The 72,089-nt window shown below is 45.0% G+C and overlaps 1 protein-coding gene across 1 annotated transcript; it reads left to right on the forward strand.

The window, feature by feature from the left end:
* The first annotated feature begins 14,657 nt into the window (after positions 1 to 14,657).
* LOC311226503 (uncharacterized protein) lies at positions 14,658 to 38,518 on the forward strand. The gene is made up of 6 exons (XM_084311926.1): positions 14,658 to 14,861; positions 28,139 to 28,267; positions 33,380 to 33,577; positions 34,917 to 35,137; positions 36,106 to 36,221; positions 38,223 to 38,518. Exons 1-6 carry the CDS (start codon positions 14,738 to 14,740, stop codon positions 38,380 to 38,382), a joined length of 948 nt encoding a protein of 315 aa, XP_084168052.1. The 5' UTR covers positions 14,658 to 14,737; the 3' UTR covers positions 38,383 to 38,518.
* Positions 38,519 to 72,089: the final 33,571 nt, after the last annotated feature.

Consider the following 72,089-nt stretch of genomic DNA (forward strand, 5'->3'; position numbering starts at 1 on the left):
AGGACGATCGAAGGTCGTGGTTGGATAGCAGTGTGATGGCATTACCACTAGTGCACAGGGAAAGAAACAGGGGGCTCTGTCCTATTGCTCATTTCTGTGGGGTTACCATCACAGAAATCCAGAGGGATCTCCATAATGCTTGGTTGTTGTAGATACATCAGCCAGGTATACCTCTAATAGAGAAAGATGTGATCAGTGTATTTAAGTCCTTTACACCCAAAGCATAGACAGTCTGACATGTAAATGCAACACCTATCAGAGGAAGAGAAACAACTATATGTGGACGTTTTTTACAGAAGGAACCTGGACGGGGAACAATTCAATAAGAAGTACAGTTTTGTTGTTATTTTTTGTTGTTTCAAAATGGTTGAAACTATTTTTTTAACCAGACCTTTACCTTTTATTCTCTGCCGTCAGAATAATTAATTTACCTATCTCAAACCCCACCCTCTTTTCTTGATCCTCCAATCAGATAGGAAGCAACAGTTGTGATTGGAGGATCAAGAAAAGAGGGTGGAGTTTGAGCTAGGTCAATTATGTAGGCTAGGTGTTTTCTTTCCTTTTTTCAGGATTATCTAAGACAAACAACTGACTATTGAGACAATGAAGGTTGTCCCATATAGGAAGGAAGTTGTTTTAAACTTTGATTGATTGATTGGTTGGTTAGGTTGATTTGATTTATTTGACAAATTAAAATACAGTATACTGACAACAACACATTGAAAATGTGGACCACTGTGGTCCTCAAGAATGCAGACAGGTAGAAATGTGTTTACCGATACAGTACTAACTGTACTACTACTACAGTACTAACTGTAAACAAAGCACATGCACATTATGTTGATGACGTATGTCCTGTCTCTTAATACCAGGGACCATGATGGAAATAAGTGCTTTTCATGTTTTTATCCCTTGGATGATGTCTCTAATCCACAATAAAAATCAATCAATCAATCTTTGACCTCTAAAGGTTATGTTAAAGTGGTATGTAGTCCAGTTTTGCTACTCTGATTAATGGTTGTGTTAAAGTGGTATGTGATCCGGGAGGGTCATCAAGGAGAACCTGCCTTTTCTCAGTCCTTGCCCCACAATGGTGGAATGAACTACCCACCACAGTTAGGACAGCCGAAACCCGTCCAATCTTTCGCCGTCGACTAAAGACGCACTTCTTCAACCAGTATCTAAAATTTAAAAAATAAAGTAAAATAAGTCTAACCCTAACTAACCTTACTGTCATGCACTGTCCTAATAAACTAACCTACACTGTAACACGCAACACTTTGATGAACATTGTTACTCAGCTGATAGAGTTGTGCCCTTCCTGAGGACTTGTCGTACAGAACTTGTAAGTCGCTTTGGATAAACGCGTCAGCTAAATGACTAAATGTAAATGATCCAGTTATCGATGGCTGAAACACAAAACCTCCTATCTGAAAATATAACTTTTTTGAGAAAACAAAAAAAAACGTGTTTTCTTGCAGAAAGATGGTTTTTAAAGGATAACCAATACAATACACTGCTTTTGGCTTTTGGAAAATATCTTGCAGACAGACTGAATAGGTACAGATAATAGAAGGTTTCTCAAATAAACAAACATAACTGAATGTTTTTGTATGTTAATCTGTAGACCGTTTTCGCCTAAAGGTATACATGCCTAAGTAAATGGAAGATTGCTCCACTTCTGCAAGGTCAATTTGCATGTTCTTGGTATCTAGGAACATCTAGGGACCTGGGGGTATGTATTTCCAGTGGCAGAAATATTGTGTCTGGTACTAGGCTGAGTAAATTGTAATGAATACATTTATTATGATTAATTATGATTTATGATTTTGATGATGATGATGATGATGATGATCAAAAATGTATACGGGTAGGAGAAAATGCTCACTGAGCTCATTCACCACCTTATTGAGATCATGTGTACAAAAGATCTAAGCAAATGAACCGCGGGAAGATGATTAAACAGAAGGATTTGTAGATACAGCAATTAATGATAATCGACTTTAATTATAAATTCATATTTGACCTTGAACTTGACCTTATTATGGCCAAATCATACATCTATGGATATGGAAAATGCTCCTCTTTCCAATGGCAGGGTTGAATCTGGATTTAGTCATTTATTGCGGTTTTTACTATAATTAGCATTTTCCGCTAATTTTTTATTTCCGATAAAACGTATAAAACATCGGTAAAAATGAAAATATACACTTTGACTACTGTTTTTGATAGGGTTGTTGTCTTTACTCTTGGCTACAAAAAAAATATTTAAAAACATTGACCTCTTAACATCCAAGGGCCCACATGTGGACGATTCTTTGCCGACCTCTAGTGACTCTCTGTGCATTTCTTTTAATACAATATATATATATAATTAAAGCCCTATGTGTTGCCTGTCGATTGCCCTTTCAGGTGACAAAATCCGTTCAGCAGTTCTCGAGTTACATGCGGATATGTGAGGCGCGCCCCAAAGTACGCAAAAGTACACATTACCACCCCCGACTCCCGGGGCTCTAGCTCCGTCAATCATTTGGCAATCTCGACAATCTTTGCAGAGGGTTGTAGCCAATGAGTGTGGCTTTCCAATGATACCCCATGATATGATAATTGGGGATCTAATACTGTCTCTATTGATCGATTTATGATAAAGAAAAGCAGGGTCCCCCTATAGGGGGACCTTAAGGCTTAACAGGTTGATAGCATAGTGACATAGATAGAGTATAACTGTATATAATAGTGTACATAGGACTCATTACCTTTTGTATTTTATCTTAGTACTTTTATCATGTCTATTTTATTTGATTTCTATTCTATTTTATTCTATTATTTGTATTTTTTTACACAATCGAAGCGGGCATGGCCACCTTCATTTTACTATGTCTTGTGTATGTATGTGATGAATAAACCTCTTGAATCTTGAATCCAAAGTGCATTTCTCATCATCCAAAATTTTGCAGATAGGAGGTTTTGCATTTCAGCCATCGTTATGCTGCACCTCTGTCATAAAGGTTATGTTAAAGTGGTATGTGGTCCAGTTATGGTCCCTCCCCATTATGTATATACTCTGTCAGGATCTATGGGTAACAGTACTGTATATTTGCATATCGTATATGTCACAAATGTAACAGTACTAAATACCTGTATGTCATGTATGTCCCTATGCCAATGCCATAAATGTCATGTATGTTGTGTGTAACTGAGGGGTACAATTCCCTGACTGTATTGATAAGTATGGTATCATTAAACCACTACCGCTTTATGTACTTTAATTACTGGCCATACAGTACATGATATATAAATATGATGAACACTTCCCACAATGAATCGGTTCCACACAAAGTGGTAATTAAGTATTTATTGCAGCAAAAGGTACATAATATACTTCTCTATTTTACTTTGGATGCGCTTATAAGGCAAAGGAATGTGCGTAGGCAAATCAATAATGAATGTCCATTCTCTGGTTACGCAGGAGGTAATTATACAACCTGAATCTTAGGGAATTATATATATGGTACACTAGTAATATATAGCGGGAGATACTGGAAGGGTCCCCCCGGTTGTAAGCCAGCAGGGGTAGAGGATCTGTCGGTAGTAGAGAGTCTGGTCAACGATGACTAAGGAGACTCCAAGTACAGGAGACGGTGCAATAGTCTCTTGATCCACAGACAAATACAGCTGTTCTCCGTAGACTGTAGCTCCACAGTGAAGAAAGCTAGCCGGCCTCAGGCTCTCTGAGGCGCAGACTCGACGTGGCTCCTCACAGGGTAAATCCCACACGTGTAGGCGTCGGCGATTCTCCGCTCCATAAATCACAGGACCAAAACAAATATAATCCAGCCGCAAAGGGCTATGTAGTCGTCGGGTAGATTAATCCAGTGTACATGTCCACACGGTTCTCGTCTAGGTCTCCTCGGGTGAAAGCGCCATGAAAGCAGCCCAGCCTGGATAAGCACTCTAGCTGATACGAGGAAGCGTTGGTGATGCTGGTCACTGTAGAACTTTAGCCGCACGATACACTATACACAAATAGACTATTACTGACTTAATAGAAATATGTCGCACTCGACGGTATAGCGCCAAACTCTGACAATTCAGTTATTAATTCGCACGCGGTCTCAATGCTCTATTTGGGGCCAAACAGGCCATACTTCACCGCACGGAGTATCGTGGGTGAGGCTTCAACTTATTGGGTAACTCTACTTCTGTATTCACCTGCGCCATATTTATATGCACGGCGAACAATCTAGTGCCAACCTCATTTCTGTCTCGTATTCCTGGGCAAGGCCGGGCATGTACAGACATGTCTTGACGGTGGCTTTGAACCTGACGCTGGAGGCACGGCCCTGGCGCCTGTGGACCGCTGTCCAATAGGAGAATGAAATATTATGGTCTGTACTAGGCTAAAGGGATATTCCGTGTATATGTACAAGGAATATACAAGGGATATCAAACGATATACAAATATTATGCAATATATATCAATCAATAAATATATATATTCGGTTTAATCTGATCCTTTGTAACAGCCGCCTCCTAATTAGTCCCACCTAATTAGCTAAGCAGAGACAGATTAACCGCACTGTCCACTACTCAATGTCTGTTGTGAGGGGTCGGGCAGTTCACAAAGTCATGGGGTCATGGTCGTCATCGATAGTATCGGGGAGCCTTGGCAGTTCTATTAGCCTCGCCACGGGTCGGGTGTAGATCCGTCCTTGGACGAGCACTTCGGCTGCTCGGACCTTTCCGTCGGCACCGGTGATCACTTTGCTTACGCGGCCAGCCGGCCACATAGCTCGGGGTAGTGACTGGTCGATAATCATGACGACTGTTCCTTCCGTCAAATTGTCTCTCTCTTTCACCCATTTCTGGCGGGTCTGTAGAGACGGTAGATAGTGGAGTAGGAAGCTGTTCCAAAACTTGTCAGCCAATACTTGACTGTACCTCCACATTCTTCGGCCGTTCGCTTCTTCAGGCCTGTACATTGTCTGTGGTAGCGCGGGGTCCAGCCGCCCCATCAAGAGTGTGTTGGGGGTGACTGGGTCGACATCTGCTACATCACTTGAGACGTAACCGAGGGGCTTTGAGTTCAATACTCCCTCGATCTCCGTGAGGACTGTCATTAGGACTTCTTCCGCCACGGTCTGGGCCCCAAGCACGGCGTACAGGGCTGTCTTTATTGAACGTACTTCTCGTTCCCAAGTTCCACCGAAGTGAGGTGCGTTCGGGGGATTAAACTGGAAGTCAATCTGGGATGGAGCGAGGTGGGTCTTAAGTTCTGGGCCCATAGCTTGGAAGCTCTCTCTCAGCTCTCTTTCTCCGCCTTTGAAGTTTGTCCCGTGATCAGACAATAGTATAGACGGTTTGCCTTTCCGCGATGTGAATCTTCGGAAGGCCATAAGGAATGAGTCTGTGCTCATGGTTGGAAGGAGTTCTATATGCATCGCTCGGGTGGTCATGCATTTGAATACAATACCCCACCGCTTCTCGGTTCCTCTTCCTTTCTTTATATACAGCGGGCCGAAACAGTCCATACCGGTGGAGTGAAAAGGCTTGTCGCCGAGTCGGAGGCGACAGGGAGGTAGGTCAGCCATCCGGGGTATACTGGGCTGCGCTCGCCACTTACGACAGTCTAGACAGGTTCGCTGGAAGCGCCGCACTGCTTCTCTCCCTTGCAGTATCCAATAACGACGTCTGATCTCCGCGAAGACTCTCTCTGCCCCGGCGTGATGCACATCCTCGTCGTATTTCTTTATGATCAGCTCTGTGACCTTGTGTCGGCTGTTTAAGACTATCGGGTACTTGACGTCATCCGGTAAGTCTGGAGCTCTCCGCAGACGACCACCCACTCTGATGAGACCATGGGCGTCGCTCTCGGGGGCTAGGTGGAGCAGTCTGCTGTCTGATGGGACGGGCTTTGCTCCCTGTAGACAGTCTAGCTCATCGGGGAACGAGTCTCTCTGGGCTCGTTGTAGTAGAAGAAGTTCTGCTTCTTCGTAGTCAGCTGCTGTAATGTCAGTAGTGAGCTGAACCTCTGGGTGGTGCCACAGGAATGTCTTTAGCTGCGCACTCTCTAGGGTGAGGCAATCGTCTATGTCGGGGTCTGTGGAGACGAGTGTGTTCAATCCACAGAACATAGATTTCTTGTTTTCGGCCTCCTCTTTACTCGCTTCCCGTGGGGTGGGTGTAGGCCACTCTTCTTCCGGGAGCTTGAGGAACTCTGGCCCGTCACTGTATAGGTTGTGACGGGTGAGGTCATCCAGGGACATTCCCCGGGTGATGACGTCAGCTGGGTTGTGTTTTGTGTCCACATACCTCCAGCTTGCTACTTCTGTTAAATCTTGAATCTCTGTGACTCTGACTCCCACGAAGACCTTGTATCTGCACGAATCAGACCGGATCCATGTGAGTACTGTCGTGGAGTCTGACCACAAGATTGTTCTTTGCACCGGAATGGTGAGTTCACGTTGGATTAACGTGGCGAGTTGCGCTCCTGCTAGGGCTGCGCAGAGCTCTAGACGCGGGATAGATTGTTGCTTTCGTGGGGCTATTCTTGAGCGAGCCAGGATGAAAGCAGTATGTATTTCTCCTCCCTCCTCTCGGGCACGCAAGTAGGCCACCGAACCGTAGGCTACTTCGGAGGCGTCGCTGAAGACGTGCAGGTCCATCTGGCACGTCTCCGGCCTCACTGTGGGTGGGAAGTAGCTGCGGCGTATGTTGACACCTGGGAGTGAGCTGAGTTCCGTCTCCCACTCTCTCCATGTGGATGCAAGGTGTTCGGGTATGGGGTCGTCCCAGCCCTGGTCCTTGTCCCATAGCGCTCTTACAATCATCTTTGCCCTGGTGGTGTAAGGTAGAATACATCCCAACGGGTCATATTGTCTGGCGAGTGTTCTGTATACACTCCGTCTGGTGGTCGGTAGTGCAGTCGACCTTCCCTGCTCCTTGGTCAGGGGTGTGTGTTTATAATGGAGCGAGTCTGTTTTGAAGCGCCAGACTAGTCCTAATGTCATTTCTTGGGCTTCTCCTGGGATGGTCGCCATCCAGGTCTCGCTGCTTGCTGCCTTGTCCTCGGGGGAGAGGCTGCGCAATACTTGCGGGTCGCTGCTGGCCCACTGCCTGAGATCAAAGCCGCCTTTGATCAGGGAGGCGCGGAGCTTGAGTAGAAGGGCTTCGGCTTCTTCTGGCGTCGAGACGCTTTGCAGACAGTTGTCCACGTAGAAACTATTTCCTACACTTTGTCGGACCTCTTCATCAGCTGCTGGGTCCTCTGCGACGTGTTTTTGCAGTGCAAACGTAGCACAGCATGGGCTGCATGTGGTTCCGAAAGGGAGGACTTCCCATTGATAGATGGCTGGTCGCTCATCCCCGATCCTCTCTCTCCATAGGAACCGCAGCAGGGGCTTGTCCTCCTCCACTAGTCTCACCTGCAGGAACATCCCTTTGATGTCGCCGCTGATGGCCACCTTGTCTTGGCGGAAACGTAGTAACACGCCTAGTAGAGAGGGGCCGAGTGTTGGGCCGGGCAAGAGCTCTTTATTCAGATTTTGTGATCCGATCTGGTAGCTGCAGTTGAACACAATACGATCCTTGCCGTTGTGGTGGACTTTGTGGTGCGGCACGTACCATGATTCGGTCGTCTGATCGGCCTTTTTAATGTCAATTTTCTTTATGTGTCCCGCTGTGATTAGCTTGTTAATCTCAGCGCGGTACACCGTCTCTTGAGCGGGGTCTCTGGCTAGGCGCCGCTCTGTGTTCAATAGATACCGCTCCGTCGCTTCTTTTGGGGCGTGGAAGGTAGGCATACCCTCTCGCCTCAGGAGTGGAGTTGCGTATCTCATCACTCCGTTGACTTTGACTCTCTTTGTCCCCTGCTCGAGGAGGGCTATAGCGTAAATGTCTTCCTTGGAACGAATGTCTTTCTTTTCGTTCTTAAAGGGCATTGTCTCTAGTGTCCATAGCCTCTCGACATGCTGTAGGAGGGTGGTGTCTTCTTCTGTCACTCTGGAGTGGAGGCAGTTAGTGGCTGCTGTTCGGTTAAGAGACTTAGCGAGGGGGCCTTGTAATGTCCATCCTAGGCGGGTCTCGACTGCTGCAGGACAGCCTCTGGGCCCTGTGTGGACCCGGTCAATCGGGACGATGAGGTCTGCATGGTCGGAGCCTATCAGCAGGGTCGGGGTGGCACCGTCTATGAGCGGTATAGGTAGTTGACGCAGGTGCACATATTTATCCATCAGCTTGGCGATGGGGTAGGTGTACTGCGACAGGCCTATTTCTTGGCTGGTGAAAGCGTTAGTAATCCTATACCGTCTCTCTGGCTGCCCGCTTGCTGCGATAGTGAAGGAGACATTCTCGCCCTTTATCGTCTTTAGATCTCTTCTTATTGTCCGAATCGTCATCTGGTTTTCGCTCCCCCGCAGCCCCAGCTGGGCCGCAGCGGACGCGAGGAGAAGGGTCTTCTCTGACCCGTCGTCAAGGACGGCGTAAGTGTCCATGACCTTATCTTGGTAACTCAGTGTTACGCGGACCACCTTTAAGAGCACCCGGGCGCCCCCGCTGCTGGCGGGGTCAATGTACATAACACTTGCCTTTGTGCTGCTTGAGGGTGCAGGCTTTCTTCTGTTACTGTCGTGTAGGACATCTAGGTGGGCTCCGTCACACCGACTACACCTCTTCTTTAAGCGGCAATCGGCTGCCATGTGACTGCGCGCACATCGGTAACAGCGTCGGTTGGACTTTATCCATTGACTCACCTCGTCGGCGGTCATCTTCTTGAACGTGTCACATTGTGACAACCAGTGTTCCTTTTCGCAGTACGGGCACACCATCTTCCACTTCTCTTTCATCGAGGGGGTACTGTGGTTCTTGCTGCTCGGTACTGATTCTGATTGGTGCATGACGGTCACCAATCTGCGGCCATCGTTTGCTCTCCTAGGTCCCTCTCTGGAGCTTGGTGTGCTCCGCATGAACGTATCCAACCGTAGGCTGTTGACTTCTCTCGCCAGGAAGTCGGCTAGGTCTAGGAGGGATGGCTCGGGACCGTTAGGATCACGGTGGTCTCTTTGCCGCCTGAAGCGCTCTTGTCGGGCGGGCGGAAGCTTCTCTAAAATCCTCTCGACATTAGAGTTTGCGTACAGTTCGTGCATACCCTTTTCTCTTTGCGCCCCCAGCATCCCTACCAGGGATTGTACCTTGATAGACAGGTCATCTAGTGAGCGATTGTCTGTGGCTGGGGGTAGGCGGTCAATATGCCTTATCTCTTGTATTACGTAGTCCCATATGCGTCCATATCTTTGGTCGAGTGCTGCTAGAGCCGCTGTGTATGGGGTAGTAGAGGTGGCATAGGCCAGCGCTATATTGTGCGCTCGGGGCACCGTGAGGTGCTTCAGTAGGATAGCATACTTGTACGGTTCATCAGCTACATCGGACATCATTGTCTCTAAGCACATTCGTAGCTCTGTGTACTGTGCTCTGTTCTCGTGGGTGAAGTCCGGAAACGTCGGTGTGCCAATGTATGATGCCATGGATGGCTGGCACATCGGTGAGCGTTGGAAGAGAGGCCTCCTAGGCGAGTCTCCTCTTAGGCCTCTTGGTGGGCTGGTACCTGCTGGGTACCATGGCCCGCGTATCCAGGTGCTGTTCCTCGGGGCTGGTCGTGCGTCAAGCTCACCCGTGAATTGAGTCGGGGGTCTGTAGCGCAGAGCCGCGGGGGTAGAGCCTGGGCTGTACTGGACCTCCTGGTCCTGTGGAGTACTGTGCTGCTGTCGGGCTTGACTCTCCTCCTCTCCCTCTTCTTCTTCCTCTGGTAGGTCCTCTAGATCCTGTAGTCGTCTATTTAGCCTCTCCGCGGTGTAGACCGTTTCTTCCTTGTAGCTGGGTCTCACTTGGACCGGTCGGGGAAGGGGTTCGGAGGGAGGTATAGGCTCTCTCTGGTGGTCGGGCTCAGGGTCGCTTGATCGGGTAGGGGAGGGTGCCCTTGACCCTTGTCTTGACGAGGCCCTGGAACCCCGTGCGGAGGGAGGGGGTGTTGCCCTGGTGATCAGCTGCTCCATTATCTGCGCTTGTAATCGGTCGCGCTCGGCTTCGCGCTTGGTGAGAGCGAGGTCGCGCTCTGCTTCTCTTTGGGCACCGGCAGCGGCGCGCTGGGCTTCGGCGGCGGCGCGCTGGGCTTCGGCCCGGTCCCTTACCATATTCTCTTCCGTCTGAAGGCGTCTAATCTCTAGACGTATACGATCTTCGTCGCTCCGTTGCTGCGCCTGAAGGCGTTCTCTTTCCATGGAAGAATGTTCGCGCTCACTAAGCGTCTGTGCTTGGAGTCGATCGCGCTCTGTTGAGGCTGCTAGGCTGGCGAGGAATGCCTGTGCCAGCATCTTGTCCGCCTCGCTGGGGGAAGACGCTGGTTGAGGTGATCCGCTCCTGGCAGTACTCGTTGGAGATCTGTTCTCCTGTGGCGAGTCCTGGAGATCCATCTCCGGGGTGCTCTCCTCTTCTTGTAGCGGGTAGAGTTCCATCCCTGGAGGGCTGTCTTTATCCTGGAGCTCTCCGGGGACTACTTCTTCGGTCTTGGCGGGGGGTAAAGTCATGTCGGGTCCCTCCTGGTCCCTACCGTGAGCTTGGTCAGTTACGTTAGAACCCACTAGGGCCTCTATTGGCGGGGTAGCCTGGTCGATAGGGTCGGACATAATTTTACTATCTACTTTTTCCGCGTTTACCGTCTGTAGAAAGCTAGGTAGTATATTGGCAACGTAATCCTCTAAGTACTGAGGTGTCTGCCGTCTACGCTGCGGGCGATCTACTTTAGGAGAACCGTTTTGTGGAGTGTTCATCATTGGCCATGTCAATATTAATACCACTATATTAATATTACACTAGTTACCCTCCGGCTCGAAGGACCAATTGTAACTGAGGCGTACAATTCCCTGACTGTATTGATAAGTATGGTATCATTAAACCACTACCGCTTTATGTACTTTAATTACTGGCCATACAGTACATGATATATAAATATGATGAACACTTCCCACAATGAATCGGTTCCACACAAAGTGGTAATTAAGTATGTATTGCAGCAAAAGGTACATAATATACTTCTCTATTTTACTTTGGATGCGCTTATAAGGCAAAGGAATGTGCGTAGGCAAATCAATAATGAATGTCCATTCTCTGGTTACGCAGGAGGTAATTATACAACCTGAATCTTAGGGAATTATATCTATGGTACACTAGTAATATATAGCGGGAGATACTGGAAGGGTCCCCCCGGTTGTAAGCCAGCAGGGGTAGAGGATCTGTCGGTAGTAGAGAGTCTGGTCAACGATGACTAAGGAGACTCCAAGTACAGGAGACGGTGCAATAGTCTCTTGATCCACAGACGAATACAGCTGTTCTCCGTAGACTGTAGCTCCACAGTGAAGAAAGCTAGCCGGCCTCAGGCTCTCTGAGGCGCAGACTCGACGTGGCTCCTCACAGGGTAAATCCCACACGTGTAGGCGTCGGCGATTCTCCGCTCCATAAATCACAGGACCAAAACAAATATAATCCAGCCGCAAAGGGCTATGTAGTCGTCGGGTAGATTAATCCAGTGTACATGTCCACACGGTTCTCGTCTAGGTCTCCTCGGGTGAAAGCGCCATGAAAGCAGCCCAGCCTGGATAAGCACTCTAGCTGATACGAGGAAGCGTTGGTGATGCTGGTCACTGTAGAACTTTAGCCGCACGATACACTATACACAAATAGACTATTACTGACTTAATAGAAATATGTTGCACTCGACGGTATAGCGCCAAACTCTGACAATTCAGTTATTAATTCGCACGCGGTCTCAATGCTCTATTTGGGGCCAAACAGGCCATACTTCACCGCACAGAGTATCGTGGGTGAGGCTTCAACTTATTGGGTAACTCTACTTCTGTATTCACCTGCGCCATATTTATATGCACGGCGAACAATCTAGTGCCAACCTCATTTCTGTCTCGTATTCCTGGGCAAGGCCGGGCATGTACAGACATGTCTTGACGGTGGCTTTGAACCTGACTCTGGAGGCACGGCCCTGGCGCCTGTGGACCGCTGTCCAATAGGAGAATGAAATATTATGGTCTGTACTAGGCTAAAGGGATATTCCGTGTATATGTACAAGGAATATACAAGGGATATCAAACGATATACAAATATTATGCAATATATATCAATCAATAAATATATATATTCGGTTTAATCTGATCCTTTGTAACATTGTGTATGTCATAAATGTCACTATGAATTGAAAATGGGGGACCCTGATGTAAACAAGACAAACGTCTTTCTCAGGTCTGCATCCCCTTAACAATTGTGTGTATTGAGCCGTACTGTATTGTACCCATTCTGCAATCTGTTAAATAAAGTTTTCATTCATTCATTCATTCATTCATTCATCCCCTCCCCCGTGCATGTATATCCTACTTCCCATTTCCCCTTGTGGAAAGCACCTGATTGGATAAATGACATGCTGGTGCTCTAATATGACATTTGGTGGCTAAATGTTATCTATTCTATAGCACCTTTAACATTTGCCTGTCATGATTCTAACAATGATGCATAGTATTCTTGCATACTATTGAACTGGTTTTACACAAAGTGCCATGCTTCTGATCCACCACTAGGGGCAGAGTGGCTAACCATGAGAATGAGTGACATTCATCTAAAAACTAGCCACCTGGTGAGAATAATACTCTCAGTTGCTTTATCAACCTTGATTAGAGAGGAGAACTAACATTAATAGAATATATTTGTCACCTGAGTGGTCTAGCCTCAACCAGTTCTTACCTGGGACTACCTCTCTGACCAAGGGAGATATTAGGCTTACCAGGTTTCAGACAGGCGTAAATCTGACCAAGGGACATATTAGGCTTACAATGTTTCTGGCAGGGCTACTTTCTTGCAACAGTCACCCCCACTTTGATCTACCCCAGTGTGGAAACACATTCATCACAAAGGCATTGTAAGAGACAGGATTCGATCTTTGAACCCAGGTCTCCTGCATGGGCAGGCAAATATGAACTATTCAGCCAGAGGCCCCCCCCCCCCCCCCCTCAGCCTGTTGGAGTCCTGGTTATATAGGAAAGATTGATTTCAGTGTCCTACATCAGGTAAATCTATAGGCTCAGACGAGTGTTCTGGAAATTAATGCGAGAGATGTTATTTAGAGTTAGTATTTGTATGGATTTGGCAGTCTGAGATATTATTTAGGGTTAGTCTGTATGGATTTGGTGGGTGGGGGTTGAGTAGGTGGGGTGGGGGGGGGGGCTATACATTGGAGGGGGTTGGGTAGGTGGGGTGGGGAAACTGTACATTGGAGGGGGTTGGGTTTGGACATTTACAGGGGCCAGTTTCGAATGGCAGCCTCCCGTAGGTGAATGAATGAATGAATGAAAACTTTATTTAACAGATTGCAGAATGGGTACAATACAGTACGGCTCAATACATACAATTGTTAAGGGGATGCAGACCTGAGAAAGACGTTTGTCTTGTTTCCATCAGGGTCCTCTTTGAGAGCGGTTTTGAAGGTGGGTAGTGATTCACATTCCTTTACAGCTATAGGTAGGGCGTTCCACATTGATGTGGCATAACTGCGAAACGTGTTTAGTCCCTTGTTTGAGCCGAATCTGGGTTTAACATGATTTGTGGAGCTCCCTCTGGTGTTGTGGTCGTGGTATTCACTGAACTTTGGGAAGTATTTTGACATGTACATGGGCACCTTAGTGGTGTAGTGTATCTTGTAGACCAGCCCAGGCCCATTGCAAGTTACTGTCCTCTGTCTTCTATCTAAGCCATCCTATAGTTGTCAAAGTGGGCACGGTGAGGTGGGTTTTAGGAGTAAGGTTAAGCAGTAGTCTGACCAGTTGTGATGTTTGTAATCTTGTTTTTGGTGCCTTTGAGGTGCTTTGGTACCATGCTTTGGTGCAGGCATAGTCATATACCCTTGAATGAGTACTCCTGTTAGAGTCTTCAGGGTATTCTTGTTTACCAGAGAGGACTTTTACTTAAAGATCCTATCCACTCAAAAATGTATTAAGTCCTCTTGGAGGCATGACTTTAACTACACAGATTGTTAGTTGTGCACAACTTGTCACAACTATCCTGGAGCTTCTCTGTACTTCCCTGGAAACTGAATTGCGTGTGTTTGATTGATTGATTGATTGAAAACTTTATTAATAATTATAAGTAACAATTACGTAACAACTGTTATTAAAACATAGCTTTTCAAAACAAAATTGCAAAGTGATCATGATCATCACCATCATGTTTTGTGTGTGTGTTGTGATGTGAGAGTTAAAAATCTCGGACCCCCCATACTCTCTCGCTCTCTCTCTCTCTCTCTCTCGCTCTCTCTCTCTCCCCCTCTCTCTCTCTCTCTCTCTCTCTCTCTCTCTCTCTCTCTCTCTCTCTCTCTCTCTCTCTCTCTCTCTCTCTCTCTCTCTCTCTCTCCTCTCTCTCTCTCACACACACACACGTACACACGCACGCACCCATGTACACACGCACACACACACACAGGCGCATGGAAATGGTTACGCACGTTACCGTAATTTGTCCACACTACGGTAAATACTAAATAGTCAATGCACGCTCCACGTCAAATGCGTCATTATTTTGGTATGGACCAGCAGGCTGCAGCTATATAATGCTCTGGATTAAGGATGCAAGGATGTCAGATTGAACTCCCCTTCCCTGCAGAAAACAAGTTAAACTTGCACAGACTGAAATGTCGACGGCTATGGAGTCTACGGCCTGCGAGGCAATGTATTCTAAACTTATCGACGACGAGGCTTCATATTTTGACGAGCCTCTGCAGAATCGCAATCCAGATGTGGGACTCAGACATACTGGTAAGAACCACACAAAAAAACACTCGGACAGTTTTGCACAGTAGATGGTCAACACACAATGTAGAGTTGGTCCAATAATTCAGAAGTCATTTCTCAAATAATACAACTCGTTTGACGTAAATAGGATAACGTTACAAAACATTGTAGGCTATTGCTTTGCCTGTCGTTAGGCTATTCAGATAGATTATCAATCAGTGCAAATGTTAAATTAAACAACCAATTGAATTGTAGTTACATTCCTGTTGATAGTCCAGCCTATAAACCTAATCGAAAATAGTTTTGAAGTGTTTATCCCTCAGAGAAACATCTATTGAGTTGGGCGGTATGGGGGAGAATAGCACGATAATCAGAATAACTTTTTCCAATATAGTATTATCATCACGATGCTGCTGGAAAGTTACATGTTGGATAAGCCACTGTATAATATCAGACTGCATGTTATTGGAAGTGACAGGACTTTCCAATTAACGTTCTCAAATATCTTAGAAAGCATGTACAAATTCACAATATTACAGAATAAGACAATAGCACAACATAGAAACACTAAATTGTGTGTAGGCTACTGTAAATGATGTAAAATGATGTCATTATTTTGGGAATTTGTACTGTATGTATTGAAAACACTGACTGGTGCAGAAAACAAACAACCTAACCAATGAACACAGCCAAAAGTATAGTGGTCAGCTATGACTCGGGCAATGTTGCACTTTCACCATATTGTCCAAGCACTTCATCATTTTATTATAATACATTGAGCCCCACTTGCCCTCCCCATGCAGCTATAGTGAGAGAGTCTGGTTAGAGAGTGTGCTTAGAGCTAGGCCCAGCTATAGTGACTCGTGAGAGAGAGTCTGGTTAGAGAGTGTGCTTGAATGAATGAATGAATGAAAACTTTATTTAACAGATTGCAGAATGGGTACAATACAGTACGGCTCAATACACACAATTGTTAAGGGGATGCAGACCTGAGAAAGACGTTTGTCTTGTTTCCATCAGGGTCCCCCATTTTCAATTCATATAGACATTTATGACATACACAATATACATGACATTTATGGCATAGGGACATATAGGTATTTAGTACTGATACATTTGTGACATAAACGGTATTCAAATATACAGTACTGTTACCCCTAGATCCTGACAGAGTATATGATGGGGAGGGGACTGTACATTAGGAGGGGGTGGGTGGGTGGGAGAGAGATATACATACGGCGGGGAGGGAATATATACATGCGGTGGGGAGGAGACTGTCTATTAGGAGGTGGTGGGGGTTTTGGGCATTTACGGTGGCCAGTTTCGAATTGCAGCCTCCCGTGGCGTAGGTGCTTAGAGCCAGGCTCAGGTGTAGTGAGAGAGTCTGTTTAGAGAGTGTGTTCAGAGCCAGGCTCAGCTAGAATAGACTATAATAGAATAGAATATAATAGAAATCCTTTAATAATCCAGAGGGAAATTCGGCACTACAGATAGCTCACAACAATAAACATTTAGGTTATAGGACTAAAATAGGAATAAGAATATATAATAATATCAAAAATAAGAATAAAATAGAATAAAGAATAAAATACGGTCCGGGATATACATTTTGGTGTGTACATTCTAAAATCTTAAATATACAACTATCCAGCCAGAAATATACAGTAAAATGTACAGTAATAAGTGTGAAAATGTAAAGTGAAAAGTGTCCAGGGAGATTGTGAGAAGTGTAAATTTTTTTTAAGTGTCCAGGAAGATTTCGCCAGGCTGTACTGTCACCCTGTGCTCAGTGATGCAGTGAGGCACAGTGATGCATTATAGAGTCTAATGGCTGTCGGAATAAAGGACTTCCTGTACCGTTCAGTGTTACACTAGTGACTAGGGAGTCTTAATCTAACACTGAACGTACTGAACGTCAGCCTGTGACTGCAACTTGTTCCTGTTTGCGGACGACTCAGCCCTGCTGGTCTCTGACAAGAACATGTTGCAGGTTGAAAAAACCCTCAGCTCGGAACTAGGCAAAATCTGCATATGGCTCGCTGATAACAAACTATCATTACACCTGGGCAAAACAGAGTCCATTCTCTTCGGTTCAAATAACAAACTCAGCAAGACCGACGGCTTCTCAGTTACAGTGGGTGACAATATTGTCACAAGGAAAGAAGAAATTACCTACCTAGGTTCCATCCTAGAGGCAAATCTTTCCTGTGACAAAATGGCATCCAATGTAATAAAAAAAAGTCAACCAACCAACTAGATTCTTGTACCGGATCTCCTCTCTGGTAAACAAGAATACCCTGAAGACTCTGGCAGGAGCACTCATTCAAGGGTACGACGACTATGCTTGCACCTCATGGTACCAAAGCACCTCAAAGGCGCTAAAAACAAGATTACAAACATCACAAAACAAACTGGTCAGACTACTACTTGACCTTACCCCCAGAACCCACCTCACCCCTGCCCACTTTGACAACCTAGGATGGCTTAGAGTAGACGACAGAGTACAGCAACTTGCAATGTGCCTGGTCGACTACAAGATACACTATACGACTTAGGTCGCTTTCACATATAGTTTTGGTGGACTCTGTGCGGTTCTGGTGGTGAAGTTGCAACATTGTTGCATTCTTCATTTGGTTCGCCTGCGTTCACATAGAAATCTGTGAGGCGCACTGAACCTTCTGAACAATGTCACGCGGTCGAAAAGGGCGCTCGGCTATTGGACAGTGGAAATGTGTGTGTGGCTGCGAGCCTGTGTGTGCGTGCGCGTGTGTGTCTGTGTGTGGACTGCGACTCGAGCCCTCCAGATCAGCGGAGGCGAGTTTTGACATGGCATTGATCCATTGTTCTATTGAAGCACATTACCACCATCCTCTCGCTAAACAACTTGTACCACTTGTACCACGTTGTTTTTATGAGTGCCCACAAGTAGCTGTTTTATTAATAATATAATAAGCCGCGTTTTTTCTTCCTTCTTCCCAAGATGCACAGATATATAGATATATAGATATATAGATAGATAGATAGAGAGATAGATGCAGTGTGGTTGTTTTGCAGTGAATGAATGCTGCGAGCAGTGGTAAGGACCGGTAATAATAAGCACTTCCTATATTTGGTTCGCGTTTGGTTCGATGAAGCCGAACCGAGACCTACGTTTTCACACAGGGGCTGTTCGTGTTTGGTCCACGAACCGAGTTCGACGCGCATTCACACAAACCCGAAAAACCGGACTATCGAATTCTGGTCCGATAATCCGGACCAAACAGCCCCTGTGTGAAAGCGACCTAAGGTACCCATGTACATGTCAAAATACTTCCCAAAGGTCAGTGAATACCACAACCACTGTTACGTTCTGGACACCGACTGTGGTCGGTGACCACCCACATTCCTGGCATATGTCACTGGGCTTGTCACCTGTCATTTCCCTGTCAATTAGTGCTGTCACTTAGGGGTGGTTCCTGATTGGCTGTCACGGGGGTGTGTGTGAATGTTGGTATTTAAGATAAGATAAGATAAGATATTCCTTTATTGATCCCCTTGGGGAAATTCAGGCATCATAGCAGCATGGGGGGGAGGGGGGGAGGGGTACAGGTAGTAAAACAACACAGTATACAGGTAGTAAAAGACAACACAGGCAGTGTAAACAATTTGATCAATATGGTCAATATAATTTACTATCTGACTAGCTGAGGAATATTCACATTATTCACAGTGTCACATGAGGTGCAGTATGCAAGAGGTAGTGTTATAATAATTTACTATCTACTGAGTATACATTAATCAAAGTACCAGGGTAGTCTACTTTGTCCCCCTTGGGTTCCTATAAGTCCCAGGTCAATGTCTGGTAGCAGTCGCTGTCGCTGCCCCCTGTTGTGGGGCCTGGAGGCTGCTAGTCGCTGCCCACTGTTGTGGAGCCTGATGGCCGCTGGTATGAAGGACTGTCCGAGGCGGTTAGTTGAGTGTCGGGGGGGGATGAGTCTGTGGCTGAACGAGCTTCTCATCTTGACTAGCTCGTCGTAGAGGGGGTGGTAGGGGTTCTCCATGATGGCATCCAGCTTCCTTATCATCCCCCTCTCTACCATCACCTCAAGTCTAGGTAGCTCGACTCCCACCACAGAGCTAGCCTTCCTCACCAGCTTGTTGAGCTTGTTGGTGTCCCTTGAGTTGATGTAGCCTCCCCAGCATGCCACAGCATAGAAGAGGATGCTGGCCACAACAGACTGGTAAAAAGACTGCAGCAGTTTGTTGCACACATTGAAGGACCTGAGTCTCCTCAGGAAGAACAGCCTGCTCTGTCCCTTCCTGTAGAGGGCCTCTGTGTTGTCCGACCAGTCCAGTTTATTGTTCAGGTGTACCCCAAGGAACTTGTATGAGTCCACCATCTCCACATCCACCCCTCGGATGGAGATGGGAATCGGGAGGGGCCTCTTCTTGCCCCTCCGGAAGTCCACCACCAGCTCCTTGGTCTTACTGGTGTTGAGTTGGAGGTGGTTGCTGTCGCTCCACCCCACGAAGCTCTCCACCAGGGCTCTGTACTCCTCCTCATCATCGTCGGTGATGTAGCTTACGATGGAGGAGTCGTCTGAGAACTTCTGCAGGTGGCACCCGCTGGAGTTGCGGCAGAAGTCTGAGGTGTAGAGGGTGAAGAGGAAGGGTGACAGCACAGTTCCCTGGGGGGCGCCGGTGTTGCTCACCAGTACGTCAGACTGACTGTCCTTTAGTCTGACGTACTGTGGCCTCTCAGTGAGGTAGTCCTTGATCCAGGCCACCAAGCCGTGCTCCAGCTGCATCGCAGAGAGCTTCTCCGCTAGCAGTGACGGCTGGATGGTGTTGAAGGCGCTGGAGAAATCAAAGAACATGATCCTCACTGAGCTGCGCGGCTTTTCCAGGTGCGTGTACGCTCTGTGGAGCATGTAGATGATGGCATCCTCCACCCCGATGTTTGCCTGGTATGCAAACTGCAGGGGGTCGAGGGAGTCACGCACCAGGGGCTTGAGGTGTTGCAGGACCAGTCTCTCAAACGTCTTCATGACGTGTGACGTCAGAGCGACTGGCCTGTAGTCGTTGGGGGTGCTGGGACGTCCCTTCTTGGGCACCGGGACAATGCAGGAGGTCTTCCAGAGCTGGGGCACCCTCTCCAGCCTCAGGGAGAGGTTGATTTGGTGTCTATGTAACATACCTCTCTTCTGCTTGTTCATTGTCAGGTCTTCACTAATTGCGTTCGGGGATAACGCGGACGGTTCTACTCTGGACCTCCAATAATCTCCCATTTACCTTATTTTCCACTTGTGCTTTTAGCACTTGTCTCTCTTAGAATTTACTCTGTGTTCTTACTATTAAAGTCGAACCTGTTCAAGAGTAAACACTCTCTGTCTCTGTGATTGCCTTCACCCATTGGAATTCACCTACCTCCATTCTGACAGAAGACCTGAACATCAGAATTCCATGGAGGCCATCATGGAGATGCTCCAGGCGCAGGGAGCAGCCCAGACACGGATGGAGGAACATCAGCAGCTGGTCAGCGCCGAGTTAATCCGACTCAATGGGGTCGTCGGATCATCCCAAGCGGTGGCGCAGTCGGCGTTGGCCACAGCCCGACAAGCCCAAGAAGGAGTGGCTGGTGTTCAGTCGGCGACGGGAGAAGCAGCGCTCCACGCAGAGGAGAGTCGGGGGGTGTTCGGGGTCCAGGAACGGTCCCACGAGCCACATCTGCAGGCGCCCGCTCGCTATGACGGATCACCGGATGGTTGTCGGGAATTCATCACCCAGTGTCTACTCGTTTTCCGGCTGCAACCACGATCATTTCCATCGGAGACAGCGCAGGTAGCGTATATTATCACACTGCTCACCGGTCAAGCTCTCTCCTGGGCTACGGCGGAATTAGAGGCGGGGGCGATAATCTGCGACAGTCTGGACGCCTTTACCCGGGAATTGAGAAGAGTATTCGATACTTCCCGGGTACTCTCGATCTTCGAGGCTGGTGGTCGTCTCCTCGACTGCCGGCAGGGCCTCCGCACGGTCGCAGCTTACGCTATCAATTTTCGGATCTTGGCTCGGGAGACAGCTTGGGCGGAGAACGTCTGCGTGGTTCTGTTCGTCAGGGGACTCTCAGCGCGGATGCGAGATGCGCTCTCCGCGCGTGAGATCCCCGAGCAGCTGGAAGTGCTGATCAACACCAGTGCATGTGAGCGGATCGGAGCGTGAGCGGCGCGGGGCGCGGAGCGGCCGGTTTTGACGTGAGCGAGGAGTGGGTTTTAAAATGAGTCGGCGCGACGTCCGGAGCGAGAGTTCTCCTCCGCTCCAATCCACTTCAGGCCGCTCACAGTGGTTTAACACTGATGTAATATATACATGCAGTACAATGCCAAAGCAACAGATGGCGATGTACAAACATGAAGGCCATTTTCAACCAATGAGAAGGGTGAACCTGTGATAGGCTGTTCGTTCAGGCTTTGTCACTGTAGAGACGCCCACACTCACTCCAGTTAGGAAAAAGTATCGACGCCATTGTTGTTGACGTTAGCTTACATGCTAACGTTAATGGCAGCGACCATAGCATTGTGGCTCGGCTAGCCTATCATCGCTTAATAGAGATAGTGAATGGATAAACAACGTTATTTAACATTGCAGAATGGCTACAATTACAATGCGGCTCAATACAAACAATTGTTAAGGGGCCCAGGGGGTGTAGACTGTTGTAGTTTGAGCTCATTTACACCATGCTCCAAAAAAAGAAGAAAAAAAACTGCCGAGCGATCTGGCGCGGGGAGCGGGGAGCGCTCGATTCAAGGTGAGCGGGGAGCGAGCGGAGAGCGACTTGGGGGCGGGGTCAACATGAGTGATTAGCGGAGCGGACCAAGCTTTAAAGAGCGAAGAGCGGATTTCTCGGCCGCGCCGATCCGCTCACGTGGTCTGATCAACACCACCATCAAGATGGACAATCGGCACCGGGAGAGGGAGAAGGAGCATGTCAACAACACCCAGGTATGTTTTCCTTCTTCTCCTGGTGTTGATAATTCCATGCATTACACGAGTGGGCCACTGGGTGATGAATCCATGCAGCTTGGAGCGCTGTCGCTCTCGGACGACGAGAGGCAGCGCTTCATCAAAGAGCGACGCTGCTTCCGGTGCGGCCGCACCAGTCACCGCTTCGGCAGCTGTCGGGTCCAGGCTGTATCGGCTCGGCGCCAATCGGGAATGGAAGGTGCGCCGTCGGGCTTCGAAAAAGCGCCAGCAGGTGGGCTCATTCCTGCCAAAACCACGGATTCTCGTAAATTTTTTGAGGTGGCGATCAACTGTGGGGGTGACATTAGGGGAACTAAGGCTCTCATTGACTCAGGGGCGGCGGGCAATTTTATTCACGTGGGATTGGTGAAGGAGTGGGGAACCCCAGTGGAGGATTTAGGGGTTCCCTTACCAGTTTATGCCCTGGACGGTCGGCCTCTGGGCAGTGGGAGCGTCACCCAGCGCACAGTTCCTTTACACATCCGGGTGGCGGGTGGGGAGTGGGAATGGGTTAAATTTTTTGTCATCTTTTCCCCCTATTCGGTCATGGTGTTGGGTCATCCCTGGTTGTCGTCATGTGTTCGTGTCATTAATTGGAGCACGGGCGAACTCTCAACGGCGGCCGACGTCAAGTCGATCGTCAGCGGGAGTTTGCCCAAACCCTTGTCTCCCCCCCCCCTCTTCTCTTTTGTCTCCTCCCTCTTTCTCCAGGATGGTGGGGAGCGTGGCAGATTCTGATCTACCCTCTAATCCCGATTTGATAGGGGTGCCTGAGATCTATTGGGACCTGGCGGACGTTTTTAGCAAGACGCGTGCTAAAGCACTTCCGCCTCATAGATCATACGACTGTCCCATTAATCTTCTACCCGGTACCTCCCCGCCTCGCGGGCGAATGTTCTCTCTCTCACGCCCCGAAACCTTGGCCATGAACACCTACATAGAGGAGGCATTGCTTGCGGGGCACATACGCCCTTCCACTTCCCCTGCCGGCGCTGGCTTCTTCTTTGTTGATAAAAAAGATGGGGATCAGCGCCCATGCATTGATTATAGGGGATTGAATGACGTTTCCATCAAGAACCGATATCCTTTACCCCTCATGGACACGGCCTTTGAGTGCTTACAGGGGGCACAGGTCTTTTCTAAACTTGACTTACGTAATGCATACAACCTGGTCAGGATTAGAGAGGGAGACGAGTGGAAGACTGCATTTAACACACCCAATGGGCACTATGAGTATTTGGTCATGCCCTTTGGTTTGGCTAATGCTCCGGCAGTCTTCCAAGCCCTGGTTAACGACGTGCTGCGAGACTTGATCGGGGTGTCGGTGTTTGTCTACTTAGATGATATCCTGATTTTTTCTCGCGATATGGTGCAACACCAAATGCACGTTCGGGAGGTGCTAGACCGTCTCCTCAAGCATCAACTATTCGTTAAGGCTGAGAAGTGTGTGTTTCACACGGACACCGTGTCCTTCCTGGGCTTTGTGTTGACGAAGGGCGATCTGCGCATGGATCCAGCCAAGGTGAGTGCAGTTTTGGACTGGCCACGGCCTTCGTCGCTCAAGGGGTTACAACGGTTTTTGGGCTTTGCAAATTTTTACAGGCGCTTTATTCGCAACTTTAGCGCCTTAGCCAATCCTTTAACAGCTCTCACTAAGGCCTCTCTCCCTGGCTTTGAATGGTCGCCTAGGGCTGAGTCGGCCTTCTGCGATCTTAAACGTCGTTTTACATCCGCTCCTGTATTGATCCGCCATGACGCGGAGGTTCCGTTCATTGTGGAGGTGGATGCCTCTGACGTCGCGGTGGGGGGGGTGCTCTCTCAGAAATGCTTAAAGGATGGGAAAGTGCACCCGTGTGCTTTTTTTTCTCGCCGTCTGTCACCAGCCGAGCGTAATTACGACGTGGGTAATCGGGAGTTATTGGCGATCAAATTGGCACTGGAGGAGTGGAGACATTGGTTAGAGGGGGCGGCACATCCTTTCATTATTTGGACTGATCATAAGAACTTGGCTTACATCCAAGGGGCTAAACGCCTTAACGCTCGCCAGGCCAGGTGGACGTTGTTCTTCACACGATTTCGATATACCATCTCCTATAGACCCGGCTCCAAGAATATCAAACCTGACGCGTTGTCGCGCCAGTTTGATCTTCCTGGTCGGGAGGAGCAGCCCCATCCCATTATTCCACCGGCCTTGATTTTGGCACCCGTGTCTTGGGGCATAGAGAAGGTGGTAAGGTCGGCGCTAACGCGGGAGCCCGATCCTGGTGGGGGTCCTCCGGGACGGTCGTATGTTCCCAAGGTGGCGCGCTCACGCTTGCTACAGTGGGCACATGCGTCATCCCTCACCAGCCACCCAGGGGCAACCAGGACCCTGGAATTTATCCGTAGGAGGTTCTGGTGGCCGACAGTGGAGGGGGATACGCGTTCCTTTGTGGCGGCCTGTCCGGTGTGCGCACGTAGTAAGACCTCTCGACGGGCACCGGCGGGTCTCCTCCGACCACTTCCTATTCCTAAACGACCCTGGTCACACATATCTCTGGACTTTATTTCTGGTCTTCCCCTTTCGGACGGGTTCACCACCATCTTGGTGGTGGTGGATCGGTTCTCTAAGGCGGCTCACTTTGTCCCTCTCCCCAAGCTTCCTTCGGCCCGGGAGACTGCTGATTTAGTTATACAGCATGTCTTTCGGGTCCACGGGCTGCCAGTAGATATCGTGTCGGACCGGGGTCCTCAGTTCGCCTCCAGGTTCTGGAAGGCGTTTGCCGCCGGCCTCGGCGCCTCTGTCAGTCTGTCGTCTGGGTTCCATCCGCAGTCGAACGGGCAGACGGAGAGGGTCAACCAGGATTTGGAGGGGGTCTTGAGATGTTACGTTGCCGGTAGTCCGGCAACGTGGAGTAGGAGGTTGGCTTGGGCTGAGTATGCGCATAATACCCTTCTCTCCTCTTCTACCGGTATGTCTCCCTTTCAGTGCCAGTATGGTTTTCAACCTCCTCTGTTTCCCGAGCAGGAGGCGGAGGTGCCCTCGGCCCAGGCACATGTGGCTCGCTGTCGCAGGACGTGGAAACAGGTTCGGAAGGCGCTACAGAAGGTTTCGGTTAGTACCCAACGGCAGGCTAACCGTAAGCGTCGTCCGGCTCCTGTTTACCGTCCAGGGCAGCGGGTTTGGCTTTCCACCCGGGATCTCCCTCTCCGGGTGGAATCCAAGAAGCTGGCTCCTCGCTTTATAGGACCATTTAAAGTGATTCATCGGGTTAATCCAGTGGCTTACAAGCTACGACTTCCGAGCTCTATGAGGGTTCATCCGACGTTTCATGTGTCCCTGTTGAAGCCATTCCTCTCATCGCCCTTGGCCCCGCCACTGCCTGTGGTTCCTCCGCCCCGGTTTATTGGCGGTCAACCCATTTACACTGTGCGGAGGATACTGGGTTGTAGGCGGAGGGGTAGGGGGTTTCAGTTCTTGGTGGATTGGGAGGGGTACGGGATAGAAGAGCGTTCTTGGGTGCCTCAAAGGGATATTTTAGATCCCAGCCTGATCGTTGATTTCCGGCGGCTGAATCCCGAGGCTCCTAGGTGAACGTCTGGTGCCGTTCGTCGGGGGAGGGTACTGTTACGTTCTGGACACCGACTGTGGTCGGTGACCACCCACATTCCTGGCATATGTCACTGGGCTTGTCACCTGTCATTTCCCTGTCAATTAGTGCTGTCACTTAGGGGTGGTTCCTGATTGGCTGTCACGGGGGTGTGTGTGAATGTTGGTATTTGGTGTCTATGTAACATACCTCTCTTCTGCTTGTTCATTGTCAGGTCTTCACTAATTGCGTTCGGGGATAACGCGGACGGTTCTACTCTGGACCTCCAATAAGCTCCCATTTACCTTATCCACTTGTGCTTTTAGCACTTGTCTCTCTTAGAATTTACTCTGTGTTCTTACTATTAAAGTCGAACCTGTTCAAGAGTAAACACTCTCTGTCTCTGTGATTGCCTTCACCCATTGGAATTCACCTACCTCCATTCTGACAAACCACTACACCAGAGGAAGCTCAACAAATCATGTTAAACCCAGATTCGGCTCAAACAAGGGACTGTAAACACGTTTTGCAATTATGCCACATCAATGTGGAACGCCCTACCCAAAGCTGTAAAGGAATGTGAATCCCTACCCACATTCAAAACCGCTCTTAAAGAGCACCTACGGGAAGTTGCAATTCGAAACTGGCCACCGTGAATGCCCAAACCACCCACCACCTCCTAATAGACAGTCTCCTCCCCACCGCATGTATATATTCTCTCCCCGCCGTATGTATATTTCTCTCCCACCCACCCACCCCCTCCAAATGTACAGTCCACCCCACCGTATGTATATTTCTCTCCCACCCACCCACCCCCTCCTAATGTACAGTCCCCTCCCCATCATATGTATATACTCTGTCAGGATCTATGGATAACAGTACTGTATATTTGAATACCGTTTATGTCACAAATGTATCAGTACTAAATACCTGTATGTCCCTATGCCATAAATGTCATGTATATTGTGTATGTCATAAATGTCGATATTAATTGAAAATGGGGGACCCTGATGTAAACAAGACAAACGTCTTTCTCTGGTCTGCATCCCCTTAACAATTGTGTGTATTGAGCCGTACTGTATTGTACCCATTCTGCAATCTGTTAAATACAATTTTCATTCATTCATTCATTCTCCTTCTTTCAGCCAAGAAGGAGTCAGCCAAGTCCTATAGTGAGAGAGTCTGGTTAGAGCCAGGCTCAGCTATAGTGAGAGAGTCTGGTTAGAGCCAGGCTCAGCTATAGTGAGAGAGTCTGGTTAGAGCCAGGCTCAGCTATAGTGAGAGAGTCTGGTTAGAGCCAGGCTCAGCTATAGTGAGAGAGTCTGGTTAGAGCCAGGCTCAGCTATAGTGAGAGAGTCTGGTTAGAGCCAGGCTCAGCTATAGTGAGAGAGTCTGGTTAGAGCCAGGCTCAGCTATAGTGAGAGAGTCTGGTTAGAGCCAGGCTCAGCTATAGTGAGACAGTCTGGTTAGAGCCAGGGCTCAGCTATAGTGAGACAGTCTGGTTAGAGCCAGGCTCAGCTATAGTGAGAGAGTCTGGTTAGAGCCAGGCTCAGCTATAGTGAAAGAGTCTGGTTAGAGCCAGGCTCAGCTATAGTGAGAGAGTCTGGTTAGAGCCAGGCTCAGCTATAGTGAGAGAGTCTGGTTAGAGCCAGGCTCAGCTATAGTGAGAGAGTCTGGTTAGAGCCAGGCTCACTTCTCACCCTTTTTAGGCCTGGAATGCGGCCTCCCCCCAGGCTGCTGTCAGAACAAGTCTGTCAACATGTAGCCTAATGTTCAGTGTATATTTTGTATTTGATAACTGCAGTACATCTGCAAGGATATTTCCTTTTATTTATTGTATTTATTTATTTAATATCGTGATAATACTGACATTTGAAAAGAAATTACCAAGATTGTACATTTATCTTTTATAGCATCCTGTCCTGACCTGTACGTATATTTGCAATGCAAACTCTCCATCAAGGCTGTGACTCGGACCAACTATTGCCGGATAATGAGACTGAATTGCATTCCATTTAGCTTCATTCATTTTAAAGTAGGTGGGGCCAGTAATGGACAATTCAGGGTTTGGATCCCAGCGAGACTGACTACGTTTTATTACTGTAAGCAGCACCTAATTGGCTCTAATGCTTAATGTGAAATGGCAGAAAGCAACAGCCCACATACAAAAATGCCCCCTTTCTGATTCTCCGTGTATCTGCGTGTAAAGAAAACTGGACATAATAAAAATATATATATATTAAAAACAAAAGTTTTCACCTGACAAGAAACTCTCTGTACTAGATATTGTAGAAGGATATTCTTGATAACACAGCTTTATTAATACAAAAAACGCGGAGACACGGTCAGTCTGCAGAGTGAAAGTTCTGACCAATGGGTGCGGTCCTGCATCCTTTATACTACTTTATATTACCTTTATACTACCATCAAAACAAAACACATGATCACATGATCTGAACAGTCAAAAGAGGTATTACATTACCCACCACAGTTAGGACAGCCGAAACTCGACCAATCTTTCGCCGTCGACTAAAGACACACTTCTTCAATCAATATCTGAAATGAAAAAAAATGCCAGAGCCTCACGTTCCAAACCGATCAAGTTCAAGACGTTTGTCCAGAAGCATGATGTTATTCTCCCTCCATTCAAACAAGAGCAGTATTCTATATACCTCTTTCTCCTTCTCTCCCTCTCTCTTGCTCTACCCCCTACCCCCTCCCTCCACTCAGCAGTGCCAGTCCCCTCAGTGAGAGTGGCCCCTGGACCAAGCGGCCCCGGGCCCTACAGGCTGGCTACCATCTGCTTGGCCACTCTGTGTGCTGTCCTACTAATCTCCATCATAGCCGTCACTGCACACTGTAAGTACAAGCCAGCTCCATCTGTATTAAGGACCAGTTGTTGGTGCACATTGTGAAGTACCTTAGTCCAGGTGTTCAGATTCGTTATGTTAGGAAACTGAAGAACTGTGTCATCAGTGTAACACTTTACATTGTGGAGAAAACAGGGAAACATGCAATGGAAAGTCCGTAGCTGACCATTATATAGCCTATATAACACATTATGTGACGTTCAAATAAAAGAGGATTGAGAGGTTTTAGTGTTGCAACACTCACACAGATATTTTAGCTCATTGTGAGTATGTGTGGATGTGTGCATAAGTACGGGCATATGTCTGTGTGTGTGGGTGTGTGTGTTGAAACAGCCATTTGAGTGACTCTGAGGGTGGAAAACCTCTGGTTCTGCTTTTATTCAGCTTGTTAACCTGACTCATGTCGTGTGGGCTCTGCCACAGTAGCATTTGTTATGAAACAACAGGAATGCTTACAATAAAAAAATGGGGTGCATGGGGACATTCTCCCCAAAAGACGTTGTCTATTCTAAAAACAAAATTTTATTGGCAAGTTCCAGTAAATCTCAACCTGAGAACCAAACAATTAAAATGTATTGACTTTGCTATACTGCAGGCAAAAAGAACAATAGCTTTCAATTGGAAGAAAATTGACGGACCCACAATCGGTGCTTGGATTAAGAACATGGCACAATGCATGTCAATGGAGAGAATAACATATATCCTCAGGAACAAAATAGAGGTTTACGAGGATATATGGAAACCATTTAATGAATATCTGAGAAGGGAAGATATAGGAGGGCTCCTATAGGATGAGTCCCCCCGCTCTCTCCCGTGGTCAGTCGACCCCGGGGAAGAGAGGAGGCACGCCATTGAAGGTGTTATAAAGATGTAATTTATTTATTTTTATTTATTTATTTTTATTTTTTCATTTATTTTGATCTATGTACGAGTTATCTTACTGGAGGTACCATTGAATGTATGTATTATTTCTATATGACAACAGTAAAAACTGACTTAAAGATGCTAAGAGATAGAAAAGGGGAGGGGGGAGGGGGTATGCGGGTATACTTGTGTACACTAAGAACTAAGAATAACTGACGACAATGAAAACTTGAATTGTGTACTGTAAAACCCAATAAAAATATTGTATAAAAAATAAAAAAAATTGGCAAGCTCAGGACAGCTTTTCTCCTAAATATCTTTAATGGAGAAAATGTATTATATCGTAATCATCTTTGTCCACTGACCACCTCCCACATTGGTTGGGCATAGGGCATTAGGGCATAGGTGTGTTTAGTATATTGTTTAGACTTTACTTAAAGATTCTCTCCACTCAAAAATGTATTAAGTCCTCTTGGAGGCATGGTCCTATGTTTCTCAGAAACCAAATCTGACGAGTCAGTAAAATACCCTGAGATAGAAATGGAAAACTACTCAATCGTCAGAAATGACAGGAACAAGTATGGAGGTGGTGTCTGCATGTATATACACAAATATACCAAATTCATTAACCGTACTGACCTGAATCATGATGCAATTGAAACGGTATGGGTTGAAATTTTGTTCAAAAGGGCTAAGTCTGTACTAGTTGGCACCATCTACAGACAACCAGAACAGAGTGGCTTTTATGATACACTTGATGGATGTTTAGCTGGGGTTGAAGATGTAGAAAAAATCCCGATTGGGGACTGGAACAACAACAGTGGTTGAACTCAAACAACAAAGAAACAGACTAAGAAACGATGTACTGTAAAAAAAATAAAAAAAATAAAACAGATTTACAAACATCAACATAAAGACAGAAAACACTCATCACAGACAAGCTGGATGTGGCCAATTACTTAAACATTTTCTTTACAAACATAGGCACAACACTGGTTAATAAACTACCCTCCCACTTAGGGCATTTTGGGGTAGAACACATCCTAGCCTTCTACAAAAACCTAGGGGTCCGCAAAGACGATTTCAAACTCGAAATGGTAACAACAGATGAGATGCTCAAAAAACTGAGCGCCCTCCAACCTAACAAATTTCTACGAACAGGTCGAAAAGTACCTTGCGGAAAAAAATCAAATCTACGAATTCCAATCTGGCTTCAGAACATCCCACTCCACTGACACATGCCTTCTCTATTTGAACGACCACATCAAACAAGAGGTGGACGTGGGCAAGTACTGCAGCATGGTCATGCTGGACCTACAAAAGGCCTTCAACACTGTCAATCACTCCATTCTGATTGACAAGCTAAAAGCAATTGGTTTTGATAGTCTATCAGTGAGCTGGATGCAATCCTACCTGGAGGGGAGAGAACAGATGGTGGAGGTAAACGGTACTCTACCCCCCCCCCCCCCCCCCCTCACAGTGAGCTGTGGTGTTCCACAAGGAAGCATACTAGGACCGCTACTGTTCCTAATTTATGCAAATGACATGTCGTCAGCTTGTGACTGCAACTTGTTCTTATTCGCGGACGAATCAGCCCTGCTGGTCTCTGACAAGAACAAGTTGCAGGTTGAAAAAACCCTTAGCTCAGAACTCGGCAGAATCTGCACCTGGCTCGCTGATAACAAACTATCATTACACCTCGGTAAAACAGAGTCCATTCTCTTCGGATCAAATAAAAAACTCAGCAAGACCGACGGCTTCTCAGTTACAGTGGGTGACAATATTGTCACAAGGAAAGATGAAATTACATACCTGGGTTCCATCCTAGAGGCAAATCTTTCCTGTGACAAAATGGCATTCAATGTAATCAAAAAAGTCAACCAACGAACTAGATTCTTGTACCGGATCTCCTCTCTGGTAAACAAGAATACCCTGAAGACTCTGGCAGGAGCTCTCATTCAAGGGTACTACGACTATGCTTGCACCTCATGGTACCAAAGCACCTCAAAGGCGCTAAAAACAAGATTATAAACATCACAAAACAAACTGGTCAGACTACTACTTGACCTTACTCCTAGAACCCACCTCACTCCTGCCTACTTTGACTACCTAGGATGGCTTAGAGTAGACGACAGAGTACAGCAACTTGCAATGGGCCTGGTCTACAAGATACACTACACCACACAGGTACCCTTGTACATGTTGAAATACTGCCCAAAGGTCAGTGAATACCACGCCCACAACACCAGAGGGAGTTCCACAAATCATGTACGATCCAGATTCGGCACAAACAAGGGACTAAACACATTTAGCAATTATGCCACAACAATGTGGAACTCCCCTACCCACAGCCGTAAAAAGATGTGAATCCCTACCCAGTACCCACCTTCAAAACCGCTCTCAAAGAGCACCTACGGGAGGCTGCAATTCGAAACTGGCCACCGTAAATGTCCAAACCCCACCCCCTCCTAATGTACAGTCTCCTCCCCATCATATGTATATATTCTCTGTTAGGATCTATGGGTAACATTACTGTATATTTGCATATCATATATGTCACAAATGTAACAGTACTATATACCTGTATGTCATGTATGTCCCTATGCCATAAATGTCATGATGTCATGTATGAAAAGATGTGACAGGCTGCCTCCTCATGTATCGGAGGGGACACGTGATGCAAGGCTTCTATCCTCCCTACAACTGGCCAGTGGGGGGCATATGCGAGCAACGTTCAAGACAGGGGAGGGGAGAATTGGCACAGTGGAATTGGGATGGGAGAAAAATAGAAAAAAAAGCGGAGAAAAAGGAGATACAAAAAAAACAATTGTGTGCATTGAGCCGTACTGTATTGTATCCATTCTGCAATCTGTTAATACATTTATCAATCAAGCAATCAATCAATTAATCAATCAATCAACCAATCAATCAATCAATCATCAATCAATCAATCAATCAATCAATGACTTTAACTACACAGATTGTTAGTTGTGCACAACTTGCCACCGGAGTGCCTTTTTCCACGTTCTTCCCCTGGAGGGGGAGAGCTTCTCTGTATGTACTTCCCTGGAATCTGAGTTGCGTGTGTGACGTCACTAATAGATTGAACCTATCATGGGCCAATATGTGCTAACTTGACACTTTTAGCTTCAGGATACGCAGAACGCTGAGTAGTAGGTATTAACATGTCTTGAAGGAATATAAGCTGCCGACTTGAAAATTCCAGGTAAATATCAATGTGTTGTATATTGTCATATTCATAGAGCCTTGTATTCTCAATGAGGGTAAAGTGTAAAGATGCTGCTAGCGGCTGGGTGGCGCAGCGGACTAAGCGCTCGTCACCAACGCGAGAGACACTTGTATTGAATCCGGCTGTCAGCGTTGCCTCCGGCTTGGACAGCCATCATACTGGCTCAATTGGCAGAGTCAGCGGGAGGGAAGCTGGTGGGTGGGTCCGGGTCGTTGTAAACAGCGACTCCTACAGTTCGGTCGGGGGGTTGCCTGCACAGCGAGGGAAGGATCTGGAGGGAGGTAGTGTGACCTTCCACACGTTACACTCTCCCAGTGAGAGTCCGCGCTGCCAGGTGAAAAGAAGTGGTGGGCTGGGTACACATGTGTCGGAGGAAGCATATGATAGTCTCTCCGCCCTTCCAGACCGACGGTAGGGGGTAGAGTGCGCAACGACCAGGAAGGGGATTGGGAATTGGCATAACGACTAACATTGGGAGGGGAGAAAAACGGAAAAAGAAGGGGGGAAAAGATCATTAAATTTTTTTTTTTAAATGCTGCTAAGTAGTGTATTGAACAATTCGATGGAAACACCACATTATTCAATATAGAAACTATTTTAAGTATTTAAAATACATCTGAAGAGGATCTTTTAACCTTTATTTAATCCTTTTATGATTCAAAGGTTTTCCTGCCATGCTGATATGACTAGGAATGCATCCTCCGGACCTCATAATTCTCTTGTGCAATATTAAGTTCAGCATATGACTCTCTGATTCACAGAAACTCATGAGGTGAAGAACGCTGATGTGTAAATATCACGGGTATGATTGATACTGTTACATCTTGTGATGCGCAGCCAAGCCATTCATCTCCTGAACTTAATTCTTTTCTCTCTCTCTCTCTCTCTCTCTCTCTCTCTCTCTCTCTCTCTCTCTCTCTCTCTCTCTCTCTCTCTCTCTCTCTCTCTCTCTCTCTCTTTCTCTCTCTCTCTCTCTCTCATGCTTAGATAAGAATTCATCCAGAGAAGTGGGGGCCAATGGGGCGGATCCGGCTGAGACCGAAGGCCAGATCCAGAGGCGGAAGCAGGAGGCCGATGTGACGGCTCTGAGTGCGGCTCTCAGCGAGCTGCAGCAGGAGAAGGCTGACCTGCAGCAGGAGAGAGACCAGCTGATGGCCAGACTGGCAGCCAAGCCAACCACTAAAGGTAATATAGGGTGTACCCTTGAGCAAGGCACTGCTCAGTGGCCAGCGGTACAAGACTTTGGTTAAAGAATCGCAGATGCTTTAAGTGTGTGTGTTTGTGTATGCAGTTAGACTTTCAAGTACATTTCTAAAGCAAAGCCGTCAACCTACATGACAAGAATGCCATGCTTTTTCTTCCATCTTTCACTAACCCCCCCTCTCTCTCCTTCTCTGTCCTTCTCTCTCTCTATCTCTCTCTGTCCTTCTCTCTTTATCCCTCTCTCTCTATCTAAATGGTAAATAAACTGGTAAATGGCTGCATTTATATAGTGCTTTTATCCAAAGCGTTTTACAATTTGTTCACATTTTTACCGATTCACTCACACATTCACACACTGATGGCAGAGGCAACCATGCAAGGTGCCAACCTGCACATCGGGAGCAATTAGGGATTAAGTGTCTTGCTCAAGGACACTTCAACAAGCTGCCCAGGAGGAGCGGGAATCGAACCTGGAACCTCCGGATTACCAGACAACTGCTCTAACTCCTGAGCCACTGAGCCCCTATGTCTCCCTCTCTGTCCTTCTATCTCCCCCTCTCTCTCCCTCTATCTCTCCCCTATGTCTCTCTCTCTCCCGCTCTCTCTCTCTCTCTCTCTCTCTCTCTCTCTCTCTCTCTCTCTCTCTCTCTCTCTCTCTCTCTCTCTCTCTCTCTCTCTCCCCCTCTCTGTCCTCTCGGTCTATCTGTCTATCTCCCTGTCCTTATCCCAACCACCCCCTTATTTCCTCCTGCCTTGGACAAAATAAATAAATCAATATAAAAAAATAAACATCAATATCCTTTTCATTTATATTATTGTGAGATTTAAAATGTTCAGATGAGAGACAGGGCTGGGAGCAGAAGGGGGAGAGAGAGTTGTGACTGAGATGGTTTTCTCTGCTCAGGGACAACAAACAAGGAAGCATCACTGTTTTTCCCTCTGTTTCTTCTGCTCACAACAGTCTACTGACTGCCCCCCTCTCCCTCTCTCTCTCTCTCTCTGGCAAGCGTTATGCTTATCTGTGTTTGTTTGTGTTCATGCATGCATGCATGCATTATGCATCTTATGAATGCCTGAATGCACAAACAGATGCTGTGTGTGTGTGTGTGTGGGGGGGGGTTCCTCTATCTTTCAATCTTCAAACTGTCCATCAACTCATTATATTCTCTCTCTCCCTCCCTCTCTCTCTCTCTCTCTCTCTCTGCATGTGTGTGTGTGTGTGTGTGTGTGTGTGTGTGTGTGTGTGTGTGTGTGTGTGTGTGTGTGTGTGTGTGTGTGTGTGTGTGTGTGTGTGTGTGTGTGTGCTTGTGTGTGACAACAGCACCTGAAGCCACCAGGCCTGTGACGGTACCTGTGACGGTACCTGTGACGGTACCTGTGACGGTACCGGCGACAGTCCCACACGTCTGTCCTACTGACTGGGTCCTCTTCGACACAAGCTGCTACTTCGTCTCCAGTCACAGCATGTCCTGGTCCCGCAGCCAGAGCTACTGCCAGGTGCGAGGAGGCCACCTGGCTATCATCCAGACCGCTGAGGAACAGGTCAGAACATGGGTCCTGTTCCCAAACCTTTTCTTCCCTCACAGGTGACCCCATTTTGTAACCTTGCATGGCAGCTGGCTTCGCATGATCATGCGAGAATCCATCTCATCAGGCTTCAAGTTATGTGCCACATTGGTTCAGACCATTCGGCGTCCTTTGAGGAACTACTGGCAGCTAAGAATAGTCTGCCAGTAGGGGTGTAAAGGTACGCGTATCTGTACCGTACCGAACCGTTTCAGTGTGTACCGTACCGTACCGAACGGCTGTGTAGTGTACCGAACGAATACAATGGTATGTTAACCACTAACGACCGCCCACCGGGAGCTGTTTCTTTCACTCACATTCACATAATGTAATTATTATTATTATTTTTTATGTACAAGTCAATTATTAATTTCAATATAGAATATTCGTTGACAGCCCTACAAGTACAATTAGTTACTGCACACTACATCACCCCTGAGTGGAACATGGAAAGCCAAACTTTCGCCCACTCTACTGAAAACTTGTACCGAACCTTGACTTCAAAACCGAGGTACGTACCGAACCGTGGTTTTTGTGTACCGTTACACTCCTATCTGCCAGTATATCTATTTGTTTTTAAAGTGCCCATTCCAAACACTTTCAATGGGCGACTTCCCAGATGGTTCTGTGTCACAACAGACCATGTTGTTATAGTGATGATGTTGGTAAGCTAGTAAGAGAGAGTGGTAGAACTACTAGATATGTGTTATTAAACCTATATAACTCAAAGTTTGTTCCACGTTCTCAAGGCGAGGTGTTTGCTGTTCTTCTCTCTCTCCCTCTATATCCTTCTCTCTCCCTTTCTCTCTCTCTGTCTCTCTCCTTCTCCCTCTCTCTCTCTCCTTCTCCGTCTATCTCTCCCTCTCTCTGCCCCCTTCTCTCAGTGAAAATAACCTTTGAATAAATCTTAACAAACGTGTACTCTGTATGTCATCACGTCTCAGAAATATTTGTGGGAGAGTCTTCCCAGAGGCCACTGGAACGCCTACTGGTTTGGGATCAGCGATGAACACACAGAGGACGTGTGGAAATGGGTGGATGGCACGCCACTGGTCGGAGGGTAGGCTTTTCTTGGTCCATTACCTTCAGCAGGGCGCTGTTTTCTTCCAGTGCACATTTGGCTTCTCCAAGCGAATCCAATCAACTGTTTGGTAGAGGGAGATGTCAAGCATTTGCAAATGTAGACATTCCACGAACACATGTGTGCAGAAGCACGCCCATACGCACAGACATACACACAAACATGCATGCACCCATGCACGCTTGCATGCACGCACGCACACACACACACACACACACACACACACACACACACACACACACACACACACACACACACACACACACACATATACACACACACACATATACACACACATATACACACACATAGACACAGACAGATATTTGGAACATCGTTCCGTTGAGGACTGATCATGCCATAGGCATAGAGCAACAAGCTCAAACTTGGGACTGTCTGCCTGTTGGCATGAAGGCCCTGATTTCCAGTAAAACAGGGCTATCTAGGGCTTAGACTCATTACGTGTGGCACTGAGAACATCCAGGATAAACGCCACAGTGGTCTTTACTGTGAAAGGACCCCACCCTGCACCAATTTCGTGTTAGTATATCGCAGGGTTCTCCAAACAATTCCTCTTTTGTCGGGGGCGACAGTGCAGCAACAGTGGGTCTGCTTCCATGGCTACATCTGTATTGAGAGAGCCTCAGCCTCTCGTTTCGTTATTAGTTTATAAGTTATAAAGTAATTTTTGTTATTTTTATATAGCTTCTCAAAACTCATATAGTCATCTGCATAGTCTTTATCTGTTCTTCTCTCAGTATTGATGTTAATTGCAACCTTGCAGAGTAACACACACTCAAATAAACCTTTCAATAATGGTTTCAGTCTGGGCCTGCTGTTGTTAGTGTCTGTTATTTTTACAAGCCCCAGTTGGCCCTGCTGTGGAGAAGGGGCTACATTCATATAATCTCAGCTCCAGTTCCTCCTGTTTTTCCTGCAACCACTGCCTTTCGTTGTTCTTCCAAAGGCTTTCCTTCCGCTTTATGTCTAAGAATCATATGATTTTGCTTCTTCTTCTTTTTTTGTCTTGTTTTCATTTCAGTATTCTATTTTCAGCTTCTGTTTTCTTCCTCCTTCTCTCGTTTCCTTTCCTGTCCTCTTTATCTGCAGAGTTTCTTATTTTCTTTTTATTTATTTATTTTCTTCATATTCCTCCATCTGTTGTTAGTGCTCACATGTTATTCCTTATCTGGTCTGTCTCTTTGCATTGGCAGGATCACATGCTAGCAAACTCTGCGTACACTGAAAGTAAATTATCTAACCAAGGGGCATTCGACAGCTTGTGTGTGTGTGTGTGTGTGTGTGTGTGTGTGTGTGTGTGTTGTGTGTGTGTGTCTAAAAAATATGCAAATAGTAAAATATATTTCACAATAATTTGTTTCATAAAACCTATGCCAATGCATTTATCAATATTCACAAGAACAGATCATGTTCCACTAGATTTTGGGACAGTGAGCAGTGAGTCTTTGTTTGGCCTCCAGTGGATAGTAGTATAACGTCTAATGTGGCCGCTAGGTGTCACACTAGGGAATACATGCAACATGTAAACAACAACATCCATCTTCACTCCACGTGAATGAGGGAAACCTCAGTTGCCTTTCGTGTTTAAATAAAGGTTTGAATAAATTTTGGAGGGAGGGGGAAGCAATTATTTTAATCCACACCGTTCTAAACGTTCTGTGGATGTATTATGAAAAAGGTAATCAAAAATGTTACTCTCATCTATCTATAGCACCTAAACTATGTTGAAAAGATGACAAAAAAAATTCTAATTAGCTCACAGTTTTTATGCTTTTGGCTGTTTATCTCCTGGTTCCATTTATACTAATCCTTCGAGATTAAATAAAGATTGAAATTAAATGAAAATAATATTATTGTTATTGATTATAATAATAAATCTCTCTCTCTCTCTCTCTCTCTCTCTCTCTCTCTCTCTCTCTCTCTCTCTCTCTCTCTCTCTCCCTCCCTCCGCCCCTGTAGTTTCTGGGAGGAAGGGGAGCCTAACAACCACATCGATGAGGACTGCGGCTACATGGTCAAGACCCGCGTGATGAAGCGTGAGGCGGTCAAGAGTTGGTACGACGCCCCCTGCACCATGAACTGGCCTTTCATCTGCGAGAAGGAGGTGACGAACGTCTAGATAGAAGCAAGTTGTTGAAAAGGTTCACAGAGGAGGAGAGTTGGTGGGTGAAGTGTTGTCCCTTTCAACGCAAAGTATGTAGCGTAAAAAAAAAAACGAAACTATATGACAAGATGGACCCCCCCCGACAAAACAATGTGCTCTCAGAAGAAGCCAAATACTTGCTACTTCTAATGCAATGCTATCAGTGGTAACAGGAGAGACGTTTTCCAAATGTTTTATGACAACACTCTTGACCAATCTTTGTCGATCTCAGAATTAAGGCTGAGACGATATGCCATTTGGAAGAATCGATAAATCGGGACAAAATTATCGATAAATATTGATATTTTTCGTAGTATTTTTTTTTATATTTACATTTTTTCTTTTTTCTTAGTATTATTTATACAACAAATTTATGTTTATTTTGCAGCAATTCTTTGTCATTGCCGCCATATTTAGTGTTACAGATTTCCCCATTCAAAACTACCACAGTGATCCTTCTCATTTTATAGTCGGTGGTCTCTGGATGTGATGGAGGAGTGCACTGCATATTGAATGCACAGAGTTGCAATTCAACTGAATTTACATGAAATGGGGAAGTTTTAACTAAAACATGCCACAAGACCTAGTACTTTAGTATAGTATAAAGTATATAAAAAAAACACATGCAAAAATTCATGCAGTTATAGATAATTATCGATACTCAGCCTTACTCAGAATGTTGAATCCCTATTTGTGAGAGAGAGAGAGAGAGAGAGAGAGAGAGAGAGAGAGAGAGAGAGAGAGAGAGAGAGAGAGAGAGAGGGGGGGGGCAGATAGAAGGACAGAGAGGGAGACATAGGGGGTGACAGTGGATCAGGAGTTAGAGCAGTTGTCTGGTAATCCGGAGGTTCCCGTTTCGATTCCCGCTCCTCCTGGGCAGCTTGTTGAAGTGTCCTTGAGCAAGACACTTAATCCCTAATTGATCCCGATGTGCAGGTTGGCACCTTGCCATCAGTGTGTGGATGTGTGATGAATGGGATACAAATGTGAGGAACAAATTGTAAAGCGCTTTGGATAAAAGCGCTATATAAATGCAGCCATTTACCATTTATTACCATTTAGATAGAGAGAGGGATAGAGAGAGAAGGACAGAGAGATAGAGAGAGAGAAGGACAGAGAAGGAAGAGAGAGAAGGGGGGGGGTAGTGAAAGATGGAAGAAAAAGCATGGCATTCTTGTCATGTAGGTTGACGGCTTTGCTTTAGAAATGTACTTGAAAGTCTAACTGCATACACAAACACACACTTAAAGCATCTGCGATTCTTTAACCAAAGTCTCGTACAGCTGGCCACTGAGCAGTGCCTTGCTCAGGGGTACACCTATATTACCTTTAGTGGTTGGCTTGGCTGCCAGTCTGGCCATCAGCTGGTCTCTCTCCTGCTGCAGGTCAGCCTTCTCCTGCTGCAGCTCGCTGAGAGCCGCACTCAGAGCCGTCACATCGGCCTCCCTGCTTCCGCCTCTGGATCTGGCCTTCGGTCTCAGCCGATCCGCCCCATTGGCCCCCACTTCTCTGGATGAATTCTTATCTAAGCATGAGAGAGAGAGAGAGAGAGAGAGAGAGAGAGAGAGAGAGAGAGAGAGAGAGGAGAGAGGGAGAGAGAGAGAGAGAGAGAGAGAGAGAGAGAGAGAAGAGAGAGAGAGAGAGAGAGAGAGAGAGAGAGAGAGAGAGAGGGGCAGATAGAAGGACAGAGGGAGACATAGGGGGTGACAGTGGCTCAGGAGTTAGAGCAGTTGTCTGGTAATCCGGAGGTTCCCGGTTCCATTCCCGCTCCTCCTGGGCAGCTTGTTGAAGTGTCCTTGAGCAAGACACTTAATCCCTAATTGCTCCCGATGTGCAGGTTGGCACCTTGCATGGTTGCCTCTGCCATCAGTGTGTGGATGTGTGGTGAATGGGATAAAAATCTGAACAAATTGTAAAACGCTTTGGATAAAAAGCACTATATAAATGCAGCCATTACCATTTTATTTACCATTTAGATAGAGAGAGAGGGATATAGAGAGAAGGACAGAGAGAGATAGAGAGAGAGAAGGACAGAGAAGGAGAGAGAGAAGGGGGTTAGTGAAAGATGAAGAAAGAGAGAGAATGGCTCGGTTGCGCATCACAAGATGTAACAGTATCAATCATACCCGTGATATTTACACATCAGCATTCTTCACCTCATGAGTTTCTGTGAATCAGAGAGTCATATGCAGAACTTAATATTGCACAAGAGAATTATGAGGTCCGGAGGATGCATTCCTAGTCGTATCAGCATGGCAGGAAAACCTTTTTGAAACGGAAATTTTAACAGATCCTCTTCAGATGTATTGAATAATGTGGTTTTCCATCTAATGTTCGAGAGAGAGAGAGAGAGAGAGAGAGAGAGAGAGAGAGAGAGGAGGAGAGAGAGAGAGAGAGAGAGAGAGAGAGAGAGAGATTGTGGCTGCTTAATCTCTTGTTCCTCATTAGAAACAACACCTTCCTTCCTCATTAGGAGGTGAAAAACACAGCAAGGCAGTTAAAAGTCAAGGTTAAAAATAAAACAAACAAACAGCAGGGGGTATAGGACAGTGACAGAGGTTATTATAATGAATAATGCGAGTTTGAACAGATGGGTTTTCACTTCAGTTGTGATTTGAATGATGTTAGTGAGTCAGACTGTCGGATATGTGGGGGCAGGGAGTTCCAGAGTCTGGGAGCCAAGCAGCTGAAAGCTCGGGCACCCATGGTGCTGGGGCGTGAGCTGGGGATGGAGAGGAGTCCAGTAGACTAAGTAGAGGATGAGCGGAGGATGCAGAGGGGGTGTATTCCTGGAGGAGTCAGTGATGTAGATGGGGGCTAGATTGTGGAGGGCTTTGAAGGTGAGTAGGAGGTTATACCTTTAGGAGGGTTAACCCTTTCACAACCACACTACAGAAGGTTAACCTTTCACTACCACACTACAGACGGTTAACCGGTTAACCGTCTGTAGTGTGGTAGTGAAAGGGTTAACCTTCTGTAGTGTGGTAGTGAAGGGGAAAATATAATTGTTGATGATGCTTTTAGATGATACCAACCACTGATTTTCTTTAAAATGCAGATTCTGTTATGGATTTGCGTAATCCAATGGATGACAATCACTCTTTACAATTTCAAGCAGAAAATACTTAATCTGCAATGGATTACATTTGGAAGAAACCTTTGTAAAAACCCTTAAGGTCATTGTCACAACTGTGTGGTCAACGGTATGTATATGTAGAATCAAATGTACGTATGTCTTTAATGAAGGGGTTTGTTTGTATTATAATTCCTACAAGGGCTCAATACACCAAGGGCTATGGGATCTTGTTTTGAACAAGCGGTACTTTTGATGTCTTTGATGTTCCAGCAGGGTATGTCTGTGAGTCAAGGACTGATGCACAAGCTTGGCGCTCTGGGATGTTCACATTCTATAAAAGGTCCCTTACAGTATATTTAAATCCCAAAACTATCAAACTTACTGTAGTATAATATAGTAAAACGACGTGCCTTAGAAAGACATGTTGGACGTAACCTTTTTCAGTAGCTGGCATGAGTACTGACGACTCTAGGCGATGCACACATTTTTAGAACAGCGTGCATCTCTTGCATGGCAGATGGCAATGTTGTATATATTTGCAGTCGACACTTTAGTTCCGGCTGAAGCGGCACAACATGGCGTCCTTTAGTGAAATGCAGCCAAACCTTTTTTCTATCGATATCTCTGCCTTGGACCATGTCTGTCTGTGCCTTGAAACACATTTCACAGTTCTATTCCGAAAGTTCCTTCTTTTTGTGAAAGAAATGAAAATGAAAATATTTGTGATGTAGTGAAGTGGTCTGTTTCTATTGTACATAGAATATATTTTACTCTGTTTCATTAACTAGATGGGTCGCCTATTATGCGTTTCTGCTGTACCACTGAAATTATCCACCAAACGTTTAGATTTCCTCTCATGCACTTTTATGTCAAACCTTTCAAACTGGTTTTCAACTGTATTTTGATATAAAATATTTTTTTATCAAATCTTTTTTCTTTTTTTTCTTTTTCTTTTACATGAAACAAGACAACACAATACAGTAATAACAACAATAAACAGGACTTCACAGGACATAGTAACAACAACAACAATAACGACAACGGAAATAACAAACAATAAAACAAAACATGAAAATGTAATTGTGTTACCACAGACACCAAAAAATTTAATCCTTGAGATGCAGCTCAGCACTGTGTCAAGTTTGAGTCATAAATCTGTAATGAACATTGTATTTTGGTTAGGTGCTCATAAAACAATTGAAGGTTTAGAGTGTATAAGGGCTTGGAACATTTGGATGGAAGTGTATGATGGCCATTCCCATGCTCAGCTATGTCACATTGATGGTTGATGCCATTTGTTACATAGATTTAGATAAAAATGCAACCATTTTCGACCACTCGAGAATTGCTGAACATGGTCAGAAATCCCTCCAAAATACCAAATTAATATACCAATACCTTGAGGAACACCATAGAAAAATGCATGCTGTGATTTGGTATCAAAAACCTTTTCTTTTCTTTAAGAGTTGAATTTTCCGGCGTTCGGATGGCGAGTAGCTACTTCTGTGATGGAAAGTGTTTTTATTGTCCAATAAACCTAGGAAAGCCATACATACAGCCTGAATACCCCAGGTCTCTAGTTTGAGGTTGTAAAGTTTCATGGGGCTGTGATTATCCTAGAGGTCACACTAGGTCATTTTATACAGGGGTATACAATAGAGGTAATGTTATATATATATATATCATCAATGTTTTATATATATATATCATCACACATTATTACAATTGGGCTCATTCGATCCAAAAGAGTCTCAGATTTACAGTCATACCCAATTTAGGCAATTCTAAGGACCCCAGTATGCAGAAATAATCAAATGCCATGTTTAGAATAAGTGCAAATAACACATTTGTACTGCATGGTTCTTGCCCAGAATTTCATGGGATTAGCATAAAGTGGGGCGTGTCTATAAAGGGGAGACTTGTGGGTAACCATTTTTATTCAGATATCTTGAGGTGAGAGGTCAAGGGGCCCATTTGAAAATGTCTGTGCCACTTTTTCCCTTGCTAAAATGTAGCCTAATATTGGAGCATTATTTAGCCCCCTTCCTGACAAGCTAGTATGACATGGTTGTTACTAGTGTCATATGATACCACTACCTTCACCCTAGCTTAAAACGCAGGTGAAATAAACATGAACAAGCTACAGCCTCTGAAAGCTAACACGCACCTCTCACCCTCTCAGAGGGTAAATTGATTGATTTTTCTTTTTTCATAATGTAAATTTTATACAATTATTGAAATGCTTGACATTAAAAATACACTGTAATGCTCAGTGGATTTTGCAAATAAAATATCAGAAAATGTTAATCTACACTTCTCTTCTCTTTAAATGCACATGCATGCTCATTTACTCAATACAAAATGAATGTCTGCAAAACTGTTTAGAGTTTTTGGATTTGTGTGCAAAATAAATCAGTGTTGTTTTTTATGTGAAGTGCCCCTTTAATGTAACCATTTGGGTTGTTAGTATTTTTTGTGATAAAATGTTTATTTTCCATTTTCCATTTTTACAGTAACAACAATAACACACAGGACATCACAGGACAGTACTATCACAGACACCACAAAATAAACGTCTTCCCCCACTCCCACCCCAGGACCCGTCAGGACCAACATCCCTTTGCCGCTAGATGGCTTTAACTTTCTCGGCTGCTGAGACCCATAGTTCAATGCTGGGTTGTCCAACCCCAATTACACATGCAGTAGAGATCTCCATATATTATGATATCCAATAGTGTCAGAAACCAATTAATCATTGTGACTTTCTCAGGTTGTTTCCACCTCATGGCTATCAGTTTCTTGGCCGCTGTAACGCCCGCCAGAATGATTATTTTCTGCTGTATGGAGGCCGGTAGTAGTCATATATCACTTAGAGTTGTGTTGTTGCTGTCAGTGGAATTTGTTGTTAGTCTATTGATAAAACACATGTCCAGGTCATTTGTTTGCCCCTTCATTTAGTTTGACAGTTATTGAGAGTTAACGAGTTTGAATATGTCCTCCAGTGATGTCACTAGAAGACACTGAATCATTGTGCCGTGTTAATTACAGCTACATTTAAAAATACAATTTATTTAGCCTTTATTTAAACAGGTAAAATCACATTGAGACAGAGGTCTCATTTACAAGTGCGACCCACAGCAGCTCATACAACAGTTAGACATGTAAACAGCAACAGTACACTCATCAATCAATGCATAATAAATTACAACAACAACAACAACAACAACAACAACAACAACAACAACAACAACAACAACAACAACAACAACAACAACAACAACAACAACAACAACATAAAAGGTCTGTCTAAACGTATGGATTGTAGGCCACCTGTGGACAGAATCCATAAGAAGCATAGAATAATTTATCAAGTATCAGTGACACTCAGTCGACAACTACACAAGGTAACAATGCTGGCTAAACTTATGGATTGTAGGCCACCTGTGGACAATATTGTAGCTATCTCTGAGACTTGGATTAACTCTGAGAAGGGTGCAGATTTTGAGTTAAATGGTTATGAACTCAAGTACAAGAGTAGGGTGGATAAAAAGGGAGGGGGAGTGGCCTTGTTTGTAGACCAGAATCTCTGCTATAAGGTGATAAAAAATATTACTATAACTATTGCTGATATAATGGAATGTATTACTGAAAAAATCGACATGGGTAAAAATATTAATGTAATTGTTAGTTGTGTTTATCGAGCTCCATGGCTTCAACATTGACATCTTTAAGGACATTATGGAGGTATTATTTGCCAATACAAATCAGAAATTGAACTTCATCTGTGGTGATCTCAACATAGATCTGCTGAATCCCAACAAACATAAACAGACTGATGAGTTTTTCTATGCATTGTTCAGTATGAGTCTCTTTCCCATGATCACCAAGCCAAGCAGAGTAACATCACTTTTTTTTGCCCGTTTTTGTGGTTTATGACTGTGATTATAATAATGTAAAGGATGGAAGTAATGTTTACAGGAGGGTGAGAACAGCAGAATCGCTGAGTGCTTTCAGAGCAGATCTATTGATGGAAGACTGGAATTGTGTGTATAATGAGTGTAACGTATATCGCATATGATATATTCCTAGAAAGATTTATGTCATTATATGATCAAAACTGCCCTCTAAAGCAATGCAATAGGAAACATAAGTATACAGTCTCCATGGATCACAAAAGGACTACAAAATGCCAGTAAAAAGAAGAATTATATGTATCGAGAATTTATAAAGCATAGAACCATAGAGGCAGAAATTAAGTACAAAAGATATCAAAATAAACTGACGCAAATTATGAGGAGGTGCCAGAAGGAATACTCTAACAATTTAATAGAGAAAAATAAAAACGATAGTAAAGGGATATGGTGTTTTAAACAGTATTATCAGGAAAGGAGCTGCAAACACAAAGTATCCTGAGCACTTCACGGATAATGACAAGACCATAAACAATATGGAAGATGCTGTCAATGATATGAATGCATTTATTTTTTTGCGTTTTGTGGTAGGAGTATTTATATCATCATGCCTAGACATTTCCTGTGGAGTCCCACAGGGGTCAGTGTTGGGCCCCATATTATTTATTTTGTACATAAATGACATTTGTAAGGTATAAACCATCTTTAAATGTATTATTTTGGCGGACGACACCAACATCTTCTGTTCTGGAAATAACTTAAAGGAACTCTTAGAGATTATTACGACTGAATTGTCAAAACAAAAAATATGGTTTGACATTAATAAACTATCGTTGAATGTGGACAACCAAACTGATGGTCTTTGGAAGCCTCAAAAAATAGATACACGTGTGCAAGTAAAAATAGAAAATGTCAATATTGAACAAGTATATGAGATCACATTTTTAGGAGTAATGTTAGACAGTAAATTCTGTTGGAAATCTCATATAAGATATGTTAGAACCAAAGTAGCAAGGAGTATTGCAGTATTGTGCAGTGCAAACCATATTCTGGAACAGAGGATGTTGTATACTCTGTATTGTTCTCTGGTCGTACCATATTTGAGTTACTGTGTGGAGATATGGGGGAATGCATACATAAGCACTTTAAAACCATTAATTACACTACAGAAAAAAGCTATGAGAATTGTACACAAGGTCGGATTTCGGGATCACACAAATAACTTTTTCTTAAGGTCCTTAAAGATAATGGACTTATTCACATTGGCACAGATAATGTATCGAGCAAAGACTCAAGAACTCCCAGGTAACATTAAAAAATTATTTATAGAGAGGGATAAGGGATATAATTTGAGAGGTAAATGCAACTTTGATAAGCGTTATGCTCACACCAATCTCAGGAGCAGGTGCATATTGTAGCGTCCTCGCTATTAACACTTTGAGTGCCAGCCACAACAATTGTCGTTTTATCAGCCCCCCCCATTGAGTGCCGACGACGACAAATGCCGCTTTATTTTTTTATTAGCGATCTGAATTCATATTTCATCAACCGAGTCTCCCGTTGGTACAGCAGCCCCTCCTGGAGCTCAGATGGGAAAAAAGCGCCCCCTATCATCTATCCCTGTGTAACTGCAGGTCAGTCGATTAGAGACTGACCTGGGATCTGTAGAGGTGGAGCCAACTGGCTCCATTGTGCTGGCGAGCCGTCTGATCAAGAGGGATCTGATCGCGAGACGGAAAGCAGCCTGGAATATATATTTACAGCAGCCAATAATCAATCAATAAATGCGGATCAGGAATTGGAATAATCTTTTTGGAGAACATCTGATCTAAGGTAAGGAGTCTATGTTACCAGTCTTGGGGTAATCGGAGCTGTATTCACTCAGATAACAGCGTGTCCCTATGTGTGTATGTGTGTGTGTGTGTGTGATCTTGAGGAAACGAGAGAATAGATTTTTCAGCCCGCATCTATAGCGTGCATAAGTACACATATACTATCGATAATCTTGAATTTGAAAACGATTCATAGATAGGCAGACAAATGACAACGTGTCTAGTGTATTTGAGAATATTCCAATAAATGCCGTTTATGGGGGAATCTTTCAATTTTCCGAAAATTTTCGAGAGAACGATAGCTTTTCGAAATGCTATAAAAATGATATGAACCGATTAAAAAAGAATCCGTTTCGACAATGTTGACTACAAACAAGTCATTGATAAGCAACGGGCAGATTAGACACATAGCCATAATTAAAAACATAGATTAGGCGTTTTTAACGCTAACATTGAAGTGGATGATGGCATTCAACGGGGTAAAAATGTAAACAAGGTCGGCACTGAAACTGTTAAATGACTCACAGAGGCTGTTGTTGTTTCTCACGTTTTATTCAACTTAGTGGATATAGGTCTCAGTACAAAAGACTGGGTGCACCTCAGGGGCGGGGCTAGGGGGTGGCTACTTGGGCTCAAGCCCCGAATGTTTTCTGAAAAGCCCCGAATCTATTTAAAAAAAATATATATACTTTTGTTTTTATTTTATTTTTACAATTAGTCATTGTTACATGAAAATATGTTTGCACCAGATTTAGCAGAAGCTAATTTCCATCTGTAGTCTATCCAGCTGCTAACTGTATTTGAGTGAGTTAAGTCTTGGTGTTATGGTAGACTCAGACCTAAGCTTTAAATCACAATCAACAAGTTGACAAAAACATAATTCTTCCACCTTAGAAACATAGCTAAAGTACGGCCATTTATAAATCAACAGGAAGCTGAAAACCAGATCCATGCCTTTATCTCAAGCCGACTCGACTACTGTAATGCACTCCTTACCGACATCCCGAAAAAATACGATGATAACTATTTTATTGCAATGCACTATTGCATTATTTTATTCTATTTTACTAGCTATTTTATTGCACTGCACTATTTTACTTTGTATCAGTGATAATCAAACCGTAAACAAAGACGCATATTAACACTTTCAGTGCCGGATGGCGCTGTTTACTGTTACTGTTGAAAGGCCAGCGCCTTTTAACATGGGGATATGTGGCTGTGTTTGCAAGCCTAAAGCTATATTATATATTATAGCTATGGATCTAATAAAAAAAAAACAGATCATTTTTCCATCCATACATTTCCGTTTTATACCGTCGTGAATATGAGTGTGAGAGAAATGGAGTGCAATAGCGGCCGCAAGGTGTTAGGCGGCGGTATTGGACTTTTGAGATCTCAGACCCATCCCCAGTGATAACACAGGCTGCCGGCATGTCTTTATGAATGGAAATATCGAATAAAAGAAACAACGATGAAAACCCGCCTATACTCTGGGTTTCGGGGTTCCTGGCGCTCAACGTTTGGCGAGTTAACCCTAGATCTTAGATCCTAATATGAAAAACTATGTGATTTAATGTTCTATGTCTTACCTTGACTTTGTCTATTTTACTGCTACTGTATCTATTTTATGCTTTATGTCTGCACTTTATGCATTGCTCTTGATCTGCCAATGTTGTGCTCATTTTATGCCTGTTTTTTTGTACTGCTGTGAAGCACTTTGAGCTGCAATTCTTGTATGAAAGGTGCTATACAAACACAGTGTATTATTATTATTATTATTATTATTATTATTATTATTATTATTATTATTATTATTATTATTATTATTATTATTATTATAAATTATTATAGTTTGCTTCATTAATTAAAGGGTGTGAATTTAAGTGTTCTCTAGTGCCTTTTGTCCGCTTTAAGGTGGTGGTATACGTTAAAGGTTGTGTTGTCGAAGCTAACGCGGGCACCTAGCTGGGCTAAGCCCCGGATCTCCTACAATCCTAAATCCGCCCCTGGTGCACCTCCTCTGCTTGTAATGTGTAGACTCATCTTGAACTTCCCATACACCAAGAGAGCGCACCCTCAGGTGTACCACCCTCTTATACCTTCCCACAGGTCAGCCCTTGCCCCCTCCCCTCTACCAACCCGGGGCTTGCGTGACCAATAGTGTCGCCTGCCAGCACCAGGTTGGTAGAGTGCAGAGTGACAGCTCGGCTGACCAATCACCCCAATCCCAGGGTCGCTACATTACCTCCCCACAACAAAGTCCCTCGCCCCGAGGGACAAACACAATTTTCCACCCCAATACCCGGTAAACACAGTACTCCCGTCACTGTCTTAATATAATTGCTAAACACACACTGTACACACACAGGTGGCACTACTGCTGTACACACGCTGCACACACACAGACACACGCAGGTGGAACTACTGCTGTCCACATGCTGCACACACACAGCCATGCACAGGTGGCACTACTGCTGTACACATGCTGCACACACACAGCCATGCACAGGTGGCACTACTGCTGTACACACGCTGCACACACACAGACACACGCAGGTGGCACTATTGCTGTACACGCTGCACACAGCAGAGTCCCAGGCTCTGTACACAGCAGAGTTCCATTTAACCATGGCTCTGTACATGGCAGAGAGTTCCATTTAACCATGGCTCTGTACATGGCAGAGAGTTCCATTTAACCATGGCTCTGTACACATGGGGCATATGTCCGTACACCCGCCGGGTCAGGCTTTCAATGATTTCAATTGGCCAACCCCCGCAGTGGCTCCCCGGGTCTTTTGGCGTCTTCGCTGTCGGCAGAGAATTTCTGACTCTTCATATACAGAATATCACCATAGTCAAGAAGCGGCAAGAAGGTGGCAGCGACCAATCGTCTCCTTGCATTAAAGGAGAAACAAGATTTGTTTCTAAAAAAGAAGCCCAATTTTAACTTTAATTTCCTTGCTAGCAAATCAACATGGAGTCTAAAAGATAGGCCATCGTCAATTAAAATACCAAAATATTTATAAGAAGTAACAAGTTCATAATGCAGGGGAGAACAGCTGGCACCTTCTTAAAAGAAAATAACATGGCTTTTGTTTTATCTGCATTTAACACAAGTTTGAGATGATACAGGTGTGACTGTAAGACATCAAAAGCAGACTGTAAGGAATAAAAACCAAGGGCAAGAGTGCTCGCACAACAGTACAAAATGGTGTCGTCCGCATAAAGATGGACAGAGGCATTTATATTACGACCTACATCGTTTATATAAATGATAAACAGGGTCAGCCCTAGGACAGAGCCCTGTGGCCCTGTCAATAAAATGATGTTGATGAAAAGATAGCGATCTCTATTTATGAGTATTATTGATCTGTATTTAACACCACAAAAAGATTTCAGTGTCCTCCGATGACATCACTGGAGGACATATTCACATTCATTAACTTTCAATAGCTGTCAACCAAAACTCGTTTTGGGATGTGTGTAAGATTATGTGCAAAAGAAATCAGCATTGTTTTTGGCGAAGTGACCCTTTAATAAAATGTAAATGATCGAGCCTTAGTGACGGCACCTTTCCCGTTCTATTGACCTATCTCGAGCTCCGTCCTCTTTTATTCATAAATTTTTTTTAATTATCTTTTTCCCCCCTCCTTTTTCCGATTTTTCTCCCATCCCACTGTTTAGTCGTTATGCCAATTCCCAACCCCCTTCCTGGTTGTTGCGCACTCCCCCCTACTGTTGGTCCAGGAGGCCGGAGACTGTCACATGCTTTCCTCCGACGCATGTGCAGCCAGCCGGCAGCCCGCCTGGCTGCGCAGATTCTCACCGGGAGAGTGTAACGTGTGGAAGGTCACACTACCTCCCTCCAGATCCTACCCTCGCTGTGCAGGCGCCCCGACCCAACTGTAGGGGTCGCTGTCCACAACGCCCAGGACCCACCCATCAGCTTTCCCACCCCTAACACTGCCAATTGTGTTAGTATGAACGACCAGCCAAGCTGATAGCAACGCCGAGAGCTGGATTCGACCCCAGCGTCTCCAGCGTTGATGGCAAGCGCCTTGCCCACTACACCACCTAGCCGCCCGTCCTCTTTTCTTGTCCCTCCCATCACAACCGTTGCTTGCCTTGGATTATATTGCGATAGGAGGATCAAGGAAAGAGGGCGGGGTGCGAGATAGGTCAATTACAGAGTGACACATTTAACAATGCCCACCACCATCGTCTCAGTAAGCCAGGTGATATATTGGGGCTATATTGACGTTAACCTGAACCTGTGTTCTAATGGTTAATTGGCTTAAAGAGCCACTGACATAATACCTACTTACCATGCCCTCGTTAAACTGTTGGCCAAAAGGGGGCAGTCGCAACATAAGTATTCAGGGCGTTGTTGAGGTAGCTCAGTGTTCTGTTAGCGAACCTTAACATCATATCACTAGTTATTATGAGTTTCATAGACCAACTGCACATGTAACTGGGCAACTTAGATATTACAAGACCTTTGAAACTCATTATAATGCTACAATATACAGATTTGCAACCATTTCCTCAGTAGAACATATGAAAACACAAGTATACTGTGATCTTCTTGTTTTGGAAAAGTATCGTGTTTTCGAACACTTTGGTTGCCAAAAACGCCTTACCACGTTATTCCCCGCCATGCTCATTCTGCCAAAGACGCCGTACCACGTCATTGAGATCAATATTTCAATCTTCACAAATCTGTGATCGCAATCATATTTCTCCCCCGGAGACTTGAGATCTACTGTTGATCCCCTCTCAACTCTCCAATGGTTCAAGAGCGCCATCTGGTGGCCGTTCGGCGGATCGGCCAAACCGGAAACAGGAAACGGAAGCTGGTGCTCATTCCAATTCGGTCCGATCACTCGCTAATAGTCCCAGGACTCGAGCTAGACACAATGGATAGCAATCCGTTACCAATAACTCGATAAACAACATGATTTGGACGTATATACTATTATACAACCTGGAGATGGATCGCATATTTCTACATCCCATAATAGGAATATTTCTGCTCCACGCTCATCGCCCAACGCTACGAGGAAGCTACGGTGAGATTCAGCATTTTTTTTAACGTGTTCGATATAAACTGCTCTGATGATCATATCACCCACACTAGATGAATCATCTAACTTTGGCCACGGAATTATAAACGACCCCCCCCCCCATCCGGTCAACATCAGATGATAAGTAGTAACTTCTAGAAGCACGTCCATTTGACGTTTTTTATCTCACGCAGATCGCTATCAAACTGTATTTGATCATCAATATAATGCATTTAGGGCTATAAATCACGTTAACGATAAAAACATACTTATACTTTAGACCGTATTTTAGTATGAATATGTGAATGACAAAGTATAACGTTGCTACACCCTGAACAATAGATACTTGACGTTGAATGGGCCATAGTAATGTCAATTTAGCAATACAATTTAAAAAGTTATAGCCCTGCAAAGAAGGGGAACTTCTCCATAGACAAATAGAGCTGGCGTGGGATGGTTTATTATGAATATAAGCCTGGCGACCAAAGTGTTAAGCTAAAAACACTTCCCTGCTGGATTGCATTGGAGGCTGATGAGAGGATGCAACACAGTGCTACCTTTTCTCAATACTAAAGCGATCTGAGAAATTATGGCATGTACTAATCAGATCAGATCATGTTTAAATAGGACCCCGAGCAGTAACCTCAGCCTTCAGTGGGGGACTAAATAACCACCTGTGGAGAGAAGGTCAAAACGGACACACAGGTTATTTTGAATAAAGGTGAGGAGAGGCGGCTCAGGTCCTGGGCAGGGCTGGGGGAAGGGCAGGGCTGGGCTGGGCTGGGGGCAGGGCTGGGCTGGGCTGGGGGCAGGGCATGATATGATACACTCCTCTCTCTCAACTGCTGTTGAAGTACCTTGAACAATACATTTAGTTCCCAATTGTTCTGTGGTCAATAGCAGAAGACTGGTTGTACTGGGCACTGTGTGTGTGTGTCTGTGTGTGTGTGTGTGTGTGTGTGTGTGTGTGTGTGTGTGTGTGTGTGTGTGTGTGTGTGTGTGTGCGTGTGTGTGTGCGTGTGTGTGGGTGTGTGTGTGTGATCTGATTGCAGACAGTGTCAGTTCCACACTCGGGTCACCTGCAACATATAAGCTGTATAAGCACACCTGTGTGTTGTGAAGCCATATTATGCTCAATCTGTGTAGGGACAATTCACTGTTCTCTGATATTTCAGCAAACACCCCCGATGTTGTTGTTGTTAATGAGAATAACAGAGAGGTTCTCATCCTAGAAGTTGGTTGCACATTTGACTACAGTCTAGAGCAGGGGTGGCCAACCAGTCAGAGACTAAGAGCCACAAAAAAATGGACTGTGGTACCACAAAGAGCCACACCATATACCAGCGTTTCTCAACCTTTTTTTTCAGTCACGGCACCCTTCATGTGTTTATAGGTCTCACCCTATGGCCTCTGAAGTTGCTAATGTCTTTTTTATTTGGGCCTCACAGGGTTAAAAGTACCCTGTGAGACCCACGGTTGCAAAATTACAAAATCACTTTTAGCCATTTAAAAAAATAATGTTTATTTAAATAATGTTAAAGGGGAACTATTTTACTATTTCTTTCACTATTTGGGCACTTTTACACAATTCCTGTGAGTCTATGGAACACCTAGGTTTTTTTCAAAAAAAATGCATTGTTTTGTATTTCTAATCAAGTACTAAAAACCGCATTTTTCTACCTCAAGATCTTAAGCCGTTTTGAGGCTGGGCTCCAACCACTGTGTGGCCTGGTGCCAACTGCCACATCAACTGCCACATTATTATGCAGCTGAGAAATCTCTGACATCACAGATATGCACATTTTCAGATGACTCAGTTCAGTGAGGGTGAATATTGTGAGAGGAGAATTGGAAGAATTCGCCAATATGAGAATTAGAGACATATATCCTATTAATATAAGTCCACATAGCTAAGAAACAATGGTAAACACTGAAAAAAGCCATTTATAAGATAGTTCCCCTTTAAGCACATGTATAGTCAATTGGTCCTGTTGTTCAGCCTCACAATGCTATTTGATAGTAAATGTGTTTATATGTCCCACCCTCTGGCCTCTGAAGTTGCTAATTTCTTTTTAATTTGGGCCTCACAGGGTTAACCTCTTAAGCCCGAGATATACAGTAAAAGTGTATATTTTCAGCATTATGTTTGTTTACCAATTATTTTAACTGTTATTAGTGAAATATAAGATTATAGAAATATCAGGGCATTGAGTCGGAAACCGGCGCATATTGACAGGAGGAAGTGGCACAGCCAAAAGTGAGTGTAGTCTTTTGAAGGAAGAGACTCAGGGCTTTCAAATTTCGAAAAACTACCCTACCCAGCTCACACCAGCCCCTGTCAATCATCTGACTTCTGGATTTACTTTTTAATTTCTCTTATTTTTTGGGATTATCTCCCACAAACCTGAACGTTATTGCCATAAAACAGAACGCAGTTAGTTTCTCTACCTTTCTGTGAACGTCTTGCAAAAAACGGTGTTGCAATATGATGAAAAATGGTAGAGAAATTTACATTATAAAAAAGATGGCAGAATTCAGTACTGTATCTACAAAACCTTCTGTTTAATCATCTTCCCTTTATTCATTTGCTTAGATTTTTCAGGTCTGGTCAATTTTAGCATGGTGTTATTTACAGTCAAAGATAATTTTTTTTTAAATAGAATTGATATTCTCCTTTGGTTCATTACAATTTACTCAAGCCTAGTAACAGACACACTATTTCTGACACTGATCCATATATGTCCCTAGATTCAGATACCAAGAACATGCAAATGGACCATTTAAAAAAAAATTGTAAATGTTTATTCTACGTCCGGAATGAGTGACAAAAAAAAAAAAAAAGTAAAAAAAAAAGTAAAAAAAAAAAAAAAAAAAAATTATGGATGGAAGAGCCGCACATTGACGGGCAAAGAGCCGCATGCGGCTCGCGAGCCGCGGGTTGGCCACCCCTGGTCTAGAGGAAGCCTTTACAACCAAAATGTTAAAATATCAACTGTTAGACCATACCATATCACAACTCGGCTACAACTGTAAACTTTTAGTCTTCATATTTGGAAGCCTGGGTCGTGTGCATAAGTTGGGAGTTAGAGGCCTTCAGATGGCCGGTCTTCTGAAGAGAAGAGCCAAACAATTAGCAAGATATTGCTCAGTGTCAGCAATTATTGGCAGCCAGGCAATTTGGAGAAGACGCTGCTATCTGTATCCATGAGCTGTGTGTTGATTGTCAGGTTCATCATCCATGTGTGTGTGTAACTTTGGTTGCCATTGTCAATTTGGGCACGATTGTATCAGAATAACCCACAATGTACAAGTGCACTGATAATATTTGTGTCCTTTAAACATTGTCTTTATGTGGACATAAATAAAGATTCTAAATGTGCATGCGTGCGTGTGTGTGTGAGGCAGGGTTTTTACTGAAAAACAGGTTTAGAAAAATGCAATTCCTACCATAAGCCTCTGCAAAGTGTGTTAGGTTGAAGAGGAAAAAAAACTTTATCTAGTAAGTTGTCAGTAGCCCTCAATAGACAAAGGGTGCATTAGCCTACAGTACATCAGTGTTTTACTAGTCTGTACCTGGACTAGCATGACTGAATTCACAATGTTAGGGTTATGGACAACACAGTAGCCCCAAAAGAAAACCAGCATGGGTCCTGCAAATGTATTTATTTAGTTTTAAAGGGGCACTTCACAAAAAAAAACAATTCTGATTTATTTTGCACATAATCTCACACACGTCCAAAAACTCTAAACCGTTTTGCACACATTCATTTAGTTTGAGAGTTATTGAGAGTAAATTAGTTTGAATGTGGCCACCAGTGTGAGGTTTGGTCCGCTCCCCACCCACTTGCTCCGTTCCTTTAAGGTATTTTGTTAATTAATTGCATTCCCCGCCACACGCTTCTTTCCTGTAAGATGCCGTGTTGATTGGTGCTCTTCCCACCACACGCTTCTGGAGCAATGATCAATTTCATCCCGCAGCTGTCACAGCTTGTCATCAGCGCCCTGTGGCTTTATATACCCTGATTCCCCTAGTATCGATGTTGGATCGTTTTGAATATTCCCTGCATCTGCCTGTCTTTCCCGTCGCTGTTCCCTGTCTGTTGCTCCCCAGGACTTTCGTGAAGTATCCCTGTGGAGAACCTGATTTCCCGTACGAGGCTGCGCCTCGTTTATCTGCCCGCTTTACGCGTTGCGCTCGGGTGAGTTTTTGGAAACAGTTCTTTTTGGATCACCCGTTTTTTGTGTGTTTGTGAAACACAGAAGAGATCCCGTTTTTGTTATACTGTTCTCACCTAATTTTTGTTGGATTTACGCTTTGGATTACCGTATTGTTTTTTCTCTGGACTCTGCTAACTGTGTGTATCACACCGAAGATCAAGTCACTTGGATATTTATTTTGGATCAGTCACCTCTCTGTTTCTGTTGAGCGCTGGGCTAACTGGGATTTCTCTCTCTCCCTCCGTTTCCACCTGGAGTGTATGCCCCGGGAGATCCTGGTGAGCCGTTTTTCTCGTTCCCAGAGCCGTGCACCACCTGGCCATCTGATGATCGTCACCCTGGCCTGGGCGGACCAACGGGCCACGGTGGAGGCACTCATTGACTCGGGGGCTGACGAGAGTTTCCTAGACTTCGAGTTTGCTACCCGGGCCAACATTCCACTTGAGGACCTAGTGAGGCCATTGGAGGTATTCGCATTGGACCAACACCGCCTGGCTGACATCACTCAACGCACCTGCCCTGTCCTGCTCACCATTGCTGGTAACCACGTTGAGAGACTCCAGTTCCTTATCACCAGATCCCCTCTTGTCCCAGTAGTCCTGGGCCGGCCCTGGCTCGCGCTGCACGAGCCCCACATCGCCTGGTCCTCCGGTACCATCAAGGGTTGGAGCTCCTCCTGTCATGCCCAGTGTCTTCAGGCGGCGTCCTGTCCCCCGCCCCGGAGATCCATTGGTGAGCCGCCTCCGGACCTCTCGACCATACCCCCCGAGTACCACGACCTCATGGAGGTTTTCAGTAAGTCCAGGGCTCAGGCCCTTCCGCCTCACCGGCCTTACGACTGTGCCATCGACCTCCGCTCAGGGGCTCCCCTTCCCGGCAGCCGCCTCTACAGTCTGACCGTCCCGGAGAAGGCAGCGATGGATCAATACATCTCTGAGTCCTTGGAAGCAGGACTCATTCGGCCTTCCTCCTCTCCTGTGGCGGCCGGTTTCTTCTTTGTTGGGAAGAAGGACGGAGACCTTCGACCCTGCATCGACTATCGCCAGCTCAACGAGATCACCATTAAGAACAAGAATCCTCTACCTCTCATGAACTCCACCTTCAAGCCTCTCACCCAGGCTACCGTCTTTACCAAGCTGGACCTCCGGAGTGCCTACCATCTAGTCCGTATCCGAGAGGGCGATGAATGGAAGACCGCCTTCAAGACTTCCAGGGGCCACTACGAGTACCTGGTGATGCCGTTCGGCCTCACCAACGCTCCGGCGGTATTCCAGGCGCTCATGAACGACGTCCTTCGTGACATGCTGGAGGAGTTTGTGGTAGTATACCTAGATGACATCCTCATCTTCTCCAAGACCCTCGAGGAACACATCCAGCATGTCCGCCGTGTGCTGGAGCGCCTCCTCCACAATCGGCTCTTCGTCAAGGCGGAGAAGTGCCGATTCCACTCCGACTCCGTCGATTACCTGGGCTTCATCGTGGAGAAAGGCTTGACCCGAGCTGATCCTCGCAAGATCCAGGCCGTGGAGGAATGGCCGGAACCCACCTCTCGGAAGGAGTTACAGAGCTTCCTCGGGTTCGCCAACTTCTACCGAAGGTTCATCCGGAACTACAGTCAAGTGGCGGAACCACTTATCAGACTGACCTCTCCCGCCCTGCCGTTCGACTGGTCCCCAGCGGCGTGTGCTGCGTTCCGCTCCCTCAAGAAGAGGTTCACTTCCGCCCCGATCTTGCTCCATCCAGACCCCAAGAGACAGTTCATCGTTGAGGTGGACGCCTCGGATACTGGACTGGGAGCTATCTTATCCCAGCGGTCGGCAACGGACCAGAAGGTACATCCGTGAGCCTTCTACTTGCGTCGGTTCCTCCCTGCCGAGAGGAACTATGACATCGGCAATCGGGAGCTGCTGGCGGTTGTGGCTGCCTTTGAGGAGTGGCGTCATTGGCTAGAGGGGGCCGAGGAGCCGTTTACCATTTGGACGGACCACAAGAACCTGACGTACATCCGCGCTTCCAAGCGCCTCAATGGCCGGCAGGCAAGATGGGCCAGCTTCCTCAGTCGGTTCGACTTCTCGCTGACGTTTCGCCCTGGTTCCCGCAACACGAAGGTCGACTCCCTGTCCCGGTTACACTCCAAGGGGGCTCCAACCACTGAGGACCCGACTCCCATCCTCCCAGAGGCCAGGGTGGTAGGAGTCGTCACCTTGGGCATCGAGGGGGTGGTAAGGCGTGCCCTACGCTTCCATCGCGCTCCAGGCAATGTACCGGTTCATCGTCTCTTCGTCCCCGACTCGGTCCGGTCCCGGGTCCTCCAGTGGGGCCATACCAGCCAGTTCGCCTGCCACCCGGGCGTTCATCGCACGTTCTCCTTCCTGGCTCGTCGATTCTGGTGGCCCACCATGAGGAACGACGTCAAGGAGTTCGTACTGGCCTGCGCAGTCTGCGCCCGCAGCAAGGCCTCCCACCAGGCACCCTCCGGGCTATTACAGCCGCTTCCCATTCCGAGCCGTCCTTGGTCACATGTGGCGCTGGATTTCGTCACGGGTCTTCCCTCCTCCCAGGGGAACACGTGCCTTCTGACCGTGGTGGATCGGTTCAGCAAGGGGGTTCACCTCGTGGCCCTTCCCAAACTTCCCTCGGCGGCCGAGACGGCGGACCTCCTGACACACCACGTGTTTCGCCTCCATGGTTTTCCCCAGGACGTCGTCTCGGACCGGGGGCCCCAGTTCACTTCCCAGGTATGGCGGGCTTTTTGCAAGGGATTGGGGGCAACGGTCAGTCTTTCCTCTGGTTATCATCCCCAGACTAACGGACAAACGGAGAGGATGAACCAGAGCGTGGAGTCTGCTCTTCGGTGTGTGGCTGCCGAGAGACCAGCTTCTTGGAGCCGTTTCCTTCCCTGGGTCGAGTACTCCATCAACTCCATGGTCAGTTCCGCCACCGGCCTCTCACCCTTTGAGGTATCCCTGGGCTACCAACCCCCTCTTTTCCCTGCACAGGAGACGGAGGTGGCAGTTCCCTCCGTACAGGACCACCTCGACCGGTGCCGTCGGGTCTGGGAGATCGCCAGGACCGCGCTGCTCCGGTCATCAGAGCGCGCCTGTCGTGGGGCTGACCGGCGTCGGGTTCCTGCGCCGACGTACCACCCTGGGCAGAGGGTGTGGCTTTCCGCGAGGGACCTCCCACTTCGGTCCTCGGCCAAGAAACTTAACCCCCGGTTCGTCGGACCTTTCGAGGTTCTGAAGGTACTCAGTCCGGCGGCGTTGCGTCTTAAGCTTCCTGCGTCCATGCACATTCACCCCGTTTTCCATGTGTCCCGGGTTAAGCCTGTCTCTCTCAGTCCCCTGATGCCTCCTGCTCCGGAACCACCTCCTCCCAAGATGGTGGACGGTCACCCCCAGTGGCAGGTCCGCCGGTTGATGGGCGTTTGACGGCGGGGTCGGGGGTTCCAGTACCTGGTGGACTGGGAGGGGTGCGGTCCGGAGGAACGGAGCTGGGTCTCCCGCCAGCTCATCGTAGATCCCGGCCTGATCACCGACTTCCATCGTGCCCATCCGGGCGAGCCGGGTCGGCCTGGTCGCCGGGTGGCTCCCGTGGAGGGGGGGGTACTGTGAGGTTTGGTCCGCTCCCCACCCACTCGCTCCGTTCCTTTAAGGTATTTTGTTAATTAATTGCATTCCCCGCCCACGCTTCTTTCCTGTAAGATGCCGTGTTGATTGGTGCTCTTCCCACCACACGCTTCTGGAGCAATGATCAATTTCATCCCGCAGCTGTCACAGCTTGTCATCAGCGCCCTGTGGCTTTATATACCCTGATTCCCCTAGTATCGATGTTGGATCGTTTTGAATATTCCCTGCATCTGCCTGTCTTTCCCGTCGCTGTTCCCTGTCTGTTGCTCCCCAGGACTTTCGCGAAGTATCCCTGTGGAGAACCTGATTTCCCGTACGAAGCTGCGCCTCATTTATCTGCCCGCTTTACGCGTTGCGCTCTGGTGAGTTTTTGGAAACAGTTCTTTTTGGATCACCCGTTTTTTGTGTGTTTGTGAAACACCGAAGAGATCCCGTTTTTGTTATACTGTTCTCACCTAATTTTTGTTGGATTTACACTTTGGATTACCGTATTGTTTTTTCTCTGGACTCTGCTAACTGTGTGTATCACACCGAAGATCAAGTCACTTGGATATTTATTTTGGATCAGTCACCTCTCTGTTTCTGTTGTGCGCTGGGCTAACTGGGATTTCTCTCTCTCCCTCCGTTTCCACCTGGAGTGTATGCTGGGAGGATCTGCAGAGCGGCTCAGACGTCACAAGCTAATTCCTCACCACCACCTACTGGGAGAATCTGCAGAGCCGCAACATTCTTCACATGCCAGATTCCCCGTTTGTTCTGTTGCTCAACCTAATTCTATCTTGTGACTCTGAGAATAAATACGCCCTTGCTTTGGCTAACTCTGAAACAACTCTCTCTGTGCTGTTGCGCTTGGGGTCGGTTACAAACCCTAACAACCAGTGTTATTTACAATGCAATGAAATTACAAGGTATTGCTATTCTTTCATATACATGATTTTATGGTGCTGTAATTAACACAAGGATTCTGGTCAGCTGATCACTGGTGGCCATATTCAAACTAATTTACTCTCAATTACTGTCAAACTAAATGAACGTGTGCAAAACATTTTTAGAGTTTCTGGATGTGTGTGAGATTATGAGCTAAATAAATCAGCATTGCTTTTTCAGTGAAGTGCCCCTTTAAGGAACATCTTGCCCAATGACTGCAGTTGAAAATTGGCCGGCTGGCTAAAATGGGCATTTACTGGAATATTAATGAATGTGCATCGTCCCTGCAAAAATAAAAAAAATAATACAGAATACTGTTTTTAAAACGAGATTGTATTATTATTATTATTATTATAATTTTGAACATGCTTCTCCTAAGAAAAGTGTTGCAGCCCCACGACGACAGTTTGAGAGATTTGTGGCCTCACTGCCTTCACTGCTATGAGCCCTGATCCAGACCACAGGCTTCTCCCTGATCCTGTAGAGATGCCTCGCTAGACGTCCCGGATGCCTGATTGGCTTACCTGTTTGTCCCCGGTCTGCCAACCTTGTCCATCTTCAGGTCATCAGGGGTTGGGGAGGGTTACTTTTAAACTGTATCCAGATTACTGATTAGCCTACCTGCTTGCAAGTGTAATTAGTAACGTAATCTATTGGGAGGATAAAACCGTCAATTTATTCCAATTTACAGACGGTCAGTTGAATAACGTCACTGTTATCATCTCAAGTAGTATATCCGTGTCTGTAAAGTGATTACAGTTACCAAATGTTTCTAATTAAAATGCTGTAATCCAGTTACATGTAATCCAACCCTGCCCGCCAATGGGTGATAGGATGCAAACCTATACTGTATGGGCCAGTGGTTCTCAAAGTGGGGTCAGAGGACCCCTAGGGGTCCTTGAGGAGGTTCCAGGGCATCCCCAGCAGGAATAGTCTTTCATTCGAATTTTATTTCACAATTATTTAGACTCAATCTACATTTACATTTACATTTTGTCATTTAGCTGACGCTTTTATCCAAAGCAATTTACAAGTTCTGTACGATAAGTCATCAGGAAGGATCAGCTGAGTAACATAATCTACTTCTGTCAGTGTAAACAAATCTCTTGCCAGCGAGTTACAGCATGATAAGTGTGTGTATATGCCAAGAAGCCAGGTCATTATGGGTTACTATACTATCATTATGTTTTACCTTTATTTGTATTATTATTGTTATTATTATTATTATTATTATTATTATTATTATTATTATTATTATTATTATTATTATTATTTATTATTACATGGCGTTTTCACATTCGCCGAAATGCTTGCTTGTGATTGGTCAATAGCGCGCGTCAGAGGTCAGTTATCAGACAATAATGACCGCTGTGGGACAATAATGGCCGCTGTGCGCAGCTGTTCGCAATCAAGCCCACAATAATGACCGCTGTGCGCAGCTGTTCGCAATCAAGCCCACTGACATCAGTGCAAACTGCTGGCTGCCGGGGAAGCTGCTGGGGGGCGGAGCGACGAGCACTCAGCGGAGCCCGAACCAGTGTTACTGTTGCGAGTCGATGTAAAATGAATTAGGTATATTGTTAGTAAGTTAGCCATGTAATAAGCGGGATAATGTATAGCTATACTCGATCATTGTCGCAAAATAATTGACCTTCACTGACGTTTAAAACACCTCGCCGAGGCGGCTCTGTATTTTAAACTCCGTGTTGGTCAATTATTTTGCGACAATGACCTCGTAGCTATACATTATCCCTTACTTATTATTATTATTATTATTATTATTATTATTATTATTATTATTATTATTATTATATATAACATTTATATTTTCTATTGTTATTATTAGGATATTAGTACATATTCATCCATCAGAACCAACACACTGAATTACCATTCATTATCACTTTAAAATACAATGAGGTAAATAGAATGGGTTGCATCTATATGGAAACAATGTAAAACAATACAAAACAAAAACCAATTGACGATATTCACCTAGACTGATCAAATAATTAGTAGAAGAGAGAGAGAGAGAAAAGAAAGAAGAGGGGGTCGGTTGTTGTAGCTACAATTCACTGTTCTCTGATATTTCAGCAAACACCCCCGATGTTGTTATTGTTAATGAGAATAACAGAGAGGTTCTCATCCTGGAAGTTGGCTGCACGTTTGACTACAGTCTAGAGCAGGGAGGGGCAACTGGCGGCCCGCGGGCCGCATGCGGCCCTCACCGACGTGCCATGCGGCCCCAGGCCAATAAAATAAAAAAATAAAAAAAAATTATAATATTTTTTTATTTTTTTTATTTTTTTATTTTTTTATTTTTTTATTTTTTTATTTTTTTGTATTGTATTCGACTAAGAAGAGTTGGCAGTCAACAATGGCTCCTTTCGATCGATTAGTCGACTATTTGACTAATAGGGGTCAGCCCTAGTGTGCACATATTCAACGCTGTTGAAAGTGCCGTGCAGCAATATGGGGGTTTTGATAAACTGTCGGCTGTTGTTACCGATGGATTCGCCGGGCTTCTAAGTCAGAGTGGCGTTGAGTGTCCAATGCTGCACTGCATTATACATCAGGTAAGTTCGCTAACATAATTTCCATCTATTGTGCGTCACTATAATGACCAATGCGAGTCGAGTGTAGTCAAATTATATGCGAGAGTCGTTAAATCGTTTTTCTTTTTTTTTATCTGATATAGGAGGCTCTCTGTGCCAAGAAGCTTGAATACAGCCATGTTATGGATTTGGTTACCAAGGTTACCAATCTAATTTGTGGAGGCAACAGGTCACTAAACCATAGAAAGTTTGTCTCCTTTTTGGAAGAGATGGACACTGATTATGGCGACTTGCAGCTACACACAGAAATCTGATGGCTGAGCCGTCGGAAAGTACAGGAGCGACATTGAAACACTGCAAATGCAATTCAATGATCGGTTTGAAGATTTCAACGGCATGCAGTCACGGATAGCGCTGTTTGCCGGCCCCCTCACCGCTACGGTGTCAGAGCAGCCCCCACCGTTGCAGCTTGAACTGTGCAAGCTACAGTCAGATCCTTTTTTTCAAGCAAAGAGAAATGAGAGGGGAATTTCGTTTTGGAAACTGCTACCTGAGCCCCGCTTCCCACTCCTCAGGCCCTCTCTATGGCCAGTATGTTTGGGAGCACATACATACGTGAGAGCAATTTCTCAAACATGAAGCACATCAAGTCAAAGGAGAGAAACAGGCTGTCGGATGAAACATTATTTCATCTGATACAGATTGCATGCACAAACATTGAAGTTGACATTCCTGCTATTGTGTGCCAAATGGAGAGACCACAAGTGTCTCATTAAAGACAGGGGGGGGAGGAGATGATGAAGAGGTGTAGAGGGGGGGAAGGAGATGATGAAGAGGTGTAGAGAGGGGGGGAGAGATGATGAAGATGTGTAGAGAGGGGGGGGGGGTGATGGAGAGGTGTAGAGAGGGGACCATTATTATTATTATTATTATTATTATTATTATTATTATTATTATTATTATTATTATTATTATTATTATTATAACCATTATTGACCCACTGTGGGGCGAGGGTGAATGTCATGCCAGTTTGATAAAGGGTCAATGGGAGGCATGTAGTATTGCACTTTACTTTACTTGCACTTTACTTGTTTACTTTTGTAGTGTTCAGATAACACTAATAACACAAACACAAAGCAGCATTCCTGCTGCATTTCACTACAACAGTAAATCAAAAGTGCAATAATAAATGATTTTGTTAAATGTATAAACTTGTATCCTGCTACTAAACAAAACATTCCTGAGTGCTTCATATCCATAACATGCATTTCAGTGTTATAATGTTTTGTTTAGTAGCAGGATAAAAGTTTATACATTTAACAAAATAATTTATTATTGCACTTTTGATTTACTGTTGTAGTGAAATGCAGCAGGAATGCTGCTTTGTGTTTGTTGAGCAGTGGGCTTTAAGTTCATACATTTATTTTATTAGAAGCCTTAATTATAATTGATCATGTTTGTATATATTTGGGGTTACAGCAATACTTTTAAATTCAGCTGTTTATAAATTCATAAAGTTGAAATTGCATTACTAAATGCATTTGAAATGGAATAAAAACAAAGTTACAACAAATTATAATTGTTTATATACCTTATTTATCACATCTGTGACTATTATGGGCTATTTGAGTGATGGGGTACTACTGGCGGGACTGCCGATAAACAATGCGGCCCCCCAGATTGATTGTGGACATTTTGTGGCCCTCACCATATACAAAGTTGCCCACCCCTGGTCTAGAGGAAGCCTTTACAACCAAAATGTTAAAATATCAACTGTTAGACCATACCATATCACAACTCGGCTACAACTGTAAACTTTTAGTCTTCATATTTGGAAGCCTGGGTCATGTCCATAAGTTGGGTGTTAGAGGCCTTCAGATGGCCGGTCTTCCGAAGAGAAGAGCCAAACAATTAGCAAGATATTGCTGTCAGCAATTATTGGCAGCCAGGCAATTTGGAGAAGACGCTGCTATCTGTATCCATGAGCTGTGTGTTGATTGTCAGGTTCATCATCCATGTGTGTGTGTAACTTTGGTTGCCATTGTCAATTTGGGCACGATTGTATCAGAATAACCCACAATGTACAAGTGCACTGATAATATTTGTGTCCTTTAAACATTGTATTTATGTGGACATAAATAAAGATTCTAAATGTAGCTACGTTTATTGGGTGACAAGTCCTTAATTGATCTCAAGAACAGGACACAATGGTAAAATGCTGTGATGTGAAATACTGTACAATGCACTGTACAGGAACTGTATTACCGGAATGTAACTCTAAGTCTACCTCAGTGTCAGGCTTAAGGATAGCATAGCATAACATTAGCACAACAACTGGTTTTGAATTGAAAATGTGATGCCAGTCATGGTTACATTACATGGTGAGTTAAACATGCTGATAGGTATCTTTTTTTCCTGCATGTGGATACAGGGTTATTGGTGTTAGGGTTAGATGGATTAAAGTAACACTGGCATGCTCTGTATCAATAATATACATATTTGTATTTGTCAGGAGCAGAATAGGTATTGTGTAATAAAAACACATGACTTTGCGAAGGCAATTGAATTGTCATCATCACGCACCGATGCCTCATGTTTGCTGTTATGCCAAATTTTACCAAATTGACAAAGACTAAAACTAATGACATTTTCTTTATATATTTTGTTTTATTCTGTGAGTATATCATTTTAATTATATAATGATATATATGTATATATATATATATTATTATTTTATTTTTTACTGCTGTGGAGCACTTTGAGCTGCAAATCTTGTATAAAAGGTACTATACAAATAAAGTGTATTATAATATCGTTTCAGTTCGTTTTTAGTTTAGTCTCATTTAAATTTGTATTTCAGTTAACTAAAATGTTTTTCAACACCTAGTTTTAGTTTTTAGTTTAGTTTTATTTCACTATAATAACCTTGGCAGTGCATTTTGGCTTTCTCACAAGCAATATCACCACTTTTGAAGCTGTTGTCTGAATGTCCAGCAAGTAAAACCAGGTAGTTGAAATCTACATCTCCTCGGCCTACATCCTGGGGAACTGTAATTTTTGTCCCGTCCCATCAGCTGACCCGTCAAGTGGACTAAATACCCACGATGACGAAGGAAGGGGTCGAAGGTGGAAGGGGCTTGTGCGCATGTGTTGTAGTCCTGCGTCCACTAGGCCCCTCCTGAGCTCGTTAACTGGCAGGGAGTTATCAGGAAGTCAGCGAGGCCTCTCCTCTCCTGTCACAGTTAGTTAGCTGGGATTACAGGCTCGGAGAGAGAGAGAGAGAGAAAGAGAGAGAGAGAGAGAGGGGGGGGGGGTGTAAACTCACAAAATAGCAGGATTTATTTGTTATTAGAACTAAACATTCAAATGATGACGGCACATTTTATGGCTGCCATTTTGTACTCCATTGTAAGCGTTCAGTTTAATCAAATCGGGGAAAAAAAAATTTGCAAGTGACGACGTACACCTGAAAGGATTAAAAAAATTATAATAGTTAAACGATGAATGCAATGAAAATACTGTACATGACGCAACCTTGACATAAGATAAGATATTCCTTTATTGATCCCCTTGGGGAAATTCAAGCATCATAGTAGCATGGGGGAGGGGTGAGGGGAGGTACAGGTAGTAGTAGAATACATGGTACAGGTCATAGAAGTATAGTACAGTGGAGAAGTACAAATAAAAATTTAATAAAAAGGCAGTGTAAACAATAACAATATAATTAACTCTGGACATGCGCATATGGGCAACAAGGTGCAAGATGAGGGTATGTTATATTTGCCCTACAATAAATATAGTTACAATATATAATCTAATAATATATATATAGAGTCAGCTACTAGGTTCCTAGTAGTTGGATGTCTGGCAGCAGGCCCACTGTTGTGGAGCCTGATGGCCACAGGTATGAAGGACTGGCTGAGGTGGTTAGTTGAGTGTCGGGGGGGTTTGCTTCTCATCTTGACTATAGCTAGCTCATCTTGACTAGCTTGTTGTCAAGTATTGTGTCCTCTAACGCAGTCACGGTTTCTGGCGTGTAACTGTTATTCAAATAAAAATGTTTTGTGCACAAAACGTGTTCTAAGCTGAAATTGCATAATGAATAGGTAGCGTGTGTGAACCTTCAAACACAGATAGAGGAGAAGAGAGGATGGAGGGACAAAAGAGAAAGAGAGAGAGAGACTGAAAATGGAGAGAACAACTGAGAAAAAGAGACATTTATTATAACATACTGAGTCAGTGAGACTCACTCTTAGAGAGAGAGAGAGAGAGAGAGAGAGAGAGAGAGAGAGAGAGAGAGAGAGAGAGAGAGAGAGAGAGAGCAGGTTAATGTAGTAAGGTGTCCCCACTGGTAAGTAATTGGTCTAAAAGCTTTGGACTAAGCACACAGCACCTGAGCAGATCACTTAACTCCAGAAACATCAGAAACATTTCGAGGCACACTCTGGTCAAGCAGAAGAAACACAGCTTTACCGTATAGTTTGTATTCTTTATGAGACTCCAGATAAATTATGGTATTTTAATTTAGGGGGGGGGGGGGGGGGTAGGATACAAACCTGGTTTAGGGTAAGGGTTGTAGGGGTATAGGGAATAGGACACAAACCCGGTTTAGGGTAAGGGGTGTGGGTGCAAGAGGAAGTGGTTAAAATGTGAGCTCCAGGTATTGACAATGCCGTTGCTACATACCCTACCACATGGCCCCTAATGACTACCACAACCCAACATGTAGATAGATAGATACTACATACCCTACCACATGGCCCCCATTGACTACCACAACCCAACGTGTAGATAGATAGATGCTACATACCCTACCACATGGCCCCTAATGACCACCACAACCCAACGTGTAGATAGATAGATGCTACATACCCTACCACATGGCCCCCAATGACCACCACAACCCAGCATGTAGATATATAGATGCTACATACCCTACCACATGGCCACCACAACCCAGCATGTAGATATATAGATATGCTACATACCCTACCACATGGCCCCCAATGGCCACCACAACCCAGCATGTAGATAATAGATGCTACATACCCTACCACATGGCCCCCAATGACTACCACAACCCAGCATGTAGATATATAGATGCTACATACCCTACCACATGGCCCCTAATGACCACCACAACCCAATGTGCAGCGAGAGCCAGCATATCACCAGGGTTATCAAGTGGGCACCTCCCTTCACTGCTGTTTTGTCAAGTTAGGCCCATGACACCTCTGGAAGGATTAACAGTTAGTCCCAGCGTCCCAGAACCACCCCCCTCCATGCTAGCTCCCACATTTTCCATGATATCCAATCCCTATGTTCTCCTACTGTATGTCAAAAATAAAACAATTCCTGATACCAATATCACACATGAAACAGCAACAACATAGACGAAAAGGAATACATGGTGCACTTTCAATATAACCACACCCTTTGCTTTCATTGCTTTCTCCTTTATTCTTTGGAAACACATGAGCACAGAGCCACATAGGGATAGTCTGGAGGTACTGCCTAATCAGAAAGCTCAGCAGAAGGATTACAGCAGCTCAGCAGGGCCTGTGGCCAGTATGGGTGATGGAGATGAGCTATTTTTCAATAGATTAGATTCAAATGTATTGTCATTATAGTACCGTACGGAAATATGTTTGGCATCCAACCAGAGTGCAAATGTAACTGTAAAGTGCAATAGAAATATACAATGTACAGGTTATTAAACTGGGTATAGAATATATAAATTAGTACTACTGAGTAATAGTGCTAATCAGATGTATGTACAGAGTTGTAGTATTAATGTACAGTGATACAGGTATAAAGACACTATGGTAGTAAGTCATACTGGCCAGCGGTAAGGGATATGTACAGATATAGATATAGTATTTACAGGTATATAAAAAGGATTATATGCAAGTATATTCAGACAGATGTGGATAAATACATATACAGTAAATATAAATATATATAAATATGGTATACACAGTATATGCTATCACATGTACATGCGATACCAATGCGATACCGAAGCAAGTCAATGGAGAGACAGAGAGAGAGAGATGCTGGTCGCCATCTTTGGAGGATCACTTACATCAATTTGCATTGAGAAATCGCTAAGACTGCAAAATGCACAAATATGGAGGAGAAAGAACGGGGCGGTCGTGAGATTTCTTGTGACAAGATGTCCAAACCGTCCTTTAACCCAGAAATCTGATCTCTCAACACACAGTAAATGGGAGTGTTCCTCTACTAATGGAGGCTTGCCCCATGAAATATGACGTCGACTTCACATTCCCAACAGAGCCAAATATTCGACCAAACTTAATTAAAGAGATAATCCACTTTAAAACAGAAGTCATAAAATATTATTCAGGGTTTAGGGCAGCTAGAGTCAAAACATTTCTTCATGATGTCATCATGAAAACGGAGCTTCTCAACAGAATATCTCCCTGGCGTTATTATTAGTGCTGTCAATTGATATATATATATACCAATATTTAACCCGATTAATCGCATGATTGTCCATAGTTAACTCGCGATTAATCGCAAATCAATCGCATATTTTTTTTTTACCCTAAACGGATCTTTTTCAAGTTCCAAGTTTTAATACTCTTATCAACATGCGAGTCAACAAATGCTTGCTTTATGCAGCCATTTAACACAAAAGGATGACCCTCATGCATTGCAAATTTGCATCAAAAAGAAAATAATAATTTAAAACAATTAAAGTGTGCATGAAATAATAGGGGAAAGAAAACGTTAGGAACTTGTTACATTCACCCACACAAGGGCTGAGTAATCACACGCCCCCCCCCTCTCTCTCACACACACACTCCCAGCTCTCTTTCTCTCTTGCCCCTTCCTCATCTCTCTCACCCCCCTCTCTCTCTATATATCTCACACACACACACTTCAGAAACAAACATAGTATCAATGAGAGCATCAACAATACACCTGAGTGAAGTCTAGTAAAAGAAATCGGGCGATAGCGCGTTAATACCGCGTTAACTTTGACAGCCTTAGTTATTATACAACAGACCTCGCATCTCTTGATTGGCTGAGCAACATCTCCTGATGGTGCTAGGCTGGTAAAGCTATGCCTCCTAAAATGTGAATCGGAAATACAGAAATACCGGCTACAGGCTTTCCGGTTTCCGGGGACCCCCTGATCCGTTTATAGTCCCCAGCGAAACAAACAACAAGCAGGTCTGTCAGCCTGTCGAGGGAGGCGATAACGAGGTTGTTTCTGGGGGGGATACATTTTCATGAGCACCGTGTCGTGATTTCAGGGGCGGGACTTCCTACCTGATTCCCACTTTCGGCCGTAGTGCTTTACCAGGCTTTATCTCTCGAGATAAAGCTGGGAACGAGGTTATGGTGGTGCACTCCTAACCTTAACTCTTTGACTGCCACCGACTTTCCCCATCTGTACTGGCTGGCGCCAGCATTACTGACCATTTTAGCGATGTTTGCAGACCCATCGTGTTCTGTATTATAGCTATGGAGACAATAGTATGGCTCATTTTACAGGCATTGTTCATAGTCCATTACTGACTAATCAGTTCATTTCTACACACTGTAGTTTGTTACACACTACACGCTAAACATCAGCCCTTTCCAAAATAATCCAATCTTTTTCCATAGATCGCGAGATATGATGCGTTATATAGGCTGTATGGTGAAGGCTGAAGTGGCTAGAAAATTATTCTCGTTCCCACCTCCCCGAACTACACAATTTTCACTCTGGGTGAAAGATATATTGGTGTAGATTTAGGAACAAAATGTTCTCCATTGACAAACTAGCCCATTTTGCGCAATCATAATCTTTACGTCGGGACTAGATCTTTCCTCGCGAACGGATATTTGGTCACTGCAGCGTTTTATTTGACGCAATTGGTGCGAGTTCGGTCACGTATCTGGTTCTCGACCAATAGCAGCTCTCGTTGTTGCCAATTTACAGACCACAAGAGATTTGTGTAAACAGTAGGAACAGAAGGCAGTACACATCGACGAGTACAGAAGAGGACGAAAATGGAGAAAAACCACCTTCTAAAGTTCGCAAAAAGGTTTCTAAACAATGTTATATGCATCTCACGTCCGTTCAGAAAGAAAGTGTACAAGATTTTACACAGACACGGTGGGATAGATATAGAAACTGCGTCGAGGGGATGGCTTAAATTGGCAGGCGAGAATCGTATCATTGCAGATACATAGAAACATTGTTTAGAGATTGAGTTTGCCAATGTTCCTGGATATGCTGGTTTTCACGCTACTTGCTATAGGCATTTTATCGACAAAAAACGCTTGGATATAGCACATGGAAAGCTGTGTCACTGTGTGACTGTAACAAACGGTTTACAAACTCTCTGTGCTGTTGATGAGCTAACATGTGACCACGAGGAACGTGACACCAGGGTGTTTATACACGCACAACATGCTGCACAGATATATCAAACTGTAGTCATCAAGAGCCCTGAT

This window comes from Notolepis coatsorum (genome assembly GCF_963971535.1).
Source record: "Notolepis coatsorum genome assembly, chromosome: 4".
In the NCBI taxonomy this organism is placed as follows: domain Eukaryota; kingdom Metazoa; phylum Chordata; class Actinopteri; order Aulopiformes; family Paralepididae; genus Notolepis; species Notolepis coatsorum.

Bases quoted from the DNA above. Each gene is read 5' to 3' on its own strand.
- LOC311226503 (XM_084311926.1), top strand. From the start codon at position 14,738: ATGTCGACGGCTATGGAGTCTACGGCCTGCGAGGCAATGTATTCTAAA. The intron at 14,862-28,138 runs GTAAGAACCACA...CCCTCCACTCAG, and splicing joins TGTGGGACTCAGACATACTG to CAGTGCCAGTCCCCTCAGTG. The intron at 33,578-34,916 runs GTAATATAGGGT...GTGTGACAACAG, and splicing joins AGCCAAGCCAACCACTAAAG to CACCTGAAGCCACCAGGCCT.